The 72089-nt window shown below is 29.9% G+C and overlaps 5 protein-coding genes across 5 annotated transcripts; 4 read left to right on the forward strand and 1 right to left on the reverse strand.

The window, feature by feature from the left end:
- Window positions 1–18573: 18573 nt before the first annotated feature.
- Window positions 18574–22301, forward strand: LOC124941967 (L-gulonolactone oxidase 2-like). Its single transcript, XM_047482359.1, has 4 exons — window positions 18574–19374; window positions 20254–20509; window positions 21289–21390; window positions 21471–22301. The coding sequence occupies exons 1-4, from the start codon at window positions 18631–18633 to the stop codon at window positions 22181–22183; spliced, it is 1815 nt and encodes a 604-aa protein (XP_047338315.1). The 5' UTR covers window positions 18574–18630; the 3' UTR covers window positions 22184–22301.
- Window positions 22302–26347: 4046 nt separating this feature from the next.
- On the forward strand, window positions 26348–30365 carry LOC124942185 (probable L-gulonolactone oxidase 6). Its single transcript, XM_047482643.1, has 4 exons — window positions 26348–26965; window positions 28948–29203; window positions 29457–29558; window positions 29644–30365. Exons 1-4 carry the CDS (start codon window positions 26516–26518, stop codon window positions 30348–30350), a joined length of 1515 nt encoding a protein of 504 aa, XP_047338599.1. The 5' UTR covers window positions 26348–26515; the 3' UTR covers window positions 30351–30365.
- A 9174-nt stretch (window positions 30366–39539) lies between these two features.
- LOC124943869 lies at window positions 39540–40182 on the forward strand. Its single transcript, XM_047484325.1, has 2 exons — window positions 39540–39807; window positions 39854–40182. The coding sequence occupies exons 1-2, from the start codon at window positions 39540–39542 to the stop codon at window positions 40180–40182; spliced, it is 597 nt and encodes a 198-aa protein (XP_047340281.1).
- Window positions 40183–40432: 250 nt separating this feature from the next.
- On the reverse strand, window positions 40433–41650 carry LOC124943870. The gene is made up of 2 exons (XM_047484326.1): window positions 41363–41650; window positions 40433–41302 (listed from the first exon to the last, which is right to left on the reverse strand). Exons 1-2 carry the CDS (start codon window positions 41648–41650, stop codon window positions 40433–40435), a joined length of 1158 nt encoding a protein of 385 aa, XP_047340282.1.
- Window positions 41651–60649: 18999 nt separating this feature from the next.
- Window positions 60650–63669, forward strand: LOC124941797 (probable L-gulonolactone oxidase 6). The gene is made up of 4 exons (XM_047482149.1): window positions 60650–61332; window positions 62120–62375; window positions 62763–62864; window positions 62949–63669. The coding sequence occupies exons 1-4, from the start codon at window positions 60877–60879 to the stop codon at window positions 63653–63655; spliced, it is 1521 nt and encodes a 506-aa protein (XP_047338105.1). The 5' UTR covers window positions 60650–60876; the 3' UTR covers window positions 63656–63669.
- Window positions 63670–72089: the final 8420 nt, after the last annotated feature.

Consider the following 72089-nt stretch of genomic DNA (forward strand, 5'->3'; position numbering starts at 1 on the left):
ATCCGGTCTTGTACAGACCATTGCATACATCAGACTGCCTATTGCTGAAGCATATGGAACACTACACATTTTTTGTCTTTCCTCTTCATCCTTGGGAGACATTGTCTTGTTTATTTTCAAGTGTGTAGCCAATGGACAAGCAACTGGCTTTGCCTTGTCCATACAGAATCGTTTTAGAATCTTCTCAATATATCTCTCTTGAGATAACCATAGCCTTTTCTTCACCCGATCACGAATGACCTGCATTCCAAGAATTTGTCTTGCTTGACCCAAGTCTTTCATCTCAAAAGACTTAGCCAAATCCTTTTTCAACTTGGCAATCTTGAGCTTGTCTCTCCCAACAATCAGCATGTCATCAACATATAGGAGAAGTATAATAAAATCATTAGAAGCAAACTTTTGCACAAAGAAACGGTGATCTGTAGACGTCTTCATGTACCCATGGATGGTCATGAACGACTCAAACTTAAGATACCACTGCTTTGGTGCTTGCTTCAAACCATACAGACTTTTGACAAGTTTGCACACCTTGCTTTCCTCACCTTTCTTATTATAACCTTCAGGTTGCTCCATATAAACGTCTTCATCCAAATCACCATGGAAAAATGCAGTATTGACATCAAGTTGTTCAACCTCAAGATCCATACAAGCAGCTAGACTTAACACCACCCGGATAGAAGTCATCTTCACTACCGGTGAGAAAATCTCATCATAATCGATTCCATGCCTCTGGCCAAAACCTTTGACAACCAGCCTAGTCTTGTATCTTGTCTTGCTATCATCACCTTCTTGCTTGATCTTGTACACCCATTTATTTTGTAATACTTTCATGTTCTCTGGTCTTTCAACTAGATCATATGTGCCATTTTTCAGCAATAACTTCATCTCTTCATCCATGGCAGCTAGCCATTCTTTCTTATGAGCATCCTCAAGAGCCTTCTTATAGCATATAGGCTCCCCACAATCAGTTAGAAGAACATACTATGTAGCAGGATACTTAGAACTTGATCTTTTCTCCCTAGTAGACCTCCGAAGTACCTCTGTTTGTTGATTCTGTTGATTTCCATCTTCTTGTTGAACTTCAAAATCAACCTCAACATTATCACCAAGATCAGTTTTAGTATTAGTATCATTTCCATGGCCTACAGCTTGACCCTGAGGAACATCATCATCACTATCTGAGTCTGAAGCTACATGTGGCCTTGTCTCCTCAACATCATGAGACAACTCAAGACCAGAAAGGTCACGTATGTATGCATCAAGCTTTTCACCATCTTCAAAATTCTCAATAGTCTGATCTTCAAGGAATACCACATCCCGGCTTCTCAAAACCTTCTTATCAACTGGGTCATAACACCTGTATCCCCACTTTTCATCACCATACCCCAAAAATATGCATTGTCTAGTTTTTGCATCTAGCTTAGACCTCTCATCTTTTGGAACATGCACAAAAGCTCTGCAACCAAAAACACGTAAATAGTCATAATTAACATCTTTACCTGACCAGACGCTTTCTGCACACTTATTATTCAATGGCTTGGAGGGAGAACGGTTGATCACATACACTGCAGTGCTCATGGCTTCAGCCCATAAATGCTTAGCCAACTTGGCATGGGAGAGCATACTCCTCATCCGTTCAAACATTGTTCTGTTCATCCTCTCTGCCACACCATTTTGTTGTGGAGTCTTGGGCACAGTCTGTTCATGTCGAATACCCTGCTCTTTGCAATAATCATCAAATGAGCCTATGTACTCTCCCCCATTATCTGACCGCACCCTCATTAGTTTTCTTCCTGTCTCTCTTTCAACCAGCTTGTGAAAGACCTCAAACCTTGCTGCAACCTCATCCTTGGACTTTATAGCATAAGCCCAAATCTTCCTAGATGCATCGTCTATGAAGGTTACAAAATAGGAAGCACCGCCTATGGATTTAATCTTCATAGGACCACAAACATCTGTATGGACCAATTCAAGGACATTCTTTTTCAGTTCAACTTTTGACTTACTGAAGGAGACTCTGTTATGCTTACCCTTCAAGCAATGCTCACAATTTTCAAGATGAGCATCCTTGAGATTCAGCAACTCATTCCTCTTGATCAAAACATTCAGCCCCTTTTCACTAATGTGACCTAATCTCTTATGCCACAACTCAGAGGATGACTCCATTAAAACAGAATATGCCGCATCATAGACAATTTTCAAATTTGTCTTGTATAAGGAACAACATTTCTTACCTCGTGCAATAACCAATGAACCCTTTCTTAGCTTCCATGCTCCACCACTGAAAACATTATGGTATCCTCCATCATCGAGCTTACCTGCTGAAATCAAATTCATTCTCAAATCAGGAACATGTCTTAAATCTCTCAATGTCAGGAAGCAACCCATGTTTGTCTCAATTCTAACATCACCCAGACCAGCTATCTTGGACACACCACTGTTACCTATGCGAACCTCACCATAATCACCAGCTTTGTAGGACTGAAAGTAACCTTTGTGTGGAGTTATATGGAATGAGGCACCTGTGTCAACAATCCATGCTGTTTCATTTGAAGATGTGCTAAGACAGGAGTCTTGACAGTTAGAAGCATATGTCAGTTCACCATCTGAAGCATAAGCAGATGTATCTGCACTCTGTTCTTTCTTTTCTCTAGGCTTCACTGTACCCTTCGCTTTATCATTTTTAAATTTCCAGCACTCATTTTTCCAGTGACCCATTTTGCCATAGTAATGGAAAGCACCATCCTTCTTTGGAACTCTAGACTTGCTTCTAGACTTTCCCCTGCTCGAACCACTTCTATTATCTTTTGATCTTCCTCTATCAGCCACCAACATATCAGACTTAGAGGGTTTATCCCCCTTTCGATTCTCCTCATCAAGTAAGGAACTGGTGACAAATGCCATGTTGACTTTACCATTTGGTGTTGAGTTGCTGAGAGTGATAATAAGTGTCTCCCAACTTGCAAGCAAAGATCCAAGGACTAAAAGTGCTTGCACCTCATCATCAAAGTTTATCTTCATACTACTCAACTGATTCAAAATATTTTGAAATTCATTCAAGTGCTCAGCAATTGATTTATTATCAATGTACTTCAGATTCACTAGCCTTCGCACCAGTGCTGCTTTATTCCCTGCTGACCTCCCAGCATAGAGAGCTTCAAGTTTGCTCCACACACCATACGCTGTAGTCTCATTCTCAACATGGTGCACAACATTTACACCAACCCAGGAACGAATAAAGCTGCAGGCCTTCCTATCTATCTTTTTCCAATCAGCCTCTTTTGTAGTCTCAGGTCTAACACCCTCATTTTCAATTGCTTCATTCAAATCATCTGAAACTAACAAATCACTGATCATCAGTTTCCATTGCCTGTAGTTTGTACCATTCAGACTCACCATATCAGGTCTAGATTTCCCTATTATTACTGCCTTAACAACTGACAAAAACACCAGCAAAGAAACCAGTTGATCTCTTCTATGAATTTCGCCAAATAACCAGCAGAGCACTCTGCTCCAATGTTAAAACAGATAACCAATCAATACTGCTCTGATACCACTGTTGGGTTTTGCAACGGCAAAACTATGGATCTTCTTAGAAATCAAAACCTGTAGCAAATCAGATTCCAAATCGTCTATGACGATTAACAGATTACCAAGAACTGAAATAGCACAAAGCAATAAACGACTACACAATATACGTGGTTCGGTCAAAATCGACCTACGTCCACGGGAGGGATAAATTTCACTAAATCAAACAAATGTCAATAGTAGAAACTTACATGCCCTGCTCTCAAATGAAAGAAGTGATTACACTAGGAATGATTGGACTACTCCACAATCAAAAGCTCCCCCAATCTCTCACTCTAGATCAGCCAAAGAACAAGAAGAAGAAGGAAACCAGAAAACCCTAGATCTGTAAGTCACTCTCTCTCTCTATTTGCTCTGTTATGAGAAAAATACCCAAAAAAAGTATTTATACTCTAACCCGTTTTCTAAAAAGAAAACTCTGACCCGTTTACCCGGAATTTAAAAACCCGCCCGTAATGGCAAGGAACACCAACACTTGTAACCTACTTTATGTGCGGAAATACAGATATGAAGTGTCTAACTATATTCAATGTTTAATGTTCAATTTTTTTTTTCAGGACCTGGAATCGTGGAGGACGATTGGTTGAGTTTAGTTTCACAGTTTTTTTTGAACTTTTTTAGCCAAAAATCACCTCCCTCTTGCTCACCTTGTTCCCTATTGCCTCCCCGAGCAAGCGTTAATGTTACCATTCAAATAACGATAGTGAAATCGTATTACAACACTATCAGTTATGTCATCCAAACATTTTATATCTTAGACGGTTGTTTCTCGAGTTGTTTAAGAATAAAGATGTTAGCTCTTTTCAGTGTGATATTTATCAAATATCTAAGCATACTCGTAGTCCTTATTCTTCAAAACCTTATAAGGCATCTCATCATTTTTCCATAATCTATAGTGATATATGGGGAGCATCTAGGGTGTCAAATATCAATGGTGCAAGTTGAGTTATGGAGAATATACTTATAATAATCTATACAAAAGTTAATTAGAATTTATTGGGTTTGTATTTGGGTTTGGGTTTTCGCCTGACCAAGAGTTATTTATGTTTTATTACCTAAATGTTTACCCTATTAATATGTTATTATTAAGGGTTTACATTGATAAGACAAAATTCTATAGAGATAAAGTGTGAGGCAAAATCTTTGTATTTCTTCTTCTTTATAGTGAAATATGGTGGCGGCTGAAGTGGACATAGTTCATTTGAATGAACCACTATAAATATTTGTCTCTTGTGTTCTTTTTTTTCTTTCGTTTTTACATATCGTTTCAAGTAGGTCAGATTTAGAGGATACAAAACCTAAAAACTGGTATCAGAGCTGCTATGCTAGATTGGAGCATTGGAATCGATGGCAAACGAGAATAGTATAGGACACAGGATTGGAAGATTTGATGGAATAGATTATGCCTTCTAGAGAATGCGGATTGAGGATTATCTCTATAGAAAGAAGCTTCATGTTCCTTTGAGTGAGAAACTAGAGAAGATGGATGAAGCTGAATGAAAACTCCTTGATAAAGATGTTTTGAGAGTTGTCCGATTGACGCTAGCCAAGACAGTATCTCACAATGTAAAAAAGGAGAAGACCACCATTGGTCTGATGAAAGCTCTTTCTGATATGTATGAGAAATATCTGCTAACAAGAAGGTCATTTAATGAAGAGACTTTTTATACTTAAGAATGGTTGATGGTACTTCTATCACTACACATTTGAACGAATTCAATACAATTGTGAATCAACTGATATCTGTTGAGATTGATTTTGGGGACGAAGTTAGTGCCTGATTTTGTTGCCATCTCTATCAAATAGTTGGGAACCTATGAGGGAAACAATTAATAACTCTGTTGGAAATTTTAAATTGAAAATTATTGAAATTAAAGATCATATTCTTACTGAAGAGGTTCGTAAAATTGATTATAATAAAACGTTCAAAGGTTCTGCTCTAAATATTCAAAATATGGTAGAGGAATGATAGAAATTTTAATCGAGGTAAGAGTAGATCTATGTCGAGGAATAGGAGGAGTCAGTTCAAGTCTGGGCGGATATTTGATTGCTGAAATTGTGGTAAGAAGGGTAACTTGAAGATGAACTGCAAATCACCGAAGAGAAATGGTGATGATAAAAATGATACAACCAACGCAGTTACAAAAACTCTCACTAATGCATAGCCCGATAGATTCATGGGTTTTGGACTCGGGAGCATCTTTCCACACCACTGCCTACAAAGAATTAATGGAAAATTATGTAGTTGGAAACTGTGGGAAGGTTTATCTCGTAGATGATGAGCCACTAGATATTGTTGGCATAGGGACATCAAATTGAAGATGGAAAATAATTCTTTTTCGAAGATTAATAAGGTGAGACACATTCGAATCTGATTTCTATTCCATAACTAGATGAAGAAGGTCACAATTTCAGTTGTAAAAATGGTGCGTGGAAGGTGACTAAAAGAGCGATAGTTGTTGCTCGAGGTCTCTATATTGGAACATTATACACAAAATCAACATGTATAGAAAAAATTTGCAACTGTAATTAATGACTTAGAGAACAATGAGCTATAACATTGCAGGTTGGGCCATATGAGAGAAAAAGGATGAAAATTATTTTGAAGAATGGTCAGATTCCATAACTAAAGTCTTTTGAACATCAATTATGCGAAAACTGTATTCTTGAAAAATAGAAATGAGTGAGTTGTTTAAGAAAAAAAAAAGGAGCTCAAGCAAAAAGTCTAGAGTTGGTACACACTGATGTGTGGGGACCTACACCTGTTTATTCTATTGGCGAATCATACTACTACGTGACGTTTATAGATGATTCGACGAGAAAGGTATGGGTATATTTTATGAAGAACAAATCTGATTTATTTGTGGTTTTCAAAAAGTGAAAGACTTTGGTTATAAATGAAACAAATCAGAAGGTTAAATGTTTGAGATTCGATAATGGAGGCGAGTACATCAGTTCAAATTTAAGAGAATATTATGTTATAAATGGGATCAGTATGGTGAAGATTGGTCCCCGAATGCCTCCATAGAATGAAGTAGTTGAACGGATGAATAGAACATTGAACGAGCGTGCTAGAAGCATGAGATTGCATGTAGGGCTACCTAAAACCTTATGGGCAGAAGCTATCAACATTGTTACCTACTTGATAAACAAAGAACCCTTTGTTCCTCTTGAATTCAGAATTCTTCAAGAAGTCTGGAGCAATAAAAAAGGTAAATCTTTTTTATTTAAACGTGTTTGGTTGTTTATCATATGTTAATATTAATGAATGTGATAAGAGCAAACGTATCCAAAATCTAATAAATGTTTTTTCATTGGTTATTGTGATATCGAGTTTGGTTATAGTTTATGGGATAATCAAAACCGGAAGATCATTCGTAACAGAAACGTTATCTTCAATGAACATGTTCTCTACTAAGATTGTGTTGGGAAAATATCAGATGGTGATTCCAAATTGGAAGAAACTAATATTGTCGACTTGGGAGATTTTTCTGCTGAATATATATCGACTATTGAAAAACACCAATGTGTTGTTGAGGATGAAATTGTTGAGAACGTGGCCCTAGAGGCAAATCAGCAAACACCGATTATACAGTTGAAAAGATTCTCAAAAAATCAAAACCATTCGAAGGATGGTCCTCTTCTCTGAACTATATCTTGTTGAATGATAGAGATGAACCTAAACGCTACGAAAAAACAATACAAGCTGATGAATCATTTTACTGGGAGTCTGCAATTAAAGATGAGATTGACTCTTTAACGTCGAATTAGACTTGGGAGCTCATTGAGCTACCAAAGAGAAAGATAACACTTCACACAAATGGATCTTCGGATTAAAAAAGAACATGACAAAACCATGAGGTACAAGACAAGGTTGGTTGTGAAAGGATTTCAACAAAAGGAAGGTATTGACTACAATGGGATCTTCTCTTCAGTGGTCAAATTGCTAACAATCAAAACTATTCTGAGTTTGGTTGTGAAAGAAGACATACATTTTCAACAAATGGATATCAAAACTGTTTTTCTTCATGGTGATTTGGATGAAAATATTTACATACGACAACCACAAGGCTTTGAAATCAAAGGAAAAAATAAACTTAAAGTACAATAGTACGATACTTAAGAGGAAGTAGTAAAGTGGATAGTACGATACTTAAGAGGAAGTATGAGTCTCGTTTTGTGATTTCGAAAGTCTAATTTTAGTTTGGAATGATATGTTGATGCTGACAATGGCGATAATATTGATAGTAAGAAGAGCACAACAATGTAGATTTATACTCTTAGAGGTACTGTAATCAGTTGGATTTCAAAATTGCAGAAGATTGTTATTCTTTATAGTTGTGAAGCAGAGTATGTTGTTATGACAAAGGCTATTAAGGAGATGATGTAGTTGCAACATTTTTTGTGAGAATTGTGTCAAGACTACGAGTAAAGTATGTTGCGATGCGAAAGTCAAAGTGTCATTCATTTGGCAATGAATCATGTTTACCATGGCAGAACGAAGCATATACAAGTTCGTTATCATTTCATCCGATAAACTTTAGAAGATGGAGTGTTATCTCTTGAAAAGATTATCGGGAGTGAGAATTCAGTTGATATGCTGACAAAAGTTGTGACAAACGAAAAACTAAAGTTGTGTGCAACTTCAGTTTGTCTTCTTCGTTAGACTACCGGACGAAAAGCCGCTACCGATCGAGAGATGATGAAGTTAGTCTTTAAGTGGGAGATTGTTGAGTTATAAAACCTACACTTATAATAAACTCTACAAAACTTAATTAGAGACTATTGGGTTTGTATTTGGGTTTGGGCTTGGACCTGACCAAGAGTTATTTAGATTTTATTATCTGAATGTTTACCCTATAAATATGTTATTATTTAGATTTTACATTGATAAGAAATAATTTTACAAAGATAAAGTGTGAGGAAAAAACTCTGTATTTTTTCTTCTTCATAGTGAAATCTGGTGGCGACTAAAGTGGACGTAGCTCATTTCAGTGAACCACTATAAATCTGTGTCTTCTTGTGTTCTTCTTTTCTTGCGGTTTTACAGATCATTTCAAGTAGGTCAAATTTAGGGGATCCAAATCCTAATAGTGCTAAATGGTTCTTGTTGTTTGCTGATGACCACACACGCTTAAGTTGGGTTTTTCTAATGAGGAAAAATCACAAACTAACCAATTTTTCAAGTGTTTTCACACAATGATAAAAAACCAGTTTCAACTTAACATTCAAGTCTTTCATTCTATAATATATGAGAGTTTTTTAACAATCAACTTGGTAATTATTTTAACTCTCATGGTATTATTCATACTAGTTATTATGTAAAAACACCTTAACAAAATGGTATCCATGAGAGGAAAATAAACATTTACTTGAGGTTGCTAGGTTCATAATGGTCGCCTTTAACGTCCCTAAACAGTTTTAGGGGGAAGTTTTCATCACCGCCACTTATCTCATCAAACAAATGTCACCTCGAGTTCACTCATTCCAAACCCCATGTGAATTCCTACAACTCGAGTTCCCCACTACACACCTTATCTTTAATTTAAAAATGTGAATCTTTGGGTATTCGTTTTTTTTCCACCTCTATGATCAAAGTAAACTAGACCCAAAATCTATAAAATGCAATTTTCTAGGGTATTCAAATACCAAGAGGGGATATAAATTCTACTCTCCCCAACTTTAGAAGGTCTTCGTTTCTAAAGATGTAACCTTTCATGAGACATCTTCATTCTATTCGGCGACCATTTAGGGGAGCCAATACAAGAATGCCAACCTTGGAATCAAACAGTGGGTTGACATTTACACCCTAAACTAACCTAACATAGAGTCACCCGACATCATCACCCAAACACCAACTCCTACACCATCAGAAAATACCGCCTCCATCTCAGACATCCAGGAAGAACCCTCCAATCTAGGTCCTAACTCGATTGATGCATGTAACATCTTACACTTTCCCAATATTGCTCCTAAAATTATTTACCTAGATGTTCCTATTGAGAAAGTCATCAAGATATTGCGGGTCATATCTCTTAGAAGACTATATGTATTATGAAAAGCTCTTCAACTATTATAGAGCCTTCAATACCAAGACATACCAAATATAAATTCTTCAAAGTATTAGCGAGACTCTTACAAGCCTGGATTGGAAGACACATGCGTGTAATGAGATCTGAGCTCTCAAGAAAAATGGAACATGGGAGATGGTGAAACTTTCTCTAGGGAAGAAAATGGGGGGTGTAGATGGTTGTTTAGTGTTAAATAAAACCTTGATGGGTTAGTGGAGAGATTCAAGTTACGTTTAGTTGCTAAAGGATATACGTAGGCCTATGGATTTGATTATGGAGAGACTTTCGTGTCCGTTACTAAAATAAATATTGTGCGCATATTCTTGTCTTTTGTAGCAAATCTTGAGTGGCCACTACATCAACTAGATGTAAAGAATACATTTTTGAATGGAGACCTTGAGGAAGAAGTGTACATGGATGTACCACCTAGATTCGGTTCAAAAACTAACATCGATAAGGTTTGCAAACTTAAGAAGTCTTTGTACGGATTAAAGCAATCCCCACATGCCTAGTTTGGAAAGTTCTCGTTTGTTCTTACGTACCATGGTTTCTTACAAAGTCTTGCAAATCACACACTATTCACAAAACATTTTTAGGATGGGAAGTGTACTATATTTAGTGTTTATGTGGATGAGATAATGCTCACTAGTAATGCCAATAATGAAATTCAGAAGCTCGAGATATGTATGTCATTTTAGTTTGAGGTCAAGGACCTATGGGTTCTTAAGTAATTCCTTGAGATGGAGGTGGCACGCTTCAACACTAGAATCTTAGTAACCCAAATGAAGTATTTCCTAGACTTACTAAAAAAACTAGATTACTTGGCTACAAACTAGTGGATTAAAACATGAAACTAAGTGTTTGAACTTATGAAGCACCAGTAGATAAAGGGAAATATCATTGTCTAGTTGGGAAGCTCATATATCTTACACATATGCAACCTGACATAGGATTCGTGGTGAGCATGATAAGTTGATTTATGAGCAACCCATCAATCACTCACATTAAAACAGACATGAGAACTCTTTGTTATCTCAAAACTTCCCCAAGAATTGGTTTATTTTTCAAGAACTCTAGTGGAGATATAATTGTCTTCACCGATGCTGATTGGGCAAGATCCATTTCAGACAGCAGATAAACTTTAGATATGTGTACCTATGTCTAGGGTAATCTTGTTACTTGGCGCTCCAAATAACAATCTGGTGTGGCTCGCAGCAGTGCTGAGGATGTATTGCTTTCATTAGCTCATGGAGTGTGTGAATGGTTGTGGATTAAAAGAGTGTGTGTTTATGCCCCATTCGCATGTTGTATGACAATCAAGCTATTATGATAATGTCAATAGACTCATTTCATTATGACAGATATTGAGATCGATTTTCATTTACTAGCAAAAAACTGGAAGATCATACTATCTCTATGAAATACATTCTGTCTCAAAGTCAAGAAGCTGACATCTGAACTAAACCGCTGCCTAGACCTATTTTTCGTGACTTATGTCGCAAACTTGACTTGTTGAACATCTATAGTCAAACTTGAGGGGAGTGTTCGATTGTGTATCGTCACAATTAATATCACATATTCTTATGTTTGTTTTGTCTTCTCCTATAATCATGACTATTAGTTTTGTCGTTAATATTACTCTTATAAATATGGAATTAATTTTCATGTAAACACACAATAATTCTTTTTTTCTTATACTATTTTTTAAAGATTTCAACAATATATATTAATAATCTTGTTTAAAAATAAATCAATTTAAAATTAATAATCAAATATAATATAAAGAAACAAAATCACCATAAAAAATTTATTGATCCAAAAATATACTTGCACACATTTCCTTTCAAAAAAAATCATTGTCGTTTCTTTATGCTAGGGTATCACTATAAAATAAAAACTCTTGTTTAAAGCCAGAATAAAATTATAATTTATTTTGTTATATATTTATATTTAGAGTTAGCATAATCTCACTACTATATTTAAACTTCAACTTAAGACATTTTTAGTGGAGACTAAACTCATAACATATTGATTATCTGGGGTAGTAGAGAGAGAAGGAAAGAAAATCAAATGGATTGCTCTCTGTAAGCCGAAAGAGGAGGGAGACATTGGCCTAAAGAACCGTGTCGAGTAGAACAAGGCTCTAACCTTCAAGCATTTGTGGGCATTGGAACGCAACCATGAATCAGTATGGATCAAATGGGTACACACGCGATTTATGAAACTGGAAACTAGTATCTAGACGTATAAAATCAATGAAGGTATGAGCTGGTCACTAAAGAAAAATTTTAAACTGAGAAGTGATATTATAGATATTTACGACATTCGGCTAAGGGACGGGAAAGACACTCTGTTCTGGCACGATCCCTGGTTCGAAAATCAGCCAATCATTCACAAAGAGGAGTTCAAAAATACACGTATTAGAAGGCACTACGCAGTGGCGAAAATCAAAGACGTAAAAGACGGGGACTGAGACTTGCTTTTGAGAAGAAATCCAGAAGGACATAGGATAATGGATCACATCAGTAACATACAACTCCGAGACAGACCCGACGTTCATGAATGGAATGCAGAAGACAATGGGAAGCTGGTCTCAAAGAGAATATAGGAGGTAATCCGAGAAAAAGTGCAGAAAGTAGAATGGGCTCCTCTCGTATGGTCAATCAAGATCATTCCTCGACACCAGTTCATCATATGGCTTGCCTTCTGGGAAAGACTCATCACTCGTGACCGTATCAACAAGTATATGAGCATCCCGGATGTGAGTTGTCCTCTATTCAACGGAACTGAAGAAACCATTGTTCACCTATTTGGGAGCTGCAGTATAGCATTGGAAATTTGGGACAGATTTTCTAAAAGCCTGGAGCTGATCAGTTTCTCAAAGTAATGGAAAGAAATCAAAGAAGCAACACTACTCAAAGTCAAAGGAAACAGATTCGCAACAAACGTATTCAAGTGCGGCTTTGGAGCAGTAGTTTACAACAATTGGCAGGAACGTAATGCGAGAGTCTATGGCAGAACCCGCAGAAGTGTTGAAGAATTATGGAAAGACATAGTCTCGAATTGTGGCGCACTTGCGGGAACGTAGAGAAAGTTCCAAGTACGGAGCATAATTGGAATATCAGTAGGAATTGGAATTTACCATTTACTAAAATCATTGGAAACGAAAAACATTGTAATCAGATAGTTCATTTACGCTTTTGCTTTTATTCAGAATGATACGACTTCAAAATTATTTTAGGTCTGTCTAGAATAATCTCTTCAACTCGTGGTTTTTTCCCGTTTTGGAAAATTTTTAATGAAATAACGATAAGTCGTTTTTCAAAAAAAAAAACAATACCCTTGTCATTTTAACTTAAAAATGTTATAGTAAAATGAAGTTGGAACAATAAAACAGTAGGTTAATAAAAATAGATGTTTTTAAAACTACAAAATTTCCACATTAAACTCCATCTTTAGTATAGAATAAATTCATTTTGATTTTGCAACAATCTGACTTGATTGCTCATCAATCAATCCAATAGGAAAAACAATGATTGATTTGATTGTTCAATTCTCTACATTTATTCTATACCACTATTTAAAGTAGTCAACTTTAATAGACTAAACTATAACATTTTGAAATGTTATGATTTTTCAACAAGGAACGAAGTCAAATAATTAGATTTTATTTCGTGCACTCATCCATTCACATTGAAATTTCATTTTAATTGAGATTAATTAATCCCACCTATAGAGTCCGAATAGTGTGGTTGGACAAAATAAGGAGTACTTCATTGACTTGACTCATAAAGTTTTGGATTTAGAAATTAGAACTAGGAGTTTGAATACATATAAAAAAAAGGAAATACTTTAACTTAATAATGGGTGGATCTATGTTAGGAGTCCGCCTACTCCGAAAAACAATACGATAAAAATGTAACATAATCTTCTAATTTTAAAAAAAAATCAATTTAATTCAGTCATTCATTCTTAAAAAACTGAATAAAACTTACATTTATTTACTTGGTTTATTCATAATTTTTCTATTTTTTTAAACTCACTCAAACTTGAATTCTTATATTCGTCCCTATTTAATATAATAAAAAAATTCTAACCCAAAAAAATACAATTAAGGAACATCATAAAAATACACAATATTTATTGTAAAAAAATTAAACATTCTTAAATATTTGGATTCATGCCTACTTAAGTAATAATATTTTTTATTTGATTAAACCTAGTATAATTCTTACCTAAATTTGTTTTGGTGACATTATCTAAATTTATAAACATAAAACGTGAACACTTTCATGGATACACCATTGGTTGAGTTTGTTGAGATGGTTGAAATAATTTTATTATTTTATATATATATATATATATATATATATATATATATATTATTTAATATTTATTATCAATTAGTTAATTTTTATATTAGTTAAAAATTATTTATACTAATAAAAAAATATTTTATATATATACATGAGAGAAAAAATATATAATAAAAGATAAATTTTATTTATATAAAATTAATGATGAAAAATAATATATATATATATATATATAAAAGATAACTACATTTAATATATATATATATATATAAATTATTAATAAAAAAATATATTTTTTTTTATGGTGGGTAAGAATATATATATATAATTAATGAGGGAGAAAATAATTAGGAAAGAAAATAATATAAAATAAAATATATTTATAATTTTTAACATTTAAAATTTATTTAAGAGAGAGAGAATATAGAGAAAAAAATACGCGTGAATTATATATTTTATGACTTGATTATTGTGGTGTCTGACTTTAAAGATCCTTTTATATATAGATTTACATAAGTTTATAAATAAGTCATTTTTGCACAGCTTCAAAGTTCAAATGAGATAGGAAATGCATATATTCCTTTTTAAGCCCTCACTTCTATTTTTCTTTTTTATTGTTAAAATTATCCCAATGTGAAGATTTCAACTAACTTTGAAGACATGAATTACATATGTATGAGTATTTTTTTTTTTTTAAACAGTTCATGTATATGAAAACAAAATAAGATAAAAAAAAATTGTAAGAGGACTTCTTAAAATTAAAATATTCATAAATTAAAATATCTTAGGATTTCTTAAAAAATAAAATATTTAAATATATTCTTTAACCTAAATAGCTAGTCTTATAAACAAGCTAACTAACATTAAGTTAATTTTTTATTTTTGTTTAATATTAACATTCTATATTTTTATTTCTTTATTTTTAAATGCTAAAATATTTAAAAATATATAAAGTTGTATATTCACCGTTATCTAACTTTAGGTGCCGGGCACCCGAATTTTGACCCGAATGAAAAATGGTGAATCATACACACAAAAAGTAGTTTCTGAATTAAAAGATAAAATATAGGTGATTCGTTGGTGGTTGTAGAAGATATTTGAAATGAGGAAAATTAATTGTGTGAAATTAAATTCTGGCCTATTTGCTAGGTGGGGTGGTTCTGCCTTTAAGTGCAAAGAAGAAGAAGAAAATTACATTTTTTAATGCTGCATCTACATCATTATTTTTGTTTTCTTTTTTATTTTCGAAACCAGTAAATTATTTTCATTAATGCTAATAATACATTAAAATAGTTATTAAATCAATGAGTACTTACAACAATATTATGTTTGATTCTTTATAAAAGAAAATGTATCATATTGTTTGTACAATTTTCAACAATACCAAAATTATTTCAAATATAGTTAGTTCTATATTTATTATTAACTAGCATATATTCCGTCAGTGGCGGACCTACAAGGGGGGCCTTGGGAGGCCCCGGCTTCCCCAACCAGAATAAAACTTTTAAAATATTATATATATGTTTATCAAATAAGGCTTTGCCTTAGTGGTTTTGGAGTTGAAATTTATAGTGGAGGTCAGGTGATCAAACCCTGCCTCTACTATAATTACAACATTTTATTTTATACAAATTTTATTTTCTAATATTTATAATAAATTAACCCTTCCTTTTACAAAAATTAATAAAAAAACTAATTCATAATTATATTATTCTAATTTCAAATATAATTTTATTAAAGTAATTATTATTAATATTTTATTTAGGGGTTGTGACACATATTTATTTTTAATCATTTATTTTATGTAGGATATAGAATAATGAAGATGTTCTATAAACGAATTTGTACTTCTACATCACATGACCAACATGAGTCTTCTCAATCAATTAATGAGTCTAATGTTACTGATCAAATATACATGGTTAGAATATAGCATATCAAAAGATGCATCATTTTGTTTTTGGTGTTATCTTTTCAAACCTTTAAATAGAGAAAACGTAGATGATACATCTATAGGAGATGAGTACAAAAATTGGAAAAGAGCATTAGAAAGATTCAATCGTCATATGAGAACTTCAAATAGTTGTCATATTGAAGCTAGAATTCAATTTGAATCATTTTAAGATCAAAGACATATAACGTGAGAAACGTTTTACGTACACATGGTCGTGATATATAAATAAATTATCACACATGTTTAACGACAATATTTGATGTAACACGCTTTCTATTGAGGCAAGGATTACCTTTTCGAGGACATGATGAGTCAAGTAGTTCATCAAATAAAGAAAATTTTCTTGAATTGATTGATTGGTATTGTCAACGTAATGAAGATATTTGTCTTCTTTTGTACCGACTCATGGACAAGAATAATTTAGTAATTGTGCTTATTAGTATTTTTATATAATTATCGAGTAAAATTTTAATTAAAAAATACATTTATTTGATAGCCAAAATATGCTACGTTATTATGTATTTGGCCCCCCCGAGAAAATATTTCTGGGTCCGCCACTGTATTCCGTGCATTTACACGAGTAATAATATAAAAAATCGTGAAAAAAAATATTACTGTAAAAATGTTTATAGACGGGTCAACCCACAATCCGACTCAAGTATCTATTTACTCTCACATATATATTCAAATTAACCACAGCTCTTGACCCGAAATCCGGACACTTTAAAAAATAAGCATCATTATATATATATATATATATATATATATATATTAGTTAGTTAAAAAATTGAACTTATATTGTTTAAATGTCTTACGTTTATTAAATTTTGTTTTAAATTAAAAATATAAAATGTTATTAGTCTAGTTGGTTAAAAAATTGTACTTATTTTGTTAGATTGAAAGTTTAAACCATACCTATAGCATAATTATTTTTATTTTTAACCGTTTTAAGTTTATGGGCGGGCAACCCACAATCAGACTCAAGTATCCATTTACTCTCACATATATATCCAAATTAACCACAACTCTCGACCCGGCAATTCGGACACTTTAAAAATTAAACATTATTATATATATAGATTGTTTCATTGACTTTGAATAGGAAGATACTCATTTAATAGTTTCTCTATATGTTTTATTCATTTTATAGGAAAAAATATAAAAAATTGCGTAAGATGAAGTTTGAGACTTAAAATATGCAATAAGATAGAGAAAATTAAAAATTAATTTTTTTTACAAGATTGACGTAATATCATATAAATGAGAGTCGTTTAAATATAATAATAAAAACACGAATATTAATGTAAACTATGGAAACAAAGTGAAATGTCTAAAACCATTATAGAATAAAAGTATTTAGTTAGATGTATATATGTTCAATTATACTACTTTGAATATCTTGATCTTATCAATTAGAATTTGGTTTCTTTGTTGTGTTTTTGTGAATTTTTAATGTTTTTGTTGGTTGTTTTATTGATTTTTCTTTTATTGTTTGTACATTTTTTAATTTGTGTCAATTCTTTTTTTTTTTTATAACGTTGTGTTCCTTTTTTTTGTGCGATTAATCTGCGCGGGTTAAGCATATAATGCGTAAACACACTTAATAAATTAACTACACGAGTTCGAACCTCAAAGATGCTGAAAATATTTTTTTTGGGGAAAACGGCTAAAACCATTTTATTAAAATTCCAAAAGAGGCCGAAAATATTCATGTGCATAACATGTGTGTCAATTCTTATTATACCATGCATTGTATTTAGTTTTATTTCTCTACAAATAGTGTGATCCCTATGTCATTTAATTATGCAAAAAAAAAAGTTTCTCATTTTTTAAAAAGTTTAGACTTGAGATATAATCTTGTTTTTAAATATAAATATCAAATCCAAACATGAAATTTGACATAAATAAAATTTTAAATGAATTATTATAGAACAGTTAACATTTAAGTTAGATCTAATTAAGGTAACACATAATAAAGATAAAGCTGTTCAATTCTCATTAAAACACTATCATTTAAATAGATTATCTAAGTTTGAACACGCTTTGTCGTTACAAAATTTAAATTTGTATTTAATGCTTTTCTTGATTTGTAAGAAAGGATAAGAAAAAAAATGATTTCTTTCTTATCAAAAGTAAAAAAATAATAAATAAATAAAAAATGATAGCTTTAAAAGAGGATTAATGGGAACTTGTCCGTCTTCTTACGTTTCGGCCGGCAATATTGGTTCCTTTACTTTTCCTCCTTTTAGCAGTAGCAATCAATTCTTGATTTAATATTATTTTATTATTTTAAAAATTAAATTAATTAAGTTATATAAATCTAAAAAGTATTAATTAACGGCTTCTTTGACAAATTAAGATACCACTTATATATTTTTTTTTTTGTATTTGAGACAACCAACGTATTTCATAAGTCAGTTTTTTTTTTTAAAAAAATTTGGCAATATTCACAACAACAAAAATATGTTATTTATTTCATTAATTAACTTTTGACCTTAAAAAAAGTTTCATTTAATTAATATTTTTAGTCATTTTTAAAAGTAACTTGATTGTTACGATAATTGTGGCAAAATACTACATTTTCAAAAAAGTCTTTAACATAGTCAATTATGCAATATTTATTAAAAAGCTCTATGTATGTATTTATACTGATATACTCACATATGAATCAAAACTTCTCTAGGTCCGTGATTACTTCAATATGGAAATTGGAAAACAATTTCTATTATCCCTAAAATTGGCATTTATCGCCCTTAATACCATTACCAACACCAATCTTTACGTTCACGCAACTCCTCCACAAGATCCCGTAAAATGTTCTTCAAACATCAACACTTGCACCATCACCAACGCCTACGGAATGTTCCCCGACAGATCAATCTGCCGGGTAGCTGACGTGGCGTACCCTAAAACCGAGGAAGAGTTAGTCTCGGTTGTAGCGGAAGCTTCTAAGAACGGTCGTAAGATGAGAGTGGCGACACCTACTTCACATAGCATACCGAAATTGGTTTGTCCTGATAATGGCGATGGAGGGCTTTTGATTAGTACGAGGTTTCTAAATCGGGTAATTGAGATCGACAAAACTAGAATGATTTTGACGGCGGAGAGTGGTGTTCTGTTAAAAGACTTGATAAATGAGGCGGCTAAGGTTGGACTTGCTTTGCCTTATAGTCCTTATTGGTGGGGTGTTACGGTTGGTGGGATGTTAGCCACGGGCTCACATGGAAGCACACTTTGGGGTCGAGGGGGTGCGGTTCATGATCATGTTGTTGGTCTTCGTATTGTGACACTGGCTGGACCGGAGGAAGGGTATGCGAAAGTTCGAACTTTGGTTTCGTCGGAGATAACCGCCGCCGTTGGTAATAGTAGTGTGGATGGGGAGGAACAAAGTGGTGGATTTGATGCTGCTAGAACTTCTCTAGGTGTTCTTGGAGTTGTTTCACAGGTATGCATTGATTATTACCTTTTTTAATTTAAAAAAAAAAGTACACAAAAGATTTAAATATATACCCACTTTCTATAATGCATAATGAGACATGGTTATTTGAATAATCAAGTGAGCATATATGAAAGGAATCTTGGTATAAAAAAATGGGTTATTTGAACAAAATGATCAACTTAAAATATTATAAATGATTTGAATGATCCTATTAGGTATTGTTTTGATTTTGTATTGGAATTTTTATGTGGGTATTTTCTTGATGAGTTATGTTTTTACCATAGTAAAGTTTATTGTAAAAATAAATAAATTGCTCTTACAACCATTATTGAAGTATATCTAAAAGAAGATTTCAAATAAAGTCCAACATAAGTGGTAAGAAGATAATAAATGATAGAAAGAACAACATGTGGACATGATCATAGTGGTCCAAATTTAGTGATGCTATAAAGAGATCCAACAACATTGTTTTTAGCAATTTTTAAATAGGATAGAAATTTTAAATATTAAATGTCACACAACTATAATTTTATTTTATGTTTAATTTGAAAACAAACAAAACGTACATATTCTTTTGAAAACCTTTTTTTTTAAATAACCTATTTTAAAACTTTTCTTTTTTAATTAAAAAAAAATCCCTAAGTTATATCTCAATGATAACAAAAAAATGTAAAGCCTAAAACAAATAACAATACATCAATTTAGATCCAAAAGCTTAGACCAAACATTATAAATAAGAAAAACTCACATTAGAATTCAATTGAGATTGACATTGTACATTCCTAGATTTATGCCTCTCTTAAAGTTTATGATTTTCTTTTCGGTACTACAATTTCCTTTTCCTTTCATTTTTTTTTGACAATTATGTTTGAATTTTAATCATAGGTCACATTTCAACTTCAACCAATGTTTAAGAGGTCAATAACATTCCAAATGAAGAATGACAATGATTTAGGGGATCAAATCGTCAATTTCGGATATCAACACGAGTTTGCGGATATAGCATGGTACCCGAGTCAACGTAAGGTTGTGTATCGCCTTGATGACAGAATATCCTCGAGTGTTTTTGGCAATGGCCTTTACAATTTCATACCATTCCGCCCCACTCTTTCACTCTTAACCGCCTCAATCAGAGCTTCAGGTTTGATCATATTCACCCTCAAGTCTTTAATACATATAAATTAATTTTATTTATTATTAAAGTATATGATAAAATTAGAAAAATATTTTGTTTGGCTCAGAGTAGTGTAGACTTTTATTAATTTAGGTTTTTGTAAATAATTTATTTTTACTTTAATTGGGCTGCCTCTGGTGCTGGCTGGGCTGTTTTAGCTCAATGGCTTGTCAGGCTTATTAAGGTCTGGCTCAACTTATTCTATATGTTTTAACAATAAGTGAGAGAGATATGTAATTTAGTTTGGCTAATTAAATTTGAAATAAAAAATTATTTTCCATTCAATTAAAAATCCTTAGTTGTAGAATGCTTAGTTTAAAAATCTGACATTTTTTTGTAAGACACTTTTATTAATATTCTCTAAATAAACCTATGATAACAAGTACTTTAGTGTTCTCAAAATCCAAATAAATGATCATATTAAGACTCAATCATGCAAAAAAAGAGGAGCACATTTTCCTTATACCAACAAAATCATAAGTCAAGTTGTCACACCTCGAGAATTATCGTCAAAAAATTAATAAGTAGATATTTAAATTCATCTATGTAACTTCTCGACCTCTTCAATAATATTCAATTTTCTAGTCTTCTCATTGTTATTGGTCTTATTTTCAAAGTTTTTGGTATCCATTTTGTTCGAAATTGTCTTCATTGTAACCATTTATGGATGACTTAAATTATTCTCACTTTTATTTTTCACATAACTAATTAATATTGTTACATGTGTTTTATTATTTTAAATATAGAGGAAATTCAAGAGTACTTGGGAGATGCCAATGGGAAATGCTTGGTAGGGATAGCCTCTACCACAGCTCTTTACCTTAGTGCATATGGTTTGACTAATGATGGTTAGTAAATACATTATTATTATAGCTAGGTTATTATAAGTTATTATTCCAATCTCATAATATAAAATATTTCAAAACAGGCGTTTCCATGAAGGGGTATCCAGTAATAGGATATCAAAACCGGATGCAAGCTTCTGGTGGCTGTCTCGATGGCCCTAATGACTTTAAGCTTACGACATGCCCATGGGATCCTCGTATAAAGGGTTTGTCCTTCTACGAACTCGGCGTAAGCATTGTCATGTCCAAAGTGAAGGCTTTCGTCGAGGATGTCCAAAGCCTAGTGAATTTGGATCCTAAAGCCTTATGTGTCCTCGATCTCTACAACGGCTTCCTCATTCGCTATGTCAAAGCTTCGACATCTTACTTAGGAAAAGACGAGGATGGAGTACAATTTGACTTCACTTTTTATAGGAGCAAGAATCCATTGACAACTAGGTTGTACGAGGATGTATTGGAAGAGGTGGAGCAGATGGCATTGTTCAAGTATGGGGGAATGCCGCATTGGGCAAAGAACCGGCCCATCGCATTCATTGATGCCATTAACAAGTATAGGAACGCGGCGGCGTTCTTGGCCGTCAAGCAAGAGTGGGATCCATTAGGGCTTTTCTCTAATGAGTGGACTGACCAAGTGTTGAAGGGAGGCGATCATGTGTCGATAGTTAAAGAAGGTTGTGCCCTAGAAGGATTGTGTATATGCTCGGAGGATATTCATTGTGCTCCCATGTCGGGGTACTATTGTCGTCCCGGGAGGATCTATAAGGAAGCTAGGGTTTGCCGCAAAACAATGGTATAAATTATAACACATGAGGACAGAGACGGAGTTAGGATGAAAAATTATCTGAGGCTGACTCCAATTTTTTTTGCAAATCAAATTCTCAGCACCTCAGATTTAACTTTCTATGTTTTGCTTTATTTTTCGTGTAATTGCTACAATAAATTAATTAATTCAAACATATAAAATAAAAGATGCATAAACATTTACCTATGAAATTATGAAATAAAACAATACATTCAAAACATTTAGCATTGTGCCCTTCTATTCTTCTTAATAAAAATAAATTAAAAAAAGTGAAACACTAAAAATATTTAAATAAAAAAAATTAAAAATATATTTAATTAATTATTTTAACTTTTAAATTAGACTCATCATTCATCAAAATTAGATAATATATACCTTAAAAATAATTTGTGAATTTACATAGAGAAAACATACCAATTATTTATTGAATTAACTAAAAAAACTAAATTATTAGATTTTCTTTTATAGTTATTTTTTATTATATATTTGTACTTTTAATATTTTTTTAACTCAAATCACTTATATTTTAATAATTAAAAAAATAAATAACTTAACTAGCAAAAACACATCCATTAATTTGACTAATAAATAATATTATAATTAAGTTAGATAAGGATAAAAAGCATTTTTTTAATTCATATTAAAAAAGATTAACCAAATATTTCAAAAAATATTTTTCAACAAAATTACAGTCTTATGAATTATTGTCACTAAATTGCTAATTCAAATAAATTTTGACGTGAAGAAAGAAATTGTATTAAAAATGCGAAATTAACTTCTACAATAACTTATTCGAACATCAGAAAAATATAAACATAAAGTGCTAATTTTATTTTATTTATAAAAATAAAAATAAAAATAAAGTTTTGTTAAGTGGGACCAAATATATGCGAATCTAAATTGAGGAAAAAGAAAAATGTAATTATCCCATATTTATTTATTTGTTATTTAATTGGGTCTAGAACCCACATTAATTAAATATTTTTTTAATTTAGGTGGACTGGACCCATCCTATCCCAAGTGTGGCTTCGAGCAAGGATATATGTTAGGGTTTGCCAGTAAAACATTAATTGGTATGATACATGAGGATTTATTGGTCAATTAATACATCTAATTTGATTGATGGTTGTATTATCAAAATAATAATAAAAAATTGAATAATAAGTTTAATAATTTGGTTGAAATGTAATAAATGATAATTTGCAAATGTTAAAAATATATTAAGTATAATTAATTTGTTACAGTTGATAGGAGGTAAAATTTTGAAGATTGTTTTCTATTATTTTTTTTGAATTATTTAATATTTATGCAAGTCTTTTATAACATTTTTATTACACTTGGTGGTTTCTATCATGTTATTTAAGTCTATGTATAAATATTTGTTACAAAATTTTGGTATGGGAATGAGAGTATGCCCTCTTTCAAAGTGGATATTTTGGAGACCATTTATTTTTGCTCTTTTTCTAATTTGAGGTTAATTTTCTTAAGGATTTCCTTCTAAGTAGTGTGAAGAGATAGGAGTGGGGAGGACAATTTTTTCTTTTTCTTTTTAATTTGTTTAAGGACAATTTAAAAAATCAAGGTTTAATCGATTCGGTTGGAATCAAATTGTTGAAATTGATTTGAAAAAATCTCAAAATTTTCAGTTTTGGTTTATTAGTAAATAGATAAAAATAATAATAAAATGACATATAAATTAGTTTAACATAAATATATGGTTTGTAAGAAAAATAGATTTTATTTTACCATTATTATTTTTAAATTTTAAAACTTAATTATTATGATAAATGTTTAGATATACTCTCAGTTATAATCAAATTATATATAATTTTAAATTTTAATAATGATGGACTCTAACTTTAAATAAATTGTTGGTCATCTATACGGATAGATTTAGACGATTTGATCGATTATATTTACACCATTGCCTCAAATACTATAGGGTTTTAATTTTTTCTTACTAATCTATATGTGTAAAACATAGCATAATTAAATCTAGAAAACTAATAATTAATCCTTATTGATATGAATGTAATTTGAAGCCTCTAATAGTCATACCCCTTTAAAACCATATTCATTGGATTGGGTTATGTTTGATGCTAGAGTTTATGATTAATGCTTGTTTTTGTTTTTCAATGTAGCATGATAATTTTTAAAACTGAAAAATGGCTCATAGTTTCACTTTATAAAAAATTACGATTCGAAACAATTATAGTGATCATTCTTCTTACGACATTCACACACTAAATCAATATGGGGGAGTGAGCTCGATCACGCTCTTGCGAGACTTTTAAAGTCCATTACCAAGAACTTTGAAATCAAAAATATTAAAATAAACTCAAAATTCAACTCCATTGTCTAGGAGGGGGCCTGTTCGTCATCAAGATATCGAACACAATTTAAAACGCAATTTGAAAAAACTAAAGAAACCCTAACCGGTGTGAACAACTATCCAAACAAAGATGTAAGTCAACTTTCCTTGTGACAAAGATCTAATTAGGATTTAAGTTAGAACAAAATATTTCAATGATCAATAAATTAAAAAGGTTTGACTTTTCATCTAATGACTTTCTTAATACTTGGGGGCATGTTTGATCTTAGATTTTTTAGAATTTGTTTGATTCTTTTCAAAAGAAAATCTTGTTTGATAAAAATAATATATGTTATTTGATATGTATTTAATATTAAAATATCAGATATGATCTCCCCTCTCAAATAATTATAAAATAATATATATGCATACACTACAAAAAAAAAATTTATTTTTAATATTTTATGGATTTTTTATTATAAAAATATATTGGTTTTCATGTCATTATGATGATTCTTTGTTTAGGCCGGCTGATTTAATTTAGTTAGTATTCTTTTCTTCCCCGTTGAGATTTGTAAATAAAAACGTGTCAAGTTTTGTTTTTAAATAGGCCAAATCTATATTATAAAATAATTAAATAATCATTTTATTTTATATTAATTTTAAAATAGAGTAAAACGTACGTTATATTTTGTCCATCTCAAATTAAACAAATTAAAAAGCTTATTCAATTAACCCGGAACTTGCTGCAGATAAGAACACTGTAATATTTAATATTTTAATTTATTGATTTTATTTTTAAATAATTAATAATAAATTTTAAAAATATTATTTATTTTATAAATAAAAATAATTAATAATTCTAATTTATAAAAATAGTAATAAAATATTTTTAAACAATGATTTTATTTTAAAATTTTAATAAGATTAAAATTGTTTTATTTACATATAAAATTTTTATAATATATTTAATTTAATATTATTACTAAAATATTTATATAATCTTATTATTTTATATATAAATTACAATTATTAAGTTTGTTAAAAGAAGCTGAAAGTAAAATTATTTACTCAAAATATAATATTCTATATTATCACTAATTATATATATAGTTTAATTCAATAAAATTATTGTGAAAAAAATATAAAAGAGAACTAACAAGACGCTCAACCGCTATGGTCTGCTTAAACTCAAAACTCTTTCAGATGAAATTAAATCTGTGACATTTTTGTCTCTTAAGTCGACAATTATCACTTAGCTACCTTGGTGGGGTGTCATTTTTTTAATATAGATATAATATTAAAAAAAACAAATTAAATCAATTTTGTAATAGTTATTATAAATTAAATATCTTATAAAAAATTATGTATAAATAAAAAATAAAAATAAAAACTTTAAATGTTTTTAAAGAAAACAACTGTTTAAAAGTATTTTATTTAAATCTATAATTGATTTTAATAATTATAAATAAATTATATATATATTAAAATTACTATGTTATTACAAAATTTAAAATCAAATCATATTGTAGAAATATTGAATTATTTATTAAAATCATTAAGTTAAAACATTAAAAATAATAAATCGGGTAGCTGCCTTATTTTGGCTGATTTTTATTTTCAATGCCAACTTATTCTGACGTGTATTAATAATAATATTTACTTATGAATTAGATTAGATATGTGGGATTATTCCCTATATATAAGAATATCACAACTTCAATCTAGCTAATCCCTTGATTACTTTTATTATGGGAAATGGAAAACAATTTCTATTAGCACTAAAACTAGTGATTATCATTATTATTACTATAACCATCCTGCCCGAGATTTTCGTTCAAGCAAATCCTCCTCAAGATCCCGTTAATTGTCCTTCAAACCAAAATTGCACCGTGACTAACGCCTACGGAACATTCCCCGACAGAACAATATGTCGGGTTGCTGGCGTAGCGTACCCTACAACCGAGGAAGAGCTAGTCTTGGTTGTGGCAGAAGCTTCTAAGAATGGTCGCAAAATGAGAGTTGCGACACCAACTTCACACAGCATACCGAAGCTGGCGTGTCCCGATGATGGAGGGCTTTTGATTAGTACGAGGTCTCTAAATAAGGTAATTGAGGTTGATCGAAATAGAATGATTTTGACAGCGGAGAGTGGGGTAAGGTTAAAAGAGTTGATAAGTGAGGCAGCTAAGTTTGGACTTGCTTTGCCTTATAGTCCTTATTGGTGGGGTGTCACGGTTGGTGGGATGCTGGGAACCGGTGCACACGGAAGCTCGCTTTGGGGTCGAGGGAGTGCGGTTCATGACCATGTTGTTGGTCTTCGTATTGTAACCACGGCTGGACCGGAAGAAGGGTTTGCGAAGGTTCGAAATCTTGTGTCAAACACGGATGATAGTAATAATAATAGTGCAAATGGTTTTGATGCGGCTAGAACTTCTATAGGTGTTCTTGGAGTTATTTCACAGGTATGTGATTATTATTATTATTATTATTATCTATATATTGGAGAGAAATAAATTATGAAATCTTGAATAAGGCTATCAGAATTTTTGAAAAGTTGGTTAACTTTCCATTAGAAATAAAAAATATTATAAAATAAGTTGTAATAAAATTATCACAAATGAATTAGTGTTTTAAGGATTGACAAACATATATATATTGGATGGTTTGGGTGATGCTATAAATAGATCCAATACAAACAACATGAACTTATCTATTCATAGGTATTAACAATTTTAAAATTATTTTATCTCATAAATTTTATTTGTGATTTCATAAAATTATAAAATTTTACTAAAAAATTATAGCACAATAAAATTTATCCATTTTTTATTCAAATAACATCATTTTGTTTGTTTAAAAAATATAATTTTTAAATAACTCAATATTATAACTGATCAAACTATAAAATTGTGTCTAATAAAACCTTTATTAATTTCAATTGCACTAGTAATTGCTCTAAATTAAAATTGAGGCTAGGTTATTATGGCTTCTTAAATTTTTAAATATATATATATATATATATATATATATATATATATATATATATATATATATATATATATATATATATATATATATATATATATATATATATATATATATATATATATATATATATATATAGATTTTTATTTTGTTTTCAAATAATACTTTTTTATTTGTTTCAGATATAGTTTCCTTCTTTTTCAAGTTCATTTCCATAACAAGTTGACAAACAAAATTAGCTAAAACTATGGTCCCTTTCTAATTTCCTTTTTTCTCCCACACTCCATTTTTATTTTACACATATATTAAAAAATATTCTATCACCAGATGGGTCTTGGATATGCCCAATATAATTAGGCAACTCTCAATTAATTGGCCTCTAATCTGAAATTGAATTTGAAAAAATTAAAAATCTATTCATTTTTTTTTATAAATATTTATTTAGAATAGATAATGTGATAAAATATAATTTATACAAAACACTATAAAAAGTGTTTCTAATTCAGCAGTTAAATTAATTCAAATGGAAGGTTTATTTTAGTAAGAAGTTTAAGGTAAACCAAACATATTAGTTATATATTATTATTATTTTTAAGTATATATACAATTAAGTATAAAATTAATTTAATAAATAAATAAAAACTATATGACACTTAAAATTGGTAAAAGTTAGCTACTAAATTGAAATAATTTCATTTATTTTAATAAGTAATAACAAATGGTAAAAGTTATAGAATTTATAAATTCGTAAAATCTTATAATCATAAATTTAAAATTATAAGAATTTTAACTAGCTTACAAGTGTATGCAAATATGACTTATTACAATATTTTAAAATTGTAATTTATCTCGTAAAAAATCATAAGTTTAACTTCTATTTAGTAAAATGTTTTGATTTGTAATGCTTTTTGTTTTTTAATATAATTTTTTATAGTTATGTTAAATTAATTATTATTCACATGTTGCATGTAATATTTAAAAAAAAAGAAAAGATAAATGTTTAGATATCTCTAATTTCAAACTGACCTATTCTGCCCTATTTTTTTTTTACATTATTCCAAATAATTAATCATTCTATCAAATTTGTTTTCCAATTTAACTTATCATTCAAATCATAAACATACTAAAAAGTTATCATTGAGAATTCAATGAAAATTACATTAAAACTTTTTGTTGTAATTAATATATATATACAACTCCAAATTTTCCATACAAAAAACATACTTATAAGTGATTATTTGGATTTTTTTATTTTAGGAAATTATCACAGCTATTACTTTCATAACCCCACTTTAATTTAAGACTTTATTAGTGAGTATGATTTTGAAATATTTTGTTTAGATTTTAATTTGTTAAGAGTGAAATGAATGGAACTTATTTGAGATATATGAGAACACATGTCAAATTTCAATTGTTTATGGTGAAATGAATGAAGCTGATTAAGATATATTGAGTGCAGGTAACATTTCAACTGCAACCAATGTTCAAAAGGTCAATAACCTACCAAATGAAGGATGACAAAGACTTAGGGCAACAAATTGTCAATTTTGGACATCAACATGAGTTTGCAGATCTAATATGGCTTCCCGCTCAACGAAAGGTTGTGTATCGCCTTGATGATAGAGTCTCCTCTAATGTCTCGGGCAATGGCCTTTACAATTTCATCCCTTTTCGCCCCACTCCTTCGGCCTTAACTGCCTCCATCAGACTTTCAGGTTCATCAATCACATATATATAATATATATATATCTCATTCTATATTTTCAAAAGAATGAGACATAAACATACACAATTAAGTTTCAATTAGGGTTGAATAAAATTTGAGTAAGTTAATGATCACCAATTAATCAAAATTTTCCACAACCAAATCAATATTTTAGTTATTCTAGTAGCTTCTTCACCCATGATCAATTTCATAATATTGTTATTTATCTTACTTTCACATGTGTTTATGAATGATGAACATAGAGGAAATTCAAGAGTCCTTGAGAGATGCCAATGGGAAATGCTTGGAAGGGATAGCTTCTACCTCAGCTCTCTTCCTTGGTGCCTATGGTTTGACTAATGATGGTAACCTCATTAAAGAAAAAAAAAAACATTTGGTTTGGCTTTGTTATTGTTAAAAAATCTAATTTCAAGTCATGATATAAAACAGGAATTCTTATGAAGAGTTATCCAGTAATAGGTTATCAAAACCGGATGCAGTCGTCTGGTGGTTGCCTAGACGAACCTGGCGATTTTAAGTTGACGACTTGCCCATGGGATCCTCGTATAAAGGGTTTGTTCTTCTTTGAACTTGGAATTAGCATTGGCATGTCCAAAGTAAACGACTTCATTCATGACATCCAAAACCTAGTGGAGCTCGAGCCTAAGGCCCTATGTGTACTCGAGCTCTATTATGGCATCCTCATGCGCTACGTCAAAGCTTCGACCTCTTACCTAGGAAAAGACGAGGATGGAGTCGAATTCGACATAACTTTTTATAGGAGCAAGGACCCGAAGACACCTAGGTTGTTTGAGGATGTGTTGGAAGAGGTGGAACAAATGGCACTATTCAAGTATGGGGGAATGCCACATTGGGGAAAAAATCGACCCATCGCATTCATTGATGTCATTAACAAGTATAAGAATGCATCTGCATTCTTGGCCGTCAAGCAAGAGTGGGATCCATTAGGGCTTTTCTCTAACGAGTGGACAGACCGAGTGTTGAAGGGAGGCGATCATATGTCGATAATTAGTGAAGGTTGTGCCCTAGAAGGGTTGTGTATATGTTCAGAGGATATTCATTGCGCTCCTAAGTCGGGGTACTATTGTCGTCCCGGAAGGATCTACAAGGAGGCTAGGGTTTGCCGTAAAATATAGGTATTAATTATATGATACATGTATGATTAATCTGTTAATGAATATGAATATGAATAAGTGAATAACTTGCATGAAATGGTCCTTTGACTATTAACTATCTATTTACTTTGTGTGGCAATAAATGTTGCAAGCTTAATTAGATATTGTTTTGAATATTTCATGATATTTTCTTTATTGATTCATATTTTAGTATGGTAGAAATAATTTAAAATTAAAAATAAAAGATAAATGAAATTTTAAACCATGTTTAAATTCTAAATGGAATTGTACATCCCAGTCCTCCCAGATTCTTCTTCTTCTGATTTCTTTCATATTATCATTTATTTGATATAGAATCTATATATATCTAATGATGCTTAATTTAAAATGTTGGAGGTGGGCATCACGCTCTCTCCAAAATGATTCACATCATCATCATATAATATTTTCTCTTTCTTAGATATATATATATTACTCTCTCTTCATTTATCTTTATTGATTAATTGTTTTTCTATCCCTTACCATATATATATATTCACACTAATAATATATAAAAAAATATATTTTTTCATCAATTCTATTAACCAAGTTTCTTAATTAATTATTCTATGTCGGTTACTCTTTTTATATATATATTAATATTTTTTATTAATTATTTTAAAAATAAACCTAATTAATTCTCTTCTAAAATATTATATATATTAATCATTCTCTCTCCAAAATGATTCATATCATCATCATAGGTATTTTCTCTTTCTTAGATATATTTATTTCTCTCTTCTTTGTCTCCCCTTAAGTCTTTATTTGTTATAGAGAGTTGTTGATTATACATATTCTATTTGTTATTGATGCAATGAATATTTTTTCTTGAGTTTTTGTTGACATAATGTTGTCATTTTCATAGGGAGAATGAGACTTTCAATTATTTCAAAGAAGATCTATATTTGTGTAATGTGGTATGAACTCTTGAGCTCAAATCTAAACTTTTTATCATATATTTTTATTAGTTCTTGAAATAATTTTTCTTCTTTATTATGTTTCGTCTCTCCTTAAGTCTTACTTTATATATAATAATTCCCGATTTGTTTGGTTGGTTTCAAGTATTTTTATACATCACTTTAATAGGTTGATTTTTAATATTTCAATTAATGTTTTGATGAAGATAATGAGATCATTGGATTCAAGGTCATAATGGTGCAATCATGGTTATGCAAAGTTGTTTTTGGTGATAATCGTGTTATCATGCCTGGAGGTGTGAGCATTGATAAGTTAGAAATTTAGATCATTTTATCATAAATATAGTTTGTAAAAAGATTTTTTAATTTTTCTATTACATTAATTCCTGATTTTGTATATTTAATTACCTTAATTTAAAATGTTGGAGGTGTACATCAAGCTCTCTCAAAAATGATTCACATCATCATCATAGTATTTTCTCTTTCATATATATATATATATATTTTTCTCTCTTCATTTATCTTTATTGATTAATTGTTTTTCTATCTCTTACCATATACATATTCACACTAATAATATATAAAATATATATTTTTTCATTAATTCTATTAACCAAGTTTCATAATTAATTATTCTATATCGGTTACTCTTTTATATATATATATATATATTAATATTTTTTTTATTAATTATTTTAAAAATAAACGTAATGAATTCTCTTCTAAAATATTATATATATTAATCATGCTCTCTCCAAAATGATTCACATCATCGTCATAGGTATTTTCTCTTTCTTAGATATATTTATTTCTCTCTCTTCTTTGTTTTTAGCAGGAAATTAGTAATCGTCTTCCCTTAGGTCTTTATTTGTTATAGAGAGTTATTGATTATACATATTCTGAAAGGTATTTATTTGTTATTGATGCAATGAATATTTTTTTCTTGAGTTTTTGTTGACGTAATGTTGTCATTTTCATAGGGAGAACGAGACTTTCAATTATTTCAAAAAAGATCTATATTTGTGTAATGTGGTATGAACTCTTGAGCTCAAGTCTAAACTTCTTATCATATATTTTTATTAGTTCTTGATATATAACTTTTCTTCTTTATTATGTTTCGTCTCTCCTTAAGTCTTACTTTATATATAATAATTCCCGATTTGTTTGGTTGGTTTCAAGTACTTTTAGTCATCACTTTAATAGGTTGATTTTTAATATTTCAATTGATGTTTTGATGGAGATAATGGTTCATTGGATTCCAGGCTATAATGGTGTTATCATGGTTATGCAAAGTTGTTTTGGTGATAATCGTGTTATCATGCCTGGAGGTGTGAGCATTGGTAAGTTAGAAATTTAGATCATTTTATCATAAAATTCATTTGTAAAAAGATTTTTTAATTTTTCTATTACATTAATTCCTAATTTTGTTTGGTTTATTTCAGATACTTTCAGCCATCTATATATATCTAATGAAGCTTAATTTAAAATGTTGGAGGTGGGCATCACCATCACGCTCTCTCCAAAATGATCCACATTATCATCATAGTATTTTCTCTTTCTTAGATATATATATATTTCTCTCTCTTCATTTATCTTTATTGATTAATTGTTTTTCTATCCCTTACCATATATATATTCACACTAATAATATATAAAAATATATTTTTTCATCAATTCTATTAACCAAGTTTCTTAATTAATTATTCTATGTCGGTTACTCTTTTTATATATATATTAATATTTTTTATTAATTATTTTTAAAATAAACCTAATTAATTCTCTTCTAAAATATTATATATATTAATCATGCTCTCTCCAAAATGATTCATATCATCATCATAGGTATTTTCTCTTTCTTAGATATATTTATTTCTCTCTTCTTTGTTCTTAGCAAAAATCAGAAATCGTCTCCCCTTAAGTCTTTATTTGTTATAGAGAGTTATTGATTATACATATTCTATTTGTTATTGATGCAATGAATATTTTTTCTTGAGTTTTTGTTGACATAATGTTGTCATTTTCATAGGGAGAACGAGACTTTCAATTATTTCAAAGAAGATCTATATTTGTGTAATGTGGTATGAACTCTTGAGCTCAAGTCTAAACTTCTTATCATATATTTTTATTAGTTCTTGATATATAACTTTTCTTCTTTATTATGTTTCGTCTCTCCTTAAGTCTTACTTTATATATAATAATTCCCGATTTGTTTGGTTGGTTTCAAGTACTTTTAGTCATCACTTTAATAGGTTGATTTTTAATATTTCAATTGATGTTTTGATGGAGATAATGGTTCATTGGATTCCAGGCTATAATGGTGTTATCATGGTTATGCAAAGTTGTTTTGGTGATAATCGTGTTATCATGCCTGGAGGTGTGAGCATTGGTAAGTTAGAAATTTAGATCATTTTATCATAAAATTCATTTGTAAAAAGATTTTTTAATTTTTCTATTACATTAATTCCTAATTTTGTTTGGTTTATTTCAGATACTTTCAGCCATCTATATATATCTAATGAAGCTTAATTTAAAATGTTGGAGGTGGGCATCACCATCACGCTCTCTCCAAAATGATCCACATTATCATCATAGTATTTTCTCTTTCTTAGATATATATATATTTCTCTCTCTTCATTTATCTTTATTGATTAATTGTTTTTCTATCCCTTACCATATATATATTCACACTAATAATATATAAAAATATATTTTTTCATCAATTCTATTAACCAAGTTTCTTAATTAATTATTCTATGTCGGTTACTCTTTTTATATATATATTAATATTTTTTATTAATTATTTTTAAAATAAACCTAATTAATTCTCTTCTAAAATATTATATATATTAATCATGCTCTCTCCAAAATGATTCATATCATCATCATAGGTATTTTCTCTTTCTTAGATATATTTATTTCTCTCTTCTTTGTTCTTAGCAAAAATCAGAAATCGTCTCCCCTTAAGTCTTTATTTGTTATAGAGAGTTATTGATTATACATATTCTATTTGTTATTGATGCAATGAATATTTTTTCTTGAGTTTTTGTTGACATAATGTTGTCATTTTCATAGGGAGAACGAGACTTTCAATTATTTCAAAGAAGATCTATATTTGTGTAATGTGGTATGAACTCTTGAGCTCAAATCTAAACTTTTTATCATATATTTTTATTAGTTCTTGAAATAATTTTTCTTCTTTATTATGTTTCGTCTCTCCTTAAGTCTTACTTTATATATAATAATTCCCGATTTGTTTGGTTGGTTTCAAGTACTTTTAGTCATCACTTTAATAGGTTGATTTTTAATATTTCAATTGATGTTTTGATGAAGATAATGGGATCATTGGATTCAAGGCGATAATGGTGCAATCATAGTTATGCAAAGTTGTTTTTGGTGATAATCGTGTTATCATGCCTGGAGGTGTGAGCATTGATAAGTTAGAAATTTAGATCATTTTATCATAAATATAGTTTGTAAAAAGATTTTTTAATTTTTCTATTACATTAATTCCTAATTTTGTATATCTAATTATCTTAATTTAAAATGTTGGAGGTGTACATCAAGCTCTCTAAAAAATGATTCACATCATCATCATTTTTTTTTCTTTCTTATATATATATATATATATATTTTCTCTCTTCATTTATTTTTATTGATTAATTGTTTTTCTATCCCTTACCATATATATATTCACACTAATAATATATAAAATATATATTTTTTCATTAATTCTATTAACCAAGTTTCATAATTAATTATTCTATATCGGTTACTCTTATATATATATATATATATATATATATATATATATATATATATATATATATATATATATATATATATTAATATTTTTTTTATTAATTATTTTAAAAATAAACCTAATGAATTCTCTTCTAAAATATTATATATATTAATCATGCTCTCTCCAAAATGATTCACATCATCGTCATAGGTATTTTCTCTTTCTTAGATATATTTATTTCTCTCTCTTCTTTGTTTTTAGCAGGAAATCAGTAATCGTCTTCCCTTAGGTCTTTATTTGTTATAGAGAGTTGTTGATTATATATATTCTGAAAGGTATTTATTTGTTATTGATGCAATGAATATTTTTTTCTTGAGTTTTTGTTGACGTAATGTTGTCATTTTCATAGGGAGAACGAGACTTTCAATTATTTCAAAGAAGATCTATATTTGTGTAATGTGGTATGAACTCTTGAGCTTAAGTCTAAACTTCTTATCCTATATTTTTATTAGTTCTTGATATATAACTTTTCTTCTTTATTATGTTTCGTCTCTCCTTAAGTCTTACTTTATATATAATAATTCCCGATTTGTTTGGTTGGTTTCAAGTACTTTTAGTCATCACTTTAATAGGTTGATTTTTAATATTTCAATTGATGTTTTGATGGAGATAATGGTTCATTGGATTCCAGGCGATAATGGTGCTATCATGGTTATGCAAAGTTGTTTTGGTGATAATCGTGTTATCATGCCTGGAGGTGTGAGCATTGGTAAGTTAGAAATTTAGATCATTTTATCATAAAATTCATTTGTAAAAAGATTTTTTAATTTTTCTATTACATTAATTCCTAATTTTGTTTGGTTTATTTCAGGTACTTTCAGCCATTGTAGATCAATATACTTCTGGATGCAAGCTATTGTACTTCTAAATGTTTGTTTACTTAAAATACTTTAATTTTGAAATAATTGTGTTTAGCTCTATATTTGTATCTTCATATGTATACACTAACTTGGAATAATTGAAGATCAAGTATTTTGTTTAATACTCTTAATTTTAATGAAATAATAATTTGTTTTATGAATTTAATTTTATTCTGTAACTTCTATTTTTATGGTATAATAAAAATAAACTCAATAAATATAACCTACCATCTATATATATTAATATTTTTTTATTAAATATTTCATTTAAATAATTTGAATGTTTATAAATAAATTCAAATAAAATAAACCCTTCTCATCTAAAAAGTCATATATAATTATTGAGATTTGCATTAAATATTAATATTAATTATGAAAACTATTTAGGAGATTTAAATTGTAAAAAAATATACTTACATTGAAAACCTCCCATCCATAAAATAAATCATTCAGTTTCATTCTAATTTATAACTAATGAATAGAAAATAAAATTAACGGATAATAAATATTATTACAACCTTCAATTCATATATGTTAATTATTTATCCAAATAATTAACATCAAATAAAACAAACCCTTTAAGTTCTATTTTGAGATTTGCATTAAATATTAATATTAATTATAAAAACTATTTAGGAGATTTAAATTGTAAAAAAATATACTCACATTGAATATGTTCACTAACGATAATAAATATTATTATAATCTCACATCCATAAAATAAATCATTCAGTTTCATTCTAATTTATAACTAATTAATGGAAATAAAATTAACGGATATTAAATATTATTACAACCTTAAATTCATATATATTAATAATTTATCCAAATAATTAACATAAAATAAAACAAATTAATACAACAAAAAAATGAGTTTCATCTTACAAAATTTTAGACAAATTGTTAGGTGGTATAAGTAAATTCATAAATAATGAACTTTATTATTATTATTATTATTATTAACTTTATTATTATTATTATGTTTTGACATATTTTAACTTTAATGTTATATTGCTGGTTGTTCATTATCTACATTATTTTGGTATTTATATATGTATTTGTCTTTACATTTGATAAAAACTTATTTATTTTTCTTGTCACTATTCTATATTTTGGTGATTTGAAATTGAAATAATAAGATGTTTATTAAGAATGTTACCAAACTCTTAGCCTTTTGATATTATACTTTTTATTCTCTATTACTTTTTCATCTATTCCATTTAAAATGAAATTATCTGCAAGAACATAAAAAGAGAAATTTCGAACATCAGTTTTATTGTTTGAATGTGTAGATCCACTAAATCCTTATCGGATGATGATTTCAATCGTATTTATTGATCTCTGTAATTTAATTTGGATAAGTTTTGATTGAATCGACACTATGAATAAGAGTTTTGTTTGATATTTATAGTCTCGAATTTGTAGGACTTTTAAATGATATTTATAGTCATAAATTTTGAGAAATTAGAACTTATGATTCCTTGTGTTGTGTTCAATTACGATCCTTACAACCTTAAAAAAATGTAGTAAAAAATATTGTCCAATTATCGATATTCATTCTACTTATTATTTCATCGTATATTTTTTTTATGTTTACAACTTAGACTAATTATTATAATATCTATTTATATTAAAATCTCAAAAAATAATACAAAGGAATCCATTTGAATGGTGAATTTAAATAGCAACTACAAGCATTTAGTGGTTGTTCGCCGAACGAAGATTTATTAAGACGAAAAAAACAGAAAATTTAATTTTTCTTTTATGATTTTTAATTTTTTTTTCATGTTTTTTTAGTTAATATATGTGTTAACTTACTTTCGGGCAAGTGCACAGACTTTTTGCTAGTTTATATTAATCATGTTTATTATTATATCATAAAATATAAATTGAATAAGCTTGTATCAAAATATTTCGGGGAACAAGTTACTAAATAGGACAGGGTTAGAAACTGTCCTATTTAGTAATTACATACCTTTCACCGAATCTCGTTAAATTTATGATACTTATAAATAAAAAAATAGGTTAAGTTTGTTGTATTTTATATTTTAATACATTGTGTTTTCATTAAAAGTGGAGGGGCTGTAATTCCCAACGTTGCTTCTAATTTTTTCTCTATGTAAAATCTAGCTTAATATTCTCTCATCTTGTTGATTCACTGTGGTCACAAATCGCCAGAATTCTTTCATGATATCAAAAAGTGATTTCTAGCATTGTTAGTCTAAGCCAATCTACATTCATACCCGGTAGGTTTATATCGCATAACATTCTCTTAATGCAGAACATTCTTAAGGGTTATGGGAAAAAGAGAATCTTGCTTCGGGTTGCGTTTAAAATTGACATTCGTAAAGTTTTTGATTCCGTCAAGTGGGAAACTATCAATGATTTTCTTGTCGTCTCGGGTTTCCCTAGAATCTTCATTGAATGGATTATGCAGTGCGTTTCTACCTCCCGTATCGTTGTCCGTGTCAATGGAGCGCACGGTGGCTACTTCAAAGGCGAAAGTGGCGTGAGGCAGGGTGACCCTCTCTCTTCTTTTATCTTTGTGTTGATCATGGAGGTCTTTGAGAGTGTCTTAACGACATTTCGAAAGAACCACCATTACACTTTCCACTCTTTCTGTGAGGAGGAGAAGATTACTCACCTTTGTTTTGCTGACGACCTATTTGTTCTTGCGCGCCGATGTCGATACCGTTAAAACTATAAAATATGCTCTTAACTTCTTTTCTGATGTTACAAGTTTATTTATTAATGAGGAAAAAAGTACAGTGTTCTATGGCGGTGTTAATGACGAGACAAAAGCAAAGATACAAGACATCATGGGCATCTCCGAAGGGTCGTTTCCGGTCCGTTACTTGGGGATTCTGCTTACGACAAGGCAGATTCATGTAGTACATTGCAGGCCACTTATTGAGAAGGTCAAAAACGTGATTATGGGTTGGGCAGCCAAGAAATTATCTTATGCGAGAAGGATTGAATTGGTGGGCAGCATGGTAATGGGGTTTATCGGGTATTGGTCTCAACAAATTGTTCTTCCTAAGAAGGTTATGCGGGAGCTTGATACATTATTACGGGATTTCATTTGGGGCACTCATGGCTGTGGGGAAAAAAAGTCAAGTGGACTAATGTGTGTAAACCTAAGGATGAAGGAGGTGTGGGTTTGAAGAATTGTGTCAAATGGAATCGTGTCGTTACTTACAAGAATTTATGGGCCTTACAATCTAAGAAGAATTCCTTATGGGTCAAATGGGTGCACTTCCAGTTTATGAAACGTGAAATGAGCATATGGACGTGCAAAATTACCGACTACATGGCTTGGTCATTAAAGAAGATATTGAAGCTCAAAAACAGCATTAGTTCGATATTTGACATCCAAATTGGTGAAGGGCGTGGCACTCTGTTTTGGCACGACCCATGGTTCGAAAACAAACCATTGATTAGTAGAGACGAATTCCGAGGCCTAAGGATCTAGAGGGATTGTGCGGCTTCCACGGTCCATAACATTCATAGCGGGCTTTAGGTTTCGGTTATTACTAGAGTCTTGGAAGGCAAAAGAGCTATTGATCATTTGAACGGTCTCAATATTTGTAATATGACTGATGTGCACTTGTGGAAAGCGGAAGAAAATGGGAAAATTAAGTCAATTGCAATTTGGAACGTTATTCGGGAAAGAGGTCAAATTGTAAGTCGGGCTTCACTTGTGTGGTCCTCAAAAATCATTCTAAGACACCAGTTTATTCTTTGGTTGGCTTTCCGTGGTAGACTTAGTACCCGTGATCGTATTCTTGCTTATATGGATATTCCGGATGCCAATTGTGTTCTTTGTAGTGGGTTTGCGGAGTCCATTGATCATCTTTTGGGTGTCTGTTTTTTTTGCTAAATCTATTTGGAATCTTTTCACTTTAGCCATGGGAATTGTGAGCTTGTCGGGGTCTTGGGAGGATATAAAAGTTGTTGCCCAAGTCTTATCTAAAGGTAGTAAATTTCATGTTAACGTCTTTAAGTGTGAGTTTGCTGCCATCGTTTATCATTTGTGGGCTGAGAGAAATACTAGAGTCTTTGGTAGAGTTCGTCGAAACGTTGATCATGTGTGGAACGACATTGTATTTGATTGTGGTGCGCTAATTAGAACGTGGAGATGGGTTCCTAAAGGCGAGCGGGAATGGGTCCTTTGTCACGAATGGAAAGTCAATTATGATGAAGTCACATCTTTTAAATGTTTTAAGGTTAACTAGTTCTTTATGTTTTGTTTGTAAGTCATGTATGTTGCTTTGTTAGAATTGTTTGGTTCTTGAACTTTATTCTAACTTTCTAGGTTTGTTAGAAAGTTAGAGGAAACTATGTCTGTATTCTTTCCCGTTTTGAGATTTTAATAAAATGATATTAAGTCGTTTTCCCCCAAAGAAACAACAATTCATCAAAATCCATATCTACCAGTGGTGTCTCCTCATAAACATCTCGTAGGATTCCGAACTCCACAGAATTTTATACGAGCTTGTTGTTATTGTTGCACCACTTCCACTTCTTCTCCTCCTCGAATATGGCATCTCTGCTCACATAGATTTTTCCACAAGCTGGATTAGGAAAATTGTGCGCCTTGCTTCCATCTTCGAACTTCACATTTCCGGTAATTTTCTCGTCGAGCTCATTGAGATTCTCTCGATGGCCCATCATATGGTTGCTTGCTCCATTATTAAGGTACCACACATTGGTGTGATTACACTCATCGCCACATGCGAGGAGTTTCTCCATAACTTTCTCTTCATTGAACAACACCACATCTAGTTCCTCCTTGGACGGTTCTTGCATGAACTCTTCAAGGTTTGTCTTCTCGTCTCCCTCGACAAACATTAATACTGGCTCCTCGTAATAAAACCTAGTGAGGTTTGCATCATTGTCTTCGGGCAAAGCTTTCGTCACTACCTCAGCAAACATTAATGATGGCTCCTCGTCATAGAAGCTAGTGAGGTTTGCCTCATCATCAGACCTATTGTTAGGGCACTTAGACGCGTAGTTCCCATACTTTTGACGAGTGTAACACTTCACTTTGCTATTTTCTTTGCTGGGCTTGGTATTTTCAGTTGAGCTTTCTTCACAACTGCGCCTTTGACCTTGCCCTTTGACACGACCTCGGTTATCTCCACCGTTGCCACTACAACTCGACGATCCAGAAGAAAAATTAGCTTCTCCGTTTTTTTTCATTCGTGACATCCATTCATCATGTGTGAGTAATAGGTGCTCCTCGTGTTGGTCTCCATAGCCGCGAAGTCTCTCCTCGTGGACTTTGAGACGACCGACAATCTCTTCGACGTTCATATTCTTGAGCTCACGAAATTGCTCGATCGTTGTAACGATCTGCATGTATGTTTGTGGTAAGGCTCTAAGGAACTTCTTGACGACGGAGATCTCCTCCACCTTCTCTCCCAACGAGAGGATACCAGTCACGATCGATGTCAATTTCATGGCGAAATCATCCACCGATTCCCCATTCTTCATATGAATCGCCTCAAATTGTGTCTTCAAGGTTTGCACTTTTGCATCCTTAACTCTCTCCACTCCAACATGCATTGTCTTTAGCGTCTCCCACGCTAGCTTGATGGAATCCTTCTCAGCCACCATGAGAAAGACGTCCTCAGGGAGTGCTTGATAGATGGCGGCGAGAGTCACTCTATCCATATGTTCATCGACATCGTCGAACATCATGGCTTCTCACACTCCTTGTGCTTGTAAGTTTACCCGCATCTTCAACGCCCACACCGAGTAGTTACTTTTCGTGAGTAACAGATAAGAGAGCGTCACGTTCCCTTCTCTTCCAATCTTCATTGTCGCTGCATCTCTAGTTGATCTTGTCGACGCCATGTTCTTCAATCTAGCTCTGATACCAAATGTTGGATTTTGACTATTGGATCTTTGAAAAACGATTACGAAGAAAAAAAACCTTGGAAAACTGGGAAAGACAATAAGATTTGCTGAAGAGGAAAAAATATTTCTATTCTCAAGTGATCTGTATTAACCTTAGAAACCCTAAATTACTTATACATATAAGTCCAAGCCCATTAATAATTAAATAAACCCTAATTGTATAAAAGACAATAAAGGCCTACAACTTTCAATTTACTAACAATCAATGCTTAAACTCACATTTGACACGTTTAGCACATTATTGATATGTTTAACATGTTTTTCACGTTATTGGCACGTTTTTGACACGTTTAACATATTTTTACACTTTTAACACAACTTTCATGTTTTTAGCATGTTTAAAACGTTTTTAATACGTTTAACACGTTTTGACACATTTAACACGTTTTTACATGTTTAACATATTATTGATACGTTTAACATGTTTTTCACATTTTTGGCACGTTTAACACTTTTAACACATTTTCACACGTTTTTCACATTTTTTGCATGTTTAACACATTATTTATACGTATAACATGTTTTTCATGTTTTTGGCACGTTTAACATGTTTTTAACACGTTTAACACATGTTTCACACATTTAGCACGTTTTTCATGTTTTTTTTGCATGTTTAAAATGTTTTTAATACGTTTAACACGTTTTTGACACATTTAACATGTTTTTGACACATTTAACACATTATTGATACGTTTAACATGTTTTTCATAATTTTGGCACATTTTTGACACATTTAACACATTTTCACACATTTTTTTACATTTTTGGCATGGTTTAAACGTTTTTAATACATCTAACACATTTATCGCGTTTTTGACACATTTAACACATTTTTGACGCATATAACATATTATTGATACATTATCATATTTTTCACGTTTTTGACACGTTTGACACGTTTAATACATTTTTGACATGTTTAACACGTTTTGACGCATTTAACATGTTATTTTGGAACTTTAACATGTTTTGGCATGTTTAACACATTATTGGCACATTTGACAAATTATTAACACGTTTAAACATGCCAAAAACTTGTTAAAATGCCAAAACGTGTTAGACGTACTAAAAACGTAAAAACGTGTTAAATGTGTCAAAACGTATTAAATGTGCCAAAAACGTAAAAAAATGTGTTAAGTATGTCAAAACGTGTTAAACGTATCAATAATAAGTTAAACGTGCAAAAACATGAAAAATGTGTTAAACGTATCAAAAACGTGAAAAACTTATTAAACACGTTAAATATGTAAAAAACATGAAAAACGTGTTGAATGTACCAAAATGTGTCGAATGTACCAAAATGTGTCAAACGTTCCAAAACGTGTTGTATTTGCAAAAAAATGTTAAACATGTCAAAAACGTGTTAAATGTGTCAAAAACGTGTTAAACATGTTAAATGTGCAAAAACGTGTTAAATAAGTTAAAATGTCAAAAATGTGTTAAACGTGACAAAAATGTGTTAAACGTAACAAAACGTGTTAAATGTGCCAAAAACGTGTTCGACTTGTCAAAATGTGTTAAACGTGTGAAAAATATGTAAAACGTGTTAAAAATGTCAAAAACGTGTTAAATATGCCAAAATGTGAAAAAACATGTTAAACTTGTAAAACATGTGTTGAACGTGTTAAATATGTCAAAAACGTGTTCGACTGTAATGGAGATCAACGTAGTAAAAATCAAGAGAATATAATAAAGTTAGAAGATGGTTAGTTTATATTGAATTAATAAGAGAGAATTAAATTAAATTTATATAATTTGGATAATTTGGGAAACCCTAACCAACCCAAATTAAACCCAACCCAACCCAAATTAACTTACCCAAATTAATATTTTGGGTTAGGGTTGGAAATTGGATCAACCCATAATATGCTCACCCCTAGGGAGGAGTATACTCAATCATACTCTTATAATCATACTCTTATGAGTTTTAAGGAGTAAACTCAATCATGTTCTTACGATACTTTTAAAGCCCATCATCACCATTATAATATAACAATAATATTATCATAATAATCCCCTCTTTTAGCCTAATGGAAATAAGATGTGTATATTAACCCTAAGTTTTTGGGTTCGAGTCCATCAGGCGGTAAAATCTGCGTCTGGTAATTGGTTAAATGTGTTTTCATGCTACATACTTAATCTGTTGTCATATTTTTATCCCCTCTTCTAGCCTACCGACAATAAGAGGTGGATACTCACTATAAGGTAATGGGTTCGAGCCCGTAAGGCGGCAAGTTCTGCACCTAGTTAAGTGTGTTTGCGAGTAACATACTTAATTCGTTATCCATTATAATATTATCAAATGTTATAATATCATTATATTATAATATAATTTTCTTTATTAATCTTATGAATATTTATATAATAAACATAACTTATATAACTCAAAATAATAAATTATCAATACAATCTCATATATATATTCTAACATGATATTAGAGCCACAATTTTGTTCTTAATATTAGAGCCACAATTTTGTTCTTGAACTACAAATTATATATAGTTTTCCGTTACTTCCCTCAATGATTACTCTAGTCATTTATGGAGGGCTCTAGTAATTTTTATTATATTTTTTTAATAATATATTTTTTTATTTAAATGTTTTTGTTGATATCTTATTTTGTTCAGCTATCATATATTCTGAGTTTTTTTTAGTTGTTGTCTTACTTTAGTAGTGAATAGCCATATTTTGAATCTAATCATATGTGATTCTTCGTTGATTTATCAGTCAACACAATGTCATCCTTTTGTTAAGATAAAATTTCTTTTTAGGTGTTGTTTCACCCTAGTATTCTATGTCCATGGGATTCTACCTTGTCAACACATTGTCATCTCGTCGTTGGATATATCTCGAGATTCTAAAGTAACTTTGGAGTTTCATTTCGGTTATTGTTTCACCCTAACATTCAATGCCCATAAAGTTATACTTTCTTCGTTGGTTTTTCAGTCAACACACTGTCATCATATTATTAGAATGATCTCAACACTCAGAAGTTTATGAAGTTTGAAGAACACAACATCAATATTTCACAATCTCATCTTCAACCTCAAGTTATCAAGCGTTTTTTATCTTGAGTTTGAGGAGGAATGTAGAATTTTAATATAATATAGATAAGATATTATCACATTATTATAAATTGTGATAATATCATTATTATATTAATATTTTTATAAATATAATGTTAATGTTTATATAATGGATATAACTTATTTAACTTAAAATAATAAATTATTTAATACAATACTTTCTATCTATTCTAAAAATCAAGAATTTCTAAATGAAAATCCAAAATTCTTCTCAATTTATTGAGAGAGCCTAATAGTCATCAAGACATCAAACACAATTTGTTATGCAAATTGAAAAGGCTAAAGAAACTCTAACCCGATGCGCACGAAGTCATCTTTCCAAATTGGCTAGATCAAATTAGGATTTAAGTTAGAACAAAATAAATCCGATAATGAATAAATTATAAAGGGTTTGAATTTTTTATGATTCTTTTCAAAAGAAAATCTAGTTTGATAAAAATGAAACAGGTTACTTAAATTTGTTTAAGATAAATTATTAAAATATTAGAAATTATCATCCTTATTGAAAAACTCAGTGCAAGTTAATATTTTTAGTATGTTTGACTTACAATATTTAATTTTCTCCTTTGATTATCATTTTTCGTATTTTTATTTAATTTTGTCTGATATCAGGTTCGGTAACTTAAGTTTAAATGAATTACATTTTTTTTTATATATTCTATGAACTTTTTAAAAAGTTTAATAAAACCTGAAGTAAAATTTGTTGGCAAGAAATGACAAAAATAAATATTGTTTTTAAGAATGGTTTTCATGTCATTATTAGAGATTTTTTTAGGCGGCCTGATTTAATTTAGTTATTTTTTATTTCTTCCATATAAATAGAAATATGTTAACTAGTGTTTTTAAATATGTCAAATAAAAAAAAATATATATTATATCATTTTATTTTATATTAATGTAAAATAGAGTAAAATAGTCATTTATAATATGAGATGTTTGGTTGGTGGTTTTGATTATTTGATTCCCGGATACTCAGGAATCATTCCATCCTCTCTAAATTGGGAGGAATGAATCGATTCAATTATTTAAATAATATTAAAGAATCATAAAAAACAAAAAAACATTAGTAATAATTACAATAACTAATAATAATATAATTAATTTTATATAATTAATTTTAAATATTATATATTAATAATAAAATTAAAATTAATTAATTAAAATATAAAAATATAAAACTAAAAATAAAATAACAATTTTATATAAAAAAAAAATATTAAAAAATTAAATATAAAATATTTTAATAAAAATTATTGTTAAAACAATTATACCATGTTATAATATATTATTAAATAAAATATTATATTTAATTTAAAGTATATAATATTTGAAAAACTTTCTCTTATATTATTTATATTTAATAGATAATTATTTATTTATAATTAATAAAAAATTAAAACATTCAACATTTTTTTTTGTTATAAGTATTTTTGTTTTGAAAAAATATAATTAATATGATAAAATATTAGATGTTTATATTTTATTAAATTATATCATTTAAATATTTTATATATTTTATAAAAATAATAATATTTTATATTTTTAATTTAATAAAATAAAATTAAAATTAATCCTAATTTTAATAACAAAATTATATTTATAACTTTTCTCTTATAAATCCAAACAAACGTTATCAATGATAATGAGAATGATTAAAACTCTTGACCAAATACTACACTTCTATTCATCATACATATTCCCATTCCACACATTTATCGATCTCAATCTTAGGGCAACTCCAACGGAACCCCATACGCAAACTCATTCCTATATTTCCCTCCAACCGTCCGGCAAATCACAACAGCAAAATGGGTTTTACACTTTTTTAAAAAAAAAAAACGCATATTTGCGTATACACTATTCACCCTGCATACTTATTTTATAAAAGATTAATTTAGTCCTTGAAATGTATTACCATATTAATTTAAATATTAAACTTGTTTAAATAAATTATTTGAAACAATTTAGTGATCTTTTAATTTTTAATTTTAAGATAAAAAGTTATAATATTTTTTAAATATTTAATTAAATCATTAAATTGTATTATACTTAAAATTTTATCTAATTTATTTTATATTTATATTTTATTTTATATTTTTATGTTATATTTTATCTAATTTTAAGTGTGTTGTGCATATTTTTGTTTATTTAAATGTATTATTGAATTATTTTATTGTTTATGAATTATTGATATATACTTAATTTTATTTTAATATTATTAAATGAATGAGAAAAGATTGGGATTAAATATGTAAAGTTGATAAATATATAGATAATATTAATAAGGTTAAAAAGTTAGTGTAAGAAAAGAATATTTTAATAATATTCTTTTAGGTTTGGAAATGAGTTTTTGGGTTGGAGATAAATTACTGTTTGATGTTTGATGTGACGTTTACTGCATTTTGAGTTTAAGAATGGGTTTGTGGGTTGGAGATGGTCTTATTCTCATTCCTTTATTTGAACCAAGCAACCCTAAAACAAAACGATGAACATATTTTCATGTTATAAAAAATTATAACAAATAAAATCTAGTACTAGAATGATTATCTTTTTACAACATTCACCCACTAGATTGAGATGGGAGCTAGATTGAGATGGGAGGAATGAGGAGTAAACTCGATCATGCCCATCATTAATGTTAAAATGTAATATAATATGGCTGTGTTTGTTATTAGGTAAGCTCGATCATGCCCATCATTAATGTTAAAATGTATGCCCATCATTAATGTTAAAATGTAATATAATATGGCTGTGTTTGTTATTAGGTAAGCTCGATCATGCCCATCATTAATGTTAAAATGTATGCCCATCATTAATGTTAAAATGTAATATAATAGGGCTGTGTTTGTTATTAGGTAAGCTAGATCATGCCCATCATTAATGTTAAAATGTATGCCCATCATTAATGTTAAAATGTAATATAATATGGCTGTGTTTGTTATTAGATAAGCTCGATCATGCCCATCATTAATGTTAAAATGTATTATTAGGTATAAAACTGTAGATAAAGTATATATAGTTGTATATACAGTAAATTAAATTGATTGTTTGGTTGGTTATAATTTATATATACAGTAATATTTAGATATAAATTATACTTTGAAAAGGGGTATAATATAATACCTATTCAAACTAGTTACAAAAATATTTAAACTTTTATAAAATTTAACATTCCATTTTTACCCTTTAATTTTATAAAATTATTAAAATTATAATTTCTTTATTATATTTTAAAATATAATAATAAAAATAATAAATAATAAATAAATATTTATTTATATTTAAATGGGTTTAATTTTATAATTTAAATATTAATAATAATAATAATAATAAATACTTAATTACTTATTTTTATTTGATTTTTAAATTTATATATATTTATTATCTTTATAAACAAATATTAAATTATAAAAAATTTAAATGTGACAATTTTATATCTAATTAAATATAATAATTATTTTAAAAAGTTAATAATGTTAATTAAAAAATAATAGTCATATTACAATTAATTTATAAAATAAGATTGTATTACATTATTAATAAATGATATTTATAATTAATTACATTATTAATTAATACAACTTAAATCTATCTAATTTATTTTTGAAACTAATTTATAATTATGTCATTTAATTTTTCAAATATTATGTTTTATAAAATTATTATTATTCATATTATATTTTATACAAACAATTAATATTTTTCATTTATAAAAATATTTATAATAATACATAAATTTTAAAAATAATTATTAAATATTAATTAATATATAAATAATTTTTATTAATATATAAATAATTTTATATATAAGAAATTATATATAAAATATTGTGTATTTATTTTTATTTTAAAAATATATTTATATGATAATTAGATATTTTTTTATTAATTTCAATATAAATAATAATATAAACTATATATAAGATAAATATTAAAAAAAAAAAATTATATAAATATAAGGGTAAAATAGTCTTTTACACTTCTTACCACTTTTTTATACCACCGACCAAACATAATATAATAAACCTATATAATTTATATTCCTAACCAAACACAAATAGTCTATATAATTTATAACTTCTAATACCTTCTTACAATTTATACATCTTTACAACTAATACCTATATAATTAGTATTGTGTACCAAACATTACCTATATATATATATATAAAATATTATAAATTTTAACAATATTATTATATTTATTTATTTATAAATCTAATTTATATTTATATAATAAATTATTTAATACAATCTATTCTACCTATTCTAATATGTTATCAAAACTATAAAATCTTGTCTTACGCAGTCTACATCAATAGTTACTCTAGCTATTGGCGTCTAATAATTTTTATTTTATATTTTAATAATATTTTTTTCATTTAAATCTTTTTTTATTGATGTCTTATTTTCTTCGACTATCATAAACTCTGAATTTTTTGAGTCGTTTACTCAATCGTAAATACCCGTAATTTTAATATAATCATATGAGATTCTTTGCTAATTTATTAGTCAATACACTGTCATACTTTCGTTATAATAGATTTATTTTCCAGGTGTTATTTCCCAGCATTCTATGCTCCCATGATATTTTACATTCTTCGGTGATTTCTTTTTAGTCAACATACTATCATCCCAGCGTTGGATGTATCTCGAGTGTCATGAATAACTTCGGGGTTTCTTTTCGGTTATTGTTTCACCCCATCATTCATTGCCAATGAGATTCCACTTCTTCGCTTGTTCTTTTCATTCAACACATTGTAATCCTATTATTAGATGGATCTCATTACTCAAAAGTTTATGAAGCTTGAAGAATACAACATCAAAATTTCACTTTCACAATCTCATTTCAATCTCAAGTTGTCAAGCATTTTCTATCTTGAGTTTGAGGAGAGATATTATCACCCTACTATAGATTGTGATAATATCATTATTATATTAATTTATTTATAAATCATGTAATGTCTATATAATAAATATAATTTTTATATCTCAATCTAATAAATTATTTAATACAATGTTTTCAATCTATTCTAACAATCAAAAGAACTTTAAAATGAAAACTCAAAATTTGTCTTAATTTCTTGAGAGGGCATAATATATAGTCATCCAGACATCTAACACGATTTAAAAAAAAGCTAATAAAACCTAAACCCAAACAAAGAAGAAAGTCAACTTTCCAAAGTGGTGTAGATATAATTTGTATTTAAGTGGGAATAAAATAAAATAGTTCTCACAATGAATAAATTAAAGGGTTTGACTTATTATTTAATGACTTTCCTAATACTTGGGGCAGTTTTGATCTTGTAGTTCGAATATTTATGATTATTTACAAAAGAAAATCTAATTTGATAAAAAAAAAAAAAAAATAGCTAGGTTACTTAATATTTGAACAATATTAAAGATATCGCTCTCCTTAAAAATCCTCGGTGCACGTCGTTTATGTTTTTAATGTTTGTGACTTACAAATTACAATATGATTTTTCTCCTTTTATTGTATTTTAATTTTAATTTTTGTCTACTGTCATGTTCGGTAATATATGTTTAAACGGATTTTTTTATTAACTTTTTTAATAATTAATAAAACATAAAGTACATTTGACAAAAAAATTATTGTTTCTAAGAATAGTTTTAATGTCATTATGAGGATTCTTTGTTAATGTCTGATTTAATTTAGTTAGTTTTAATTTTTTTTTCATATAAACAGAAATGCGTTAACTAGTGTTTTTAAATAGGCCAAATATAAATATATATTTGTATTATAAAACATTAAATAATATCATTTTTTTATTAATGTAAAATAGAGGAGAACGCTCACGCTATAATTTGCTCATCTCAAATTAAATAAACTAGGAAGATCCTCATGCGATACACACCGATAAAAATATATTTTTACAATCTTAAGTTTATTGGTGGGTCAACCCAGAATCCAACCCAAATATTCATTACTTTTACATATATATCCAAATTAGCCACGGCTCTCGACCCAGCAATCTGGACACTTTCAAAATTAAGCATCATTATATATACATATATATATATATATATATATATATATATATATAATAGTTAAAAATGTCCTGTGTTAATCAAATTTGGTGTTGAATTTAAAATATGATGTGGTATTAGACTAGTTGGTTAAAGAGTTGTATTTGTTTTGTTAGGTTGCGAGTTCGAAACATACCTATAACATTTTTAATTTTATTTTTAACCGTTTTAAGTTTATGGTCGGGTCAACCAAGAATCCGACTCAAGTATCCATTTACTCTCACATATATATCCAAATTAACCACAGCTCTTGACCCGGCGTTAGTTAAAAATGTCTCACTTTCATCAAATTTGGTGTTTAATTTAAAATATAATGTGTTATTAGTTTAGTTGGTTAAAGAGTTTTACATGTTTTGTTAGGTTGCGAGTTCGAAACATATCTATAGCATTTTTAATTTTGACCCGGCAATCCGGACACTTTTAAAATTAAGCATTATTATTATATATATATATAAGTTAGTTAAAAATGTTCCGCGTTCATCAAATTTGATGTTGAATTTAAAACATAAAGTGTTATTAGCCTAGTTTGTTAAAGAAATGTATTTATTTTGTTATGTTGCGAGTTTGAAACATATCTATAACATATTTTATTTTATTTTTAAACCGTTTTAAGTTTATGGACGGGTTAACCCAGAATCCGACTCAAGTATATATCCATTTATTCTCACAAATTCTAATTAACTAAATCTCTCGAGGCAATTCAGAAATGATCAAAATGAAGTATAATGAGAGAGGAGAGAGGAGAGAGGAGAGAGGAGAGAGGAGAGAGGAGAGAGGAGAGAGGAGAGAGGAGAGAGGAGAGAGGAGAGAGGAGAGAGGAGAGAGGAGAGAGGAGAGAGGAGAGAGGAGAGAGGAGAGTTTCATTAGTTAAAAATGTAGAATATAATGTTATTAGCATGTGGTTAAAGAGTTATAATTTGATAAAAAAAAAAAAAAAAAAAAATAGCTAGCTAGGTTACTTAATATTTGAAAAATATTAAAGATATCGCCCTCCTTGAAAAACCTATCTGTATGTTTTTATGTTTGTGACTTATGATACATGTTTATCTCCTTTGATTGTATTTTTATTTTAATTTTGTCTAATATCAATGTTCTGTAATTTATGTTTAAACGAATTTTTTATTAGTTTTACAAACTTTTTTAAAAAATTAATAAAATTTAAAGTACAGTTGACAAAAAAAAATAATGTTTTTAAGAATATATATATATATATATATATATATATATATATATATATATATATATATATATATATATATATATTATATATATATATAATGATGCTTAATTTTTAAAGTGTCCGGATTGCCGGGTATAAGAGTTGTGGTTAATTTGAATATATATGTGAGAGTAAATTAATACTTGGGTCGTATTGTGGGTTGACCTGTCCATAAACTTAAAACGATTAAAAATAAATTTAAAAATGTTATAGGTATGGTTCAAATTTGCAACCTAACAAATTAAATACAACTCTTTAACCAACTAGGCTAATAACACTTTATATTTTAAATTCAACACTAAATTTGATGAACACGGGACATTTTATAAATATAAGTTCAACTTTTTAACTAACTAATCTATATGTATAATGATTAATTTTTAAAATGTCCAGATTGCCGGGTCGAGAGCTGAGAATAAATGGATATTTGGGTTGGATTCTGGGTTGACCCGTCCTTAAACTTAAAACGGTTAAAAATAAAATTAAAAATGCTATCATATTTTTACCGTAATATATTTCTCACGGTTTTTATATTATTATTCGTAAAAATTCACGAGATGCATACTAGTGGTTTTAATGTCATTACGAGGATTCTTTGTTTATGTCTGATTTATTTTAGTTAGTTTTTATTTCTTCCTTATAAATAGAAACGTGTTAACTAGTGTTTTTAAATAGGCCAAATATAAATATATTTGTATTATAAAACGTTAAATAATATCATTTTTATTAACGTTATAATTTGCCCATCTCAAATTAAATAAATTATCTATCTATCTATATTATTTATTATGTTATTAAAAAATTAAAATCAAATCATATTTTTAAAATATTTTATTAATTATTATTTTAAAATAATTTTATTAAATTAAAATGTTAAATCTAATCTTTCACTACATTATTTTTCATTTTAATGTCAACTCATGTATTTAGAATAATAATATTGATATTTGGAATAAGTTAATTAAAAAAAAGAATAGGTAGCAAAACTTATTATTGTTAATTTTGCATACGTAAATATGGGATTTTCCCTATATATAACATATTGAAACTTCAATTTTTCATAGGTAAGTATGGGATTTTCCCCTATATATATATAACATATTGAAACTTCATTCTAACTAATTGTCATAGGCTGAAAGTCGAGCCGTGTTAAATAAGTCTTTTTAGACAATACAATAAAAACTTAGAAAGAGAAAGAGCTTGAGAATAATAATTGTATTAATTGAATACTTTGTGTTTACAAAATAATACTTTGTAGGTATAATGCTCAATTACCCCATTAATGATATGATCCATATTCTAGGGCATGCCTTCTATCAATGATTCTAAAATATTCTTTGGATTGGGCCTGCTTTAGATGGGTGAATATTTCTCTTGACTAGGAAGATTAGTACACCAACTAATGATTTATAACATTCTCCCCCCTAAGTCGTGGTCGTCCTTGGCTCGAACCGGTACTTTTCCATCTTCTGTCTGAATTGGCACAAGTGATCCTCACTTTCCCAGTTATTCTCAGCATCGGGTAGACTTCCCATCGTACGAAGTATTCGGTAAAAAGGGAAACTCCTCTTCTTTTAATCTCCCTATGAGATATGATTTCTTTTATATCTTTGTCGAAGGAGGTCGTGACGACGGTTGTTGCCCGACTAGATTGTCCCCTTTCTGCATCCTACACATCTTAGTGAAACGACTTAATTTTAATTACGTAGAACACTAGATGAATCTTTTGTCTAGGTGGCAACTCCAACCGATATGAGACATTCTCCACACGCCGCTCAATTTTAAACGGTCCCTCGTATCTACGTACAAACCCCTTGTGCATTGATCGTAGAGATTTAAATTATTGTGGGAGTAATTTCACCATTACTCTGTCACATTCCTTGAACTCGACTGCACGCCTCTTTAGATCTTCCTATTTCTTCATCCTCTTGGTGGCTTTGTCCAAGGACGTTCGAACAAAATTTGCCTCATCTTCTAAAGATTTGGCGAAAGTGTAGGCAGACGTACTTTGTCCTACGTAACCGATAGCCAAACTTTGTGAGTCGCTGGTTGTCTCCCTATCGCTAATTCAAACGGACTCTGCCCAATCGATTCACTCCTCAATAAGTTATATGAGAACTGTGTCGTGTCTAAAAGTCTGCTCCATTGTCTTTGGTTGACACTCACATTGTGTCTCAAATATAACTCTAGCAAGGCATTGACCATTTCTGTCTGCCCATCGGTTTGTGGATGGAAGCTGGTTGAGAATGCTAAATTGGTACCCATCAATTTGAACAATTCAGACCAAAACTTCCCGGTGAATCGAGGATCTCTATCGCTCACAATTGTCTTTGGGACTCCCTAATGCTTCACGATGTTCTTCAAGAACAACTTGGATGTATCGAACGTCGTAATGTCGGGTAGTGCCGCTATAAAACTTATATCCTTTGAAAAACATTCAACCACCACTATGATCGACCGTACCCCTCAGACTTTGGTAGGGTTATGATGTAATCCATCGAGATGCTTTCGAATGGATGTTCCAGTACTAGTAATGGTTGGAGCAAACAACCGGGTTGTTGTTGCTCGATCGTATTTTGTTGGCAAATAAGACATGTCCGCACATAAGCTTCCACATCATCGCGCATTATGGGCTAATAATATGAATCCTCCATCAGAACCATGGTGCGATGCATTCCTAGGTGGCCCGCCCATTTTGAATCATGACTTTCCTTTCAGACGTCTCGTCGTAAGCTCCCCCACTTGGGTACGAACACTCGATTTCTTTTTTTCAAGAGTAACTCGTCGTCGACCCAAAACCTTTGAGTCTTGCCGCTTCGAGCAAACTCTATCAGGCTTAATGCATTGGGATCCTTCTCTAAGCCCTCTCGAATGTGTTCCCTTATGTTGGTATCTAGTTTACTAATGGCGGTCAGCTCTGTCTTGCGTCTTAATGCGTCAGCTACATGATTGGTAACCCCTAGCTTGTATTCCAATGTGTAGTCGAACTTAGCTAGAAATTCTTGACACCTAGATTGCTTAGGAGTTAGCTTCTTCTATGTTTGGAAGTAGCTAGTGGTTACGTTGTCTGTTCGGACCATGAACCTACTACCAAGAAAGTAGTGCCTCCATGTGTGTAGGCAATGCACAATCATTGTCATCTCTTTGTCATTGATTGTGTATCGTCGTTCCGTGTCGTTTAACTTTCAGTTTTCGTCTGTATAGGGTGTCCATCTTGCATCAACACACCTCCGATGGCAAAGTTAGACGCATCGGTTTGCACGTCATACTCCTTGCTATGGTCTGGCAATGCTAGAACTAGTTGTTCAGTAACTTTGGCCTTGAGCCCCTCTAAGGCCTCCATGCATTTTTTGTCTCACCTTTATGATCGATCTTTCTTCAAGTGGTCGATTAGGGAGTATCTATTTTTGAGTACCATGTAATGAACTTGTGGTAGTAGTTTACCAAACCAAGAAATAACCGGAGTTGAGCACATTTTTTGGTGGTTCACATTCTTGAATAGCTTTAACCATGGCTTCATCCATCATAAGGCATCCGGACTTCATTTGATGGCCAAGAAACATTAGTTGATCTTGGGAAAATGAGCATTTTTCCACTTTGCGTACAACTCATTCTCCCGCAAAGCTTGAAGAACCAATCTTAAATGTTCAACATGCTCATGCAGCGTGGATAAGTATACAATAATATCATCAAGATAAACTACCACGAATTTATCTAGGTAGGGGTGAAAAACCTTATTCATGTGGGTGCAAAATGTGGTCGGTGCATTAGTAAGGCCAAAAGGCATGACAAGGAATTCGTAAGACTCATACCTCGTGACCATAGTAGTTTTTGACTTATCCCCTTTTGATATCTCACTTTCCAATATCCGGACCGCAAGTCTATCTTCGAAAACCACTTGGCTCCTCCAAGTTGATCGAATAATCCACCGACGATCAGGATTGGGTATTTATTTTGGACTGTCAACTTGTTCAGCGCCTGATAGTCCACACACATCCCTAATGACCCATCATGCTTCTTTTAGAAAAGCATCGGGGCACCATAGGGCAATTTGGATGACTGGATCATTCCAGCATCAAGCAACTCTTTCAATTGCTTCTGCAACTCCTTTATCTCGTGTGGTGCCTTTATATAGGGTGTGCGAGAGGGTGGTAAAGCATATGGCACAAACTCGATTTTATGGTCCACACCCCGTTTTAGCGGTAATCTTTTCGGGAGTTGGGCATAGTATCTTTAAACTCCTCCAACACTTCTTGGACTTCCTTGGGTACTTCTCTTTATGTTTTGGAATTGTCCTCTTCATCCATCATAGAGAAAGCGACAAATGTCTCTTCACCATGCTGGAGGTCTCGTCTGAATTGTATTGCCTAGAGCATGCCCATTCCCTCTAGTTCCCTTCTTACTATATTTCGCTAGTCTTTTCGTGATCCAAAATGACCAGAAAATAAGAATAGGGAATTATACAAATGCGTACCTGATCGAACCATCGTAGCCCCAACACTACATCGAAATCATCCAAAGGGATTACCAAAAACGAGACCCTTCCTTTCTAGTCTTCGATCCGGACTTGCACTTCCTTCGCCTCCCCGACCACCGGTGTGGCTATCGTATTCACGGACTTGATAGTCCCCCTTGTTGGGTTTATGTGGAGACCCATGCCTTAAACACTCCTTCACGCATGAAGTTATGGGTATCTCTAGTATCGACTAATGCTTTGACACACTTTCCCCCGATCAAGGTCTCCACGAAAATAGCCTTAACAGCATTGAGAAGTTTTAGGGATCCTAGTTGAGCCCTTCTTCCTCATTGGAGGACTCAGTTTCTCGAACTGCTGCAATATTTTTACCTTTGAACGGGCACATGAACTTTATGTGGTTGGTAGCACCACATATATGACAAGTTCTTGGCTTACCCGATTCGTCGGGTTTCCTTCCTGAATTGTTGTTTGGCTGCCACTTCTTGGGTAGGCAGTCTCCCCCACCTTTCTCATTGTTGTCTTTATTTAACTTCGATCTATCAATAGACACTTTCAGTTCAACCAGTCTTTCCGCAACCGCAATTGCCTCAGAGACATTCTACACCTTGGCCCTTTGTAGTTCTAACTGTGACCATGTCTTTAGGCCGTTATCAAAGGCGAACAGTGCCTCATGTTCTTTGAGACTGAGTAACTCGAGCATCAATTCCTTGAACTCCTTCACATACTTCTTGATGGTCCTGTTGTGCACAAGTTGACTTAGTCTAAGTCTCTTTCGTGTCTCAAAATTGGCGTTCTTTGGGAAGAATTGACAACTTTTCACCTACCTCATCCAACATCATCACTCTATCGGCCACCGCAATAAACGCTTCGAGAACTTCTTGGTGCTCGTTCATGCCTTCTTCAAGTCGGGTCACCCGCGCTTCTATGGAAGCACCTCTCTCGATAGACTTATCCCTCTTAGATCATTTGTCCTTATGTTTGTCGGTTGAAACTTTAGTGATGGTAGAAGCACTTAAATCCGTCGTTGGATGTATCTCGAGATTCCCGAGTAACTTCGGAGTTTCTTTTCGATTGTTGTTTCGCCCTTATTAGATGGATCTCAACACTCATGAGTTTATTAAATTTGAAGAACACAACATTAATATTTCACAATCTCATCTTCAACCTCAAGTTATCGAGCATTTTTTATTTTCATATTATTATAAATTATGATCATATCATTATTATATTAATTTCTTTATAAATCTAATGTGAAGTGTATAATAGATATAACTTATTTAACTCAAAATAATAAACTATTCAATACAACATTTTCTATATATTCTAAAAATCAAGAACTTCTAAATGAAAACTCAAAATTCTTCTCAATTTATTGAGAGGGCCTAATAGTCATCAAGCATCTAACACAATTTGTTTTGCAAATTGAAAAAGTTAAAGAAACTCTAACCCGATGCGCACGAAGTCAGCTTTCCAAAGTCGCTAAATAATAACATTTTATTTTATATAAATGTAAAATAGAGTAAAATCGTACGTTATCATATGCACATTTTGTTTTTTAATGTAGCATGGTGATTATTAAAACAAAACAATGACCATAGTTTATGTTATAAAAAATTATAACAAATAAGATCTTTAAAATGATCTTCACACACTAGATTCAGATGGGAGGAGAGAGAGGAGTAAGCTCGGTCATACTTTTGAGAGACTCTTAAATCTCATCATTAATGTTAAAGTATAATATAAATATATTTAAAATATTATAATATTATTATCATTATATTATTATATTAATTTTTTTATAAATCTAATTTATATTTATATAAAATACATAATTTATATAATTCAAAATAATAAATTATTTAATATAATCTTTTCTTTATCAATAATTACTTTAGCTATTTATGAACGACTCTAATAATTTTTATTTTATTTTTTAATAATATTTTTTATTTAAATATTTTTATTGATGTCTTATATTTTTTCAGCTATCATAAATTCTATTTTATTAGTGATTATTTTACCCGTTGTGAATACCCATATTTTTAATATAATCATATGAGATTATTAGTGAACACACTGTTATTCTTCCGTTATGAGGATTTTTTCAGGTGTTATTTCCCCGGCATTCTATTGTTCTTTCACCCCATCATTCACTGCTCATGAGATTCTACTTCTTCACTTATCTTTTCAGTCAACACATTGTCATCCAATTATTAGATGGATCTCATTATTCGGGAATTTATGAAGTTTGAAGAACACAACATCAATATTTTACATTCACAATCTCATTTCAATTTTAAGTTGTTCAAGCGTTTTTCATCTTGAGTTTGAGGAGTGATGTTAACATACAAGATAATATATATAAGATATTATCACTATATTATAAGTTGTAATAATATTATTATTATATTAATTTATTTATAAGTGATGTAATGTCTATATAATACATATAATTTTTATAATTCAATATAATAAACTATTTAATACAATCTTTTCTATTTATTTAACCATTAAGAACTTCAAAATGAAAACCCAAAATTCGTCTCAATTTCTTGAGAGGGCACAATAGTCATCAAGACATCGAACCGATTTGTAATGCAAATTGAAAAAGCTGAAAAAACCTAAACCCAAACAAACAAAAAAAGTCAACTTTCCAAAGTGGCCTAGATCTAATTAGTATTTAAGTTAGAATAAAATAAAAATAGTTCTCACAATGAATAAATTAAAGGATTTAACTTATTATTTAATGATTTTCTTAATACTTGGGGCAGGTTTGATCTTAGAATTTTTATGATTATTTTCAAAAAAAAAATCTAATTTGATAAAAAGAAAAAATAGCTAGCTAGGTTACTTAATATTTGAAAAATATTAAAGATATCGCCCTCCTTGAAAAACCTATCTGTGTGTTTTTATGTTTGTGACTTATGATACATGTTTATCTCCTTTGATTGTATTTTTATTTTAATTTTGTCTAATATCAATGTTCTGTAATTTATGTTTACACGAATTTATTTTTTTTGTTTTACAAACTTTTTTAAAAAATTAATAAAATTTAAAGTACAGTTGTCTCAAAATAATGTCTCACTTGCTGTCTCATAGGAGGGAGAAGAGAGTAGAGAGTAGAGAGAGGAAAGATAAAATTAAATACTAAAATAAAATGTTATATATATATATATATATAATTTTTTAGAGTTTAAAATTTAAGGTTTAAAGTTTAGAATTTAGAATTTAGGATTTAGATTTTAGGGTTTATTTCATATATATATATAACTTTTTATTTATTTAATTTATCAAAATTATGTTATTTTGATAAATGAGACAACAAGAGACACTTCTTCACTTGGGACAGTAAATTCTCACCCGTTTAAATAGGCCAAATATAAATATATATTTGTATTGTATTATAAAACATTAAATAATATCATTTTTTATTAATGTAAAATAGAGGAGAATGCTCACGTTATAATTTGTCCATCTCAAATTAAATAAAATAAAGGATTCTCCTAAGGCTTGGGAATTCATTAGCATATATATCATTTTTTATTAACGTTATAATTTGCCCATCTCAAATTAAATAAATTATCTATCTATATATATATATTATTTGTTATGTTATTAAAAAATTAAAATCAAATCATATTTTTAAAATATTTTACTACTTATTATTTTAAAATAAAATTATTAAGTTACAATATTAAATCTAATCTTTTACTACATTATTTTTCATTTTAATGTCAACTCATACTAACGTGTATTAAGAATAATAATATTGACAACTTGGAATACGTGAATTAAAAAGATAATAGGTAGCAAAACTTATAATTGTTAATTTTTCATAGGTAAATATGGGATTTTCCCCTATATATAACATATTGAAACTTCAATCTAGCTAATGCCTTAGATTACTTCATTATGGGAAATCGAAAACAGTTTCTATTAGCACTAAAACTAGTGATTATCACCATTAATACTATTATCATCCTGCCCGAGGTTTTCGTTCACGCAGATCCTCCTCAAGATCCCGTTAACTGTCCTTCAAACCACAATTGCACCGTGACCAACGCCTACGGAACATTCCCCGACAGAACAATCTGTCGGGCTGCTGACGTGGCATACCCTACAACCGAGGAAGAGCTAGTCTCGGTTGTGGCAGAAGCTTCTAAGAATGGTCGCAAGATGAGAGTTGTGACACCAACTTCGCACAGCATACCGAAGTTGGCGTGTCCCGATGATGGGGATGGAGGGCTTTTGATTAGTACGAGGTTTCTAAATAAGATAATTGAGGTGGACCGAAATAGAATGATTTTGACAGCGGAGAGTGGGGTAAGGCTAAAAGAGTTGATAAGTGAGGCAGCTAGGTTTGGACTTGCGTTGCCTTATAGTCCTTATTGGTTGGGGGTCACGGTTGGTGGGATGTTGGGGACCGGTGCACACGGAAGCTCGCTATGGGGTCGAGGGGGTGCGGTTCATGACCATGTTGTCGGTCTTCGTATTGTAACCACGGCTGGACCGGGAGAAGGGTTTGCGAAGGTCCGAAATCTTGTGTCGAACGCGGATGATAGTGATAATAATAGTGCAAATGGTTTTGATGCGGCTAGAACTTCTATAGGTGTTCTTGGAGTTATTTCACAGGTATGTTTTATTATTATTATTATTATTGTTATTATATAGATTTGAAATTATGGAGCTTTTATAATTTCCTTTTTTCTCCTATTCCATTTTTATTTAACATATATAATAAAAAGATATTCTATTATCGGGCGGGCCTTGGATAGGCCCAACATAATTAGTCAACTCTCAATTAGTTAGCCTCTGAGCTGAACTTGGGTTTGAAATTTGAACAAATCAAAAATTTATTTGAATTTTTTTTTTTATCATTTTTAAATATTTATTTATATTAGATAATGTGATAAATATATTTTTATACGAAAAAACTATAAAGAGTGTTTCTAGTTAAATTAATTCAAATGGAAGGTTTGTTTTAGTAAGAATTTTAATGTAAACAAAATATATATATTAGTTATATATAATTATTAATTATATATATATAATTAAGTATAAAATTAATCTAATAAATAAATTAAAAAAACTACATTACACTTAAAAATGGTAAGAGTTACTACTCTATTGAAATAATTTCATTTGTTTGAATAAGTAATAACTTATATAAAACTAATAAATTATGAGATTTATATAATTTATAAATTTGTAAAATATTATACTCATAAATTTAAAATTATAAGAATTTAAGTAGTTTACAAGTTTACATAAATATGACTTATTAGTATATTTTAAAATTGTAATTCAACTCAAAAAATCATAAGTTGAGATATATGAGAACACATGTCATGCACATTTCAATTAATCATAGTGAGTTTACATAAATATGAATTAGTTGATTAAGATATATTGAGTGCAGGTAACATTTCAACTGCAACCAATGTTCAAAAGGTCAATAACCTACCAAATGAAGGATGACAAAGACTTAGGGCAACAAATTGTCAATTTTGGACATCAACACGAGTTTGCAGATCTAACATGGCTTCCCGCTCAACGAAAGGTTGTGTATCGCCTTGATGATAGAGTCTCCTCTAATGTCTCGGGCAATGGACTTTACAATTACATCGCTCTTCGCCCCACTCCTTCGGCCTTAATTGCCTCCATCAGAATTTCAGGTTCATATCCATCTCATTCTATATTTTCAAAAGAATGAGACATAAACATACACAATTAAGTTTCTATTAGGGTTGAATGAAATTTGAGTAAGCCGACAATTAACCCATTTAGGTCTAAACGGATTGTGTTTAAATTCAATTTTTAATATATGTATAGTTTAGAAAGGGCATGATTGAACAAAAAAATTAAACATTTTTGTGAGCATTGTTTTTTTTTTTAAATCGTCATTGGAACTCCTCGATAATCATTGATGATCACCAATTAATCAAAGCTTTCCACAACCAAATAATTCTTTTAGTTATTCTAGTAGCTTCTTCACCCATGATCAATTCTATATTATTGTTATTTATCTTACTTTCACATGTGTTTATGAATGATGAACATAGAGGAAATTCAAGAGTCGTTGGGAGATGCCAATGGGAAATGCTTGGAAGGGAAAGCTTCTACCTCAGCTCTCTTCCTTGGTGCCTATGGTTTGACTAATGATGGTAACTACATTAAAGAAAAAAAAAACATTTTGTTTGGTTTTGTTAATGTTAAAAAATCTAATTTCAAGTCATGATATAAAACAGGCATTCTTATGAAGGGTTATCCAGTAATAGGTTATCAAAACCGGATGCAGGCGTCTGGTGGCTGCCTAGACGAACCTGGCGATTTTAAGTTGACGACTTGCCCATGGGATCCTCGTATAAAGGGGTTGTTCTTCTTCGATCTTGGAATTAGCATTGGCATGTCCAAAGTAAAAGACTTCATTCATGACATCCAAAACCTAGTGGAGCTCGAGCCTAAGGCCCTTTGTGTCCTAGAGCTCTACAATGGCATCCTCATGCGCTACGTCAAAGCTTCGACCTCTTACCTAGGAAAAGACGAGGATGGAGTCGAATTCGACATAATTTTTTATAGGAGCAAGGACCCGAAGACACCTAGGCTGTTTGAGGATGTGTTGGAAGAGGTTGAACAAATGGCACTATTCAAGTATGGGGGAATGCCACATTGGGGAAAGAACCGACCCATCGCATTCATTGATGTCATTAGCAAGTATAAGAATGCATCTGCGTTCTTGGCCGTCAAGCAAGAGTGGGATCCATTAGGGCTTTTCTCTAACGAGTGGACAGACCGAGTGTTGAAGGGAGGCGATCATGTGTCGATAGTTAGTGAAGGTTGTGCCCTAGAAGGGTTGTGTATATGTTCCGAGGATATTCATTGCGCTCCTAAGTCGGGGTACTATTGTCGTCCCGGAAGGATCTACAAGGAGGCTAGGGTTTGCCGTAAAATATAGGTATAAATTATATGATAATATTAGTTGATGAATATGAATAAGTGAATCTTGCATTAAATGGTCCTTTGACTATTACCTATCTATTTACCTTGTATGTCAATAAATGTTTGTTTAGATCTTGTTTTGAATATTTCATGACATTTTCTTTATTGAGTCATATTTTATATTTTATTGTGGTGGAAAATGAAATTTTAAACCATGTTTAAATTCTACTTAAATTGTATATCCCTTCTTCTGATTTCCATCATATTATCATTAATTTGAGAGAGGATTTACATTAATAATATTGATTGTTATATTATAAAATATAAATTGAATAAGATGTTTTCAAAATGTGGACCAACAGGTTACTAATTAAGTTGGTTAGACAGTATCACATTTAATAATTAGATAACATTCATCAAAGTTCTTTATTAATAGTCAATACATTTAAGATGCGCCAAATATGTATATGTCAAGCTAGACATCGAAAAAATTTATAATCACGTAAATTGAGAATTTTTGTTTGATGTCATGAACAAAATGGAAATGGGTATGAAATTGATCAGCTAGATTAGATTTTGTCTCTCGAAAGTTAAATTTTCTGTCATTGTAAAGGAGAATTCTTATTGATTTTCGAGGGCTCTCGAGGGATCGGACATGATAATTCACTCTCTTTTTTCTTGTTCGTCATTTTGGAAACCCTCTAAAATATGAAGACATTCGTAGAAATTTGGGACTCATCCGTGGAGTGAGTTATGAGATAAGGTGGTATCATTTTGTCATATCACAATTGTTTTTCGTTCATAACATGCGATACATGGTTCATGTTACCTACATGAATTTTAAGCATTTTCAGAATATTTTATTGTTATTATGTGCATGTTTCGGTCTTCGAGTTAATTTAATAAGTCATACATATTTTTCACATATTTTGTTTCAATTTGGAGAAGGATGATGTTGTAAATGTTTTGGGGTATAAAATTGGTTCTCTTCCGCCAACCTATCTTGGTATGTCATTGGGTGTTAAGTTACTAGCTAAAATCTTTTGGGACCGATTATCATTAAAATGAAATGTAAGCTATCTAGATGAAAAAATAAAATAATCTCGAAAGGGTCGTTGGTTAATTCTTTTTAAGAGTGTGTTATCATTTATGCTCATATATATGATATCTTTTTTCATTCTTCTCAATAGTGTGGCGGTGAAAATGAAGAGAATAATGTGTAATTTTTTATGGTGATCTTCGAACTCATCATTTTATCATTTAGTTATTTGAGATAAGGTTAAATGTTTTAAAGATCAAGGAGGTTTGAATACTAGAGATCTTGTTTCCTTTAAAAAAGTTCTTTTATCAAAATGGTGTAATAGATTTGCAATGAAGCCGAATAGTTTTTGGGCATCGATGATCAGACATAAATATGGTCAAGATTGATTTACTTGGTTCACAAAAATATCTAATTATCTAGTATGCTCTAACATTTGTGAGAGGAATTTATTCTATGTGGAAAAGTTTTCGTAAACAGTCTACATTCATTGTGGGGGATGGATCTTCGATCGGTTTATGGGACGATATTTTGTGTAGTGTTAAAATTTTAGTTGTGATGTATCTTAAGTTTGTTTCCATTAATATATGAAAAATGTCACATTTAAGGACATGTTTAATTCTCGGTTTAGTGGTTTTGCTAGTCGAAATATATATAAAATCAGATTTAACACTAGAGAGAGTTCTTCACATAGAAGAGTTTTACTTTTGATATGACGTAAGTAAATGTCCACGTCCGAATAAGATATTATACGTTAGCAAGACATTAATCATTTCTATGTGGGTCTTTACTATAATTTGTTCACTGAGTTAAATATATTTTTTGTTGAGAGAAACTTTGAGAATTAAAGATTCTATCTAAAATCTCGTTTTTTGGATAGAGCGTTATTCACGATAGAATTTTTACGGATGATATACGTATAAAAAAAGTTGTATTATGATAAGTCGTTGTCGTATGTGTCACGAGAAAGTTGAATCAACAGCTCACTTATTTTTGCATTGTCGATGGGTTGCTAGTATCTAGAGTCTTTTGTGAAGTATTATTAGGTTTTATTAAGTGATGAACGAGTTTTTGGATAGTTATTAGGAAATTTAGATTGATGCGGTTGATATGACAGACTTACATATTTGCGTTACCATCCAAAATATTTTTGATGGACTATCTGATTTGAGAGAAATCATTTAACATTTATTGATTGCAGTTGTCAGATGCGTATCATTCATAATCTCGATCGGGAAGTTGATTGGTTTTCTCGAGTACTCACAAGCTCGATAATCTACCGGGTAATGTGAATGTATTATATTCTTTTTATTCATGTTATGTTTTTACGTTGTTCTTAAAGGATTTTTATTGTTTTTAATATAAATGGATCATTTTCATAAAAAATATATAAATTGAAAAAAAATATATAGTTTATAAATATGTATAAATATAATTTTTTTTTGATAAAAGTATAATAAAAATAATATATATATATATATATTAAAATTCATGGATGCAATTTAATTAAAATAAAAAATAAATAAATACAACTACTCAAACATAACATAAAGAATAGAGTTCAAAATAAATATATATTTGTATATATTTTTTTAGTTATGTTTGGTACAATATATTAACAAAATATTTATCAGTAAATGATGTAAAATTCATCAAATTATTTAAATCTTATCAAATTAATGACTGACAATATATAGAACCGTTAAACTGAATTCAATGTTTCAATTAATCGGTTAAGTAGACGTTGAACCGTCTGTCGAAATTTAATATATATAATAATTTTTTTTACAACTTAAATAGTTGTATCTAAATATTTATTATTAATTTTTTTTTTACTAAAGTATATTGTTAATTAATTTTTAAAACAAATAAACTTCTATTTGTTTTTAAAAGGAAATATATATATATATATATATATATATATATATATATATATATATATATATATATATATATATATATATATATATATATATATATATATATATATATATATATATATATATATATATAATTATGCTTAATTTTCAAAGTGTCCGGATTACTGGGTCGAGAACTGTGGTTAATTTGGATATATATGTGAGAGTAAATGGATATTTGGGTGGGATTGTGAGTTGACCCACATATAAATTTAAAACGGTAAAAAAATAAAATTAAAAATGCTATGGGTATGTTTCGAACTTGCAACCTAACAAAAAAAAGTACAATATTTTAACCAACTAGACTAAGAAAACTTTATATATTAAATTCTACATCAAATTTGATGAACGCGGGACGTTTTAACAATATAAGTTCAACTTTTTAACTAACTAATCTATCTATATATATATAATGATACTTACTTTTCAAAATGTCTGGATTGCCGAGTCGAGAGTTGTGGTTAATTTGGATATATATGTGAGAGTAAATGGATATTTGGGTCAGTTTGTGGGTTGACCCGCATATAAATTTAAAACAGTTAAAAATAAAATTAAAAATACTATGGGTATGTTTCGAACTTGCAACCTAACAAAACAAGTACAACCCTTTAACCAACTAGACTAAGAAAAACTTCTATTTTAAATTATACACCAAATGTTATAAACGCGGGATGTTTTAACAATATAAGTTCAACTTTTTAACTAACTAATCTCTCTATATATATAATGATGCTTAATTTTCAAAGTGTCTGGATTGCCGGGTCGAGAGTAGTGGTTAATTTGGATATATATGTGAGAATAATGGATATTTGAATCGGATTGTGAGTTGACCCGCCCATAAATTTAAAACGGTTAAAAATAAAATTAAAAATGCTATAGATATGTTTCGAGAGTAAATTAAAAATGCTATCACATTTTAACCGTAAATTTTTTTTCTCGGTTTTTATATTATTACTCGTGCAAATGCACGGACTAAATTCTAGTTTAATGTGTAACGGTAAACACTAAAAATCTACGTATCCAATTTATGAATTTTAAAATAATTATTTTGATTATTTTTAAATAAATAAAATCAAAATAATTAACTCCAATTCTAAAGCTTAATTAAACAATTAATTAGATTAATTATTATGATAAAAATTAAAACTTAATTAATTGAGTATAATGGCCAAATAAAATATATAAAATTGTTTGAAATAAATGTTGTACTCATTTTTTCACAAAATAAATTTAAAAAAATCAAAGGGGTTAAAATAAATAATTTAGGATGAAATGTGTTGCCCATTTTATCCCAAAAATTAATTATTTAACCCAAAAATATAAAAATAAACTAAAAATAAATTTGAAAAACATTTGTCATATTTGTTTTAAATATTTTGTGTATTTTAAAGAATTAAAAATAAAGTCAAAAAGGGTTAAAGAAAAATTATTTTCAAACAAACCTTAAAGTTTTAAATACAAAATAAAATTTGTAAATGGGTATAGCCGAAATATAGAGAAATCACTCCAGCCGAAGCCGCGGCCTTTGGATGGACGTTGAATCTTCATTCAACGTCCAAGAGTCGCCCGCTGTAGCGAAAGGAACGTGTGCTCGTACCGCACCAGTTCAATTAACGCCCTGCTAACTAAAACGCTATAGAGCTTGATCGCTTGATGGAACGCAACAGAACGGTAATGGCGCATTCCGCGTTCTCCAAATATGCCAGAACGACGTTGTTTCATCTAGATCGTCGCCTTCATCGTGATCGCTAAATTAATAATGATCTGCAGCCATCTTTGATTTCTCAAAGATTGAACTCCGTCGATAGTCCACATTTTCGATTGATTCAAAAAGTGAAATGACCACCCTATCACGGTAATAATTTCTCATATAATTCTAGGCTTAATTATGGCATAAACGAGCAGCTGGGATGAAGAACAGCTAAAACACCATGAATGGTGTTTGACCGATTCAAGCCCACTTGCTGCCTCAACCAACTTCGGGAGGATGTAAATAGCCTCCCTTGATGATTCTGAAAAGAAGAGAAATCATATCAAGCCACGAATCAAAAGTTTCAGAAAATTTATCATTGAAGCTCCAAACTTCTAGATTTTTGAAATATTCGTGTAAGGCTTTAAAGCTTGGATTTAGGCATTTAGAAAACTTCCTTAAGGTTTAAGGAGTGATCTTCAATACTTGGTAAGTTTTCAATCATCCTTTAATTCATACTTCTAGTTTGAAATTGAAATTTTTATATTTCAATTTTCAAGCTTGTATGATTCTTGCTTGTTGAATTTTTTGATTGAAACCCGATCTAAGGATCATTTACAAGTTTTCTGTGAAAGTTAGGATCGATCAATCAATCTCAAACAAAAAATCCAAATTTAAATTTGGAAAAATTCAAAAACGGGTTTTCTGTTCTTGGGTTAATTCTCAAGAAAATTAGCTTAAAAAACTTCCTAGCATGCTTCTAATGATGTTGGACAACTATTTGTATCATGTTTGATCGAAATCAAAATTTTTGAAATAAATGAAATTTTTAAGTTTTTGAATTGGTCCAAATGAACAGTCAGTGTTCATGTTTTTTGTCAATCAATCATATGAAGTATAATGAAGCTAATGGAAGGATCCTTACACTTTATTAAAACTTTAAACCAAAAACCCGATTTTTGGTCATAAACTATTTTGAACAAATTGATCATCACTCAGGTCGAACGATACTTTGGGATGGTGTTCTTAATGTTCTTGGGTGTTTTGTGAAACTACCCAACTACTTGGATCAAATGATTCAAGCCTCCATCAAAATTAAAAAACCTGTAATTTTGATGTTCTTGAAGACCGACAGGTTCGACCATGATCGAGAGATTCGACCGAGGATCTTCGATTAGGACCGAGAGGTTTGACTAATTCTTTTCATCCAGGACCGAGATGTCTGACTGATGTTCTTCATCTAGGACCGAGTTGTCCAATCAATGTTCTTCATCTATGACTGAGAGGTCTAACCAATGAATTTTACATCCGATCGAGAAATTGAACATATGACAGATTCTAAGGTCTGGAGGTCGGGATTTCGTTGCCGGAACAGTAGCAGTTGTTTTTGGTGATATTCTTCCTTTCTTGTTCTTTGATTGTTTCTATATCCTTGATGTGCATGTTTCCAATGGTATTATGAATTTGTATGCCTCTAATATTGTCTAGAGAAGACTTTTGTATTGCTCTCTTGCTGGTGATAGTGGATTTTAAGCGGCACTAGGTGTCCCGTGATTTTTACCCATTGAGGGGTTTTCCACGCTAAAATTATGTGTTGTTTGTGTGTGTGCTTGCTTGGTGTGTTACTCACTGATTTAGGGGCTGTGTTGATTGCATTTGTGCATACCTATTTGTTAGCTTCCTCACAGGTTTAAACGGTTTGGGAAAGTGTTGCCAAACAAAGGATAAATTCCGCAGTTTATTGTTTACCGTTGTGGTGCATTTCCATCAAAGAAGAAACTCACACGAAGTCATCTTTCCAAATTGGCTAGATCTAATTAGGATTTAAGTTAAAACAAAATAAATCGGACAATGAATAAATTATAAAGGGTTTGAATATTTTATGATTCTTTTCAAAAGAAAATTTAGTTTGATAAAAATGTAAAGGTTACTTAAATTTGTTTAAGATAAATTATTAAAATATTAGAAATCATCATCCTTATTGAAAAACTCAGTGCAAGTTAATATTTTTAGTATTTTTGACTTACAATATTTAATTTTCTCCTTTGATTATCATTTTTCGTATTTTTATTTAATTTTGTCTGATATCAGGTTCGGTTACTTAAGTTTAAATGAATTACATTTTTGTTTTATTTTATGAACTTTTTAAAAAGTTTAATAAAACCTGAAGTAAAAGTTGTTGGCAAGAAATGACAAAAATAAATATTGTTTTTAAGAATGGTTTTCATGTCATTATTAGAGATTTTCTTAGGCGGCCTGATTTAATTTAGTTATTTTTTTATTTTTTCCATATAAATAGAAATATGTCAACTAGTGTTTTTAAATATGTTAAATAAAAAATAAATTATATCATTTTATTTTATATTAATGTAAAATAGAGTAAAATCGGACGTTATAATATGCCCGTTTTGTTTTTCAATGTAGCATGGTGATTATTAAAAAAAACAATGAACATAGTTTCATGTTATACAAAATTATAACAAATAAAATCTCGAACTAGATTGAGATGGGAGGAGAGAGGAGTAAGCTCGATCATGCTTTTGTGAGAATTTTAAAGATCATTAATGTTAAAATGTAATATAATATATACGTAAAATATTATAAATTTTAATAATATTATTATATTAATTTATTTATAAATTTAATTTATATTTATATAATAAACATAAATAATAAATTATTCAATACAATCTATTCTATCTGTTCTAATATGGTATCAAAACTACAAAATCTAGTCTTCCGCGGCCTACATTAATAGTTACTCTAGTCATTGATGAACTACGTCTAATAATTTTTATTTTATTTTTTAATAATATATTTTTCATTTAAATATTTTTATATTGATGTCTTATTTTTTTCGACTATCATAAACTCTGAGTTTTTTGAGTTATTGTTTTACCTAATAATAAATACCCGTATTTTTAATATGATCACATGAGATTCTTCACTAATTTATTAGTCAATACACTGTCATACTTTCGTTATAATAGTTTTTTTTTTTCAAGTGTTATTTCCCAGCATTCTATGCCCCCATGATATTTTACATTCTTCGGTGGTTTCTTTTTAGTCAACATACTATCATCCCAGCGTTGGATGTATCTCGAGAGTCATAAATAACTTTGGGGTTTTTTTCGGTTATTGTTTCACCCCATCATTCATTGCCCATGAGATTCCACTTTCTTCGCTTGTTCTTTTCAGTCAACCCATTGTAATCTTATTATTAGATGGATCTCATTACTCGAAAGTTTATGAAACTTGAAGAACACAACATCAAAATTTCACTTTTACAATCTCATTTAAATCTCAAGTTGTCAAGCATTTTTTATCTTGAGTTTGAAAAGAGATGTTAGCATATAAGATAATATATATGTAAGAAATTATCACCATACTATAAATTGTGATAATATAATTATTGTATTAGTTTATTTATAAGTTATGTAATGTCTATATAATAGATATAATTTTTATAACTCAATCTAATAAATTATTTAACACAATGTTTTCTATCTATTCTAACAATCAAGAACTTTAAAATGAAAGCTCAAAATTTGTCTCAATTCCTTGAGAGGGCATAATAGTCATCCAGACATCGAACACGATTTGTAATGTAATTTGAAAAAGCTAATAAAACCTAAACCCAAACAAAGAAGAAAGTCAACTTTCGAAAGTGGCGTAGATCTAATTAGTATTTAAGTTGGAACAAAACAAAATAGTTCTCACAATGAATAAATTAAAGGGTTTGACTTATTATTTAATAACTTTCCTAATACTTGGGGCAGGTTTGATCTTGTAGTTCTTAGAA

This window comes from Impatiens glandulifera, chromosome 6, assembly GCF_907164915.1.
Source record: "Impatiens glandulifera chromosome 6, dImpGla2.1, whole genome shotgun sequence".
NCBI lineage: Eukaryota > Viridiplantae > Streptophyta > Magnoliopsida > Ericales > Balsaminaceae > Impatiens > Impatiens glandulifera.

What these genes read in the sequence shown, in the direction of transcription:
- LOC124943870 (XM_047484326.1), bottom strand. Translation starts at nt 41,650, where the DNA reads ATGATGTTCGACGATGTCGATGAACATATGGATAGAGTGACTCTCGCC. An exon ending in TCCTCTCGTTGGGAGAGAAG is followed by an intron (nt 41,303 to 41,362) that starts GTGGAGGAGATC and finishes ACATACATGCAG; the next exon opens with ATCGTTACAACGATCGAGCA.
- LOC124941797 (XM_047482149.1), top strand. Translation starts at nt 60,877, where the DNA reads ATGAGAGTTGTGACACCAACTTCGCACAGCATACCGAAGTTGGCGTGT. An exon ending in TTCTTGGAGTTATTTCACAG is followed by an intron (nt 61,333 to 62,119) that starts GTATGTTTTATT and finishes TATTGAGTGCAG; the next exon opens with GTAACATTTCAACTGCAACC. An exon ending in CTATGGTTTGACTAATGATG is followed by an intron (nt 62,865 to 62,948) that starts GTAACTACATTA and finishes GATATAAAACAG; the next exon opens with GCATTCTTATGAAGGGTTAT.
- LOC124941967 (XM_047482359.1), top strand. Translation starts at nt 18,631, where the DNA reads ATGGAAATTGGAAAACAATTTCTATTATCCCTAAAATTGGCATTTATC. An exon ending in CGCCTCAATCAGAGCTTCAG is followed by an intron (nt 20,510 to 21,288) that starts GTTTGATCATAT and finishes TTTTAAATATAG; the next exon opens with AGGAAATTCAAGAGTACTTG. An exon ending in ATATGGTTTGACTAATGATG is followed by an intron (nt 21,391 to 21,470) that starts GTTAGTAAATAC and finishes ATTTCAAAACAG; the next exon opens with GCGTTTCCATGAAGGGGTAT.
- LOC124942185 (XM_047482643.1), top strand. Translation starts at nt 26,516, where the DNA reads ATGAGAGTTGCGACACCAACTTCACACAGCATACCGAAGCTGGCGTGT. An exon ending in TGCCTCCATCAGACTTTCAG is followed by an intron (nt 29,204 to 29,456) that starts GTTCATCAATCA and finishes TGATGAACATAG; the next exon opens with AGGAAATTCAAGAGTCCTTG. An exon ending in CTATGGTTTGACTAATGATG is followed by an intron (nt 29,559 to 29,643) that starts GTAACCTCATTA and finishes GATATAAAACAG; the next exon opens with GAATTCTTATGAAGAGTTAT.
- LOC124943869 (XM_047484325.1), top strand. Translation starts at nt 39,540, where the DNA reads ATGACTGATGTGCACTTGTGGAAAGCGGAAGAAAATGGGAAAATTAAG. An exon ending in GTCCATTGATCATCTTTTGG is followed by an intron (nt 39,808 to 39,853) that starts GTGTCTGTTTTT and finishes TTTTCACTTTAG; the next exon opens with CCATGGGAATTGTGAGCTTG.